This window comes from Vicia villosa, linkage group LG1, assembly GCF_029867415.1.
Source record: "Vicia villosa cultivar HV-30 ecotype Madison, WI linkage group LG1, Vvil1.0, whole genome shotgun sequence".
NCBI classification, from domain to species: Eukaryota; Viridiplantae; Streptophyta; class Magnoliopsida; order Fabales; family Fabaceae; genus Vicia; species Vicia villosa.
In genome coordinates this window covers 86,858,642-86,930,730 of record NC_081180.1, presented here as the reverse complement: position 1 = coordinate 86,930,730, position 72,089 = coordinate 86,858,642, and the positions used below count along the sequence as shown (strand labels likewise).

At 32.3% G+C, this 72,089-nt stretch overlaps 2 protein-coding genes and 1 long non-coding RNA gene across 3 annotated transcripts; all 3 read right to left on the bottom strand.

Annotated features, from left to right (window-relative positions):
• Positions 1-24,319: 24,319 nt before the first annotated feature.
• On the bottom strand, positions 24,320-25,774 carry LOC131611456 (protein FANTASTIC FOUR 3-like). Its single transcript, XM_058883477.1, has one exon. It carries the CDS (start codon positions 25,594-25,596, stop codon positions 24,574-24,576), a length of 1,023 nt encoding a protein of 340 aa, XP_058739460.1. The 5' UTR covers positions 25,597-25,774; the 3' UTR covers positions 24,320-24,573.
• An 8,126-nt stretch (positions 25,775-33,900) lies between these two features.
• Positions 33,901-35,167, bottom strand: LOC131611445 (elongation factor 1-gamma-like). Its single transcript, XM_058883470.1, has 2 exons — positions 34,584-35,167; positions 33,901-34,397 (listed from the first exon to the last, which is right to left on the bottom strand). Exons 1-2 carry the CDS (start codon positions 34,651-34,653, stop codon positions 34,162-34,164), a joined length of 306 nt encoding a protein of 101 aa, XP_058739453.1. The 5' UTR covers positions 34,654-35,167; the 3' UTR covers positions 33,901-34,161.
• A 1,919-nt stretch (positions 35,168-37,086) lies between these two features.
• LOC131611439 (uncharacterized) lies at positions 37,087-38,127 on the bottom strand. Its single transcript, XR_009286903.1, has 4 exons — positions 37,832-38,127; positions 37,624-37,733; positions 37,304-37,517; positions 37,087-37,222 (listed from the first exon to the last, which is right to left on the bottom strand). It is a non-coding gene; the product is annotated as an uncharacterized LOC131611439 (long non-coding RNA).
• Between the last annotated feature and the right edge of the window lie 33,962 nt (positions 38,128-72,089).

Genomic DNA, 72,089 nt, shown 5'->3' with positions numbered 1-72,089 from the left:
GTAATTCATTTGTAATCTCTTTTAACAAATTTTGGAAGTATAGTGAATTAGATAACTCCTCTCTCCTTCATAGTAGATCATTTTGCTCAAAATAGGTAAGCAAGTCTTTGTGTATTTGTCTTTTATCTTCATCTTTCTTGTTGTGGATTTACTCACAGTGTTTGGTAGTTTAATTTTTTTTCTCGGGGACATTTATTTTGGTTGTCATTGTTCTTTGTCCCAGACATTGTTATTCTTGGCATGATTAATATTGGTTTTAGATTTTTCCAAATAAAAGGTCTAAGTGTGGTTGAACGTTTCAGTTTTCCCACAAGCGACACATACTGTGGGATAGAAGGGTTAAGTTTACAAGTGAGCATTACGGGTACAAAATGCGATATCAATAAATTTTCCAAAGACAATGATTTTATGTTTTGAAAGTGAAGATGTTAGCAGTCTTAACCCAACTAAAGTATGATGAAGCATTGAAAGGTGTGTGCATCATGGATAAAGTTCTATGGGAAGTTTCCAGGAACAAGATTGTGGCTTTGATATGGTCAAATCTTGAATCATTGTATATGACTAAGTCTTTTGCTCATAGGTTGTGTATGAAACAACAATTCTACTCATTTAGATTGGTAGAGAACAAATATTTAGTGGAGTAGTTGACATAATTTCACAAGATATTTAATGACATGAAGAATATTTAGGTGAATATTGATGATAAAGATAAGGCTCCACTCTTGTTAAGCTCATTACCCAAATCCTTTGAGCATTTCAAGGATGTTCATATTTATGATAAGGAATATACTATTACTTTGGAAGAAGTCCAAATGACTATGAGATCCAAAAAGCTTTCAATGATGAAATATTTGAAGGTTAATTATAGTTGTGAAAGCTTGATCTTCAAGAAGAGGAAGTAAGAATAAAAAGAAGTAAAAATCCAAGGGTTTTGATAAGTCAAGGTTAAAAGGATTTATTTGTTTGAAAGTCGACACTTCAAGAAGGATTATGCCGAGAGGGGGTAAAGATGATTTTGTTTAGATTGTAATTGCCTTGGATGAGAATAGTTAAGAAAGTACTAATGCACTAGTGGTGTTGAGTTTGGAGATTGGAAAGAGTTGTATCATGGATTCATGACACTCTTTTTACATGTACCCAAGGAAATAATAATTTGAGACTTTGAACCTGGAAGATGGTGGAGTCATTCGACTCGATAACCATTAGGCTTTCAATATTTATGTTGTTCAGACTTAAAATGTTCGATAATTGTGAGTACCTTCTATGCAATTTGAGGCATTTTCCATAGCTCAAGAGAAATTTATTGTCCATAAACATGTATGATGAACTAGGTTTTAGCACTATAGTTGAAAATAGGATATTGAAATCTTCCTAAGATGGATTATTCGTGACTAAAGGGTCTAAAATATGTGGATTATATATTATAGATGGTTTTACTGTTATTAGTCGTGCATCATCAGACCGTGAATATTTTCATTAGAAAAAATGTTATGGGATTTGATATCAGGGAATGTTAGATGCATGGAGGTTTGTTTGGAGCCCTTTAATGAGTTTTCTGGATAAAAGGGATAAAGGCGCATTTGAACACTCCTAGCATAATGCTAAGAAATGAGTTACCGAATAAATTTGGTGAAAAAGCTGCTTACCTAATTGGAAAATGTCCACTCACATGGATAAATTTCCAGACATCTATTAAGGTTTAGAGTAGGAAACCGGTAGACTGCTCTGATATGAAGGTCTTTAAAGCTTTTTTGTTTGCACAAATCATAGTTAATGGAATACCATTGAGTGATTTTAGTATTAGAGTAATGTGTACTTGAGACTAATGTCTCATCCAACTTTAACTATGTGGTTCAAGAGTTCTCGAGTACCCAAAGCCTTTTCTTCGTTTAACTTAAGAGAGGATAATTGTTATAGGATCCCTATAAATATGATGTGGCTATCTCCTGTCATATGACTACTCTAATCAGATTTTTTTTCTAAGGCAGATTTATCTTAAGTTCTACGATATTTGAACTGTTTTTTTTATTACTACTCTAAGAGATTGACGTCAACAACCACATATCATCGAGGTTACGTCAAGAATCTTGGATTATTTGATCCGACGACCCTTAAAACTCGTCTTCTCTTTACGCACATTTCGTGATCCTTAAACCCTCTTGTTCATTAGGGGTGCAAATGTTTTAGAGAATCTCATGAAATCTCTCAAATGGATCTGACTATTTCGACCTAAGATTCTCAAGTAGATATCTTATTGTGTTGGATTGAAGCAGATTAGACTTTGTCTCATATCGAGACAAATATATCAAAATCACTTTTCTCTTTAGTTGCTACAAACTTTCCTGATTATTTTTTAATTTTAAATTAGTCGTCTTTTGGGTATCCAAATTGATCTTATGGAGTTCTAGAGTTCTTGAGTACCCAAAGCCTTTTCTTCCTTTAACTTAAGAGAGAACAATTGTTATAAGATCCCTATAAATACAACATGGCTATCTCCTGTCATATGACTACTCTAATCAGATTTTTTTCCAAGGCAGATTTATCTTAAGTTCTGCAATATTTGAACTGTTTTTTATACTACTCTAAGAGATTGACGTCAACAACCATATATCATCGAGGTTACGTCAAGAATCTTGAATTATTTGATTCGACGACCCTTAAAACTCGTCTTCCCTTTACACATATTTCGTGATCCTTAAACCCTCTTGTTCATTAGAGGCGCAAATGTTTTAGAGAATCTCATGAAATCACTCAGATGGATCTGACAATTTCGATCTAAAATTCTCAAGTAGAGATCTTATTGTGTTGGATTAAAGTGGATTAAACTTTGTCTCATATGATAAATATATTAAAATCACTTTTCTCTTTAGTTGCTACAAACTTTTTTTATTATTTTTTAATTTTAAATTAGTCGTCTTTTGGATATCCAAGTTGGTCTTATTTCATAATCGACTTTCTATAAACTTGGTGCAAGAAGAAAGTATGTATTTCCTTTTCACACAAATGAATGCTAATTAAAATGCTTAGATACTTAACAAACAAGAAAACCAGCTGTTTCTTTTGCAAATAGGCCAAGAATTCCATTGCGATGTGCATCCAAATTCTTTCACTTATGTCGTTTCCTTTATACACATGGCACAATAGTAGTGGTTTGTATTTGGCACTATGGATTAGATCAAATTCAATGACTTCGTGGATTGCATATAAACACTTGAATTAGTTTTAGGAAACAATTTTAATCCATGTTAACGGATTCTGAAGCCCACAAATTATCTTCCTTTTTGTGTTTAGTTATAGTCAATGGCATCAGCAATTTTAAAGCTCTACATTATATCATTAGTTTAAGACTTTCTTTAAAATTGAAAGTTAATGTGACCTCTTATGCTTTGTGGTCTATAGTTAATAGCAATATAAGAGAACTTTGTATATTAATTTTTTATTATAAACTTTACATATTAATTATAGAAATAGTTTTTTACTTGTCCTTTTTGCACAAAAATGTTGTTCGTATTTAATTATTCATTTTCATAATTTAGTGCATTGTTTTATCAACAGTATTTAATGGGCCTTTGGCCCTCTTTGCAATATAAATAAGAAACAAATATATTTAATCATCAATTTTAAAGGAGATAGATAAATAAAACGTGATAATAGGTTCCGATTGGTTAAAAAACTTATTTGTTGCTTATAAAATATAAACACTTATATATAAGCTTACATAAATTATTTCTATAGGAAAAGATAATATAAAATTGAATTATATTTTATATGTTATAAGCTATTTTAAATAACTTGTACAAAATAAGCTAAGTAAAATCTATGAAAAATGACATAAGGTGTTTTCATAGGTGATGTGTTGGGGATTTTTATGATTCACATAGATATTTGACTTGAGATTTAATTGAGAATTATGTTAAAGGTCGGGACATGTTCCAACTTTGATCACGCGACGAGGTTACCAGTAAACACTTTGACACTCAATGATGGTCATAAACAAGATGCTTTAGATTTAGAATAATACGTATATGAATATAGAGATTTCACTAAGCTTTTATACTAGAATTATAGGTTTCAAGTCCCTAGAGCCTTCACTTAGAGACACTTGTCTCAGAGGACAGATGTCCCTAGATCACAAATTTCTTGAATTCTACAATCAAGCTAGGATTGCAAGACAGTTGATATCTCTATGGGCCATCTTCCTAATTGGGTCTTCCATGATTAAGCATCGGTCCAATCCAAAATTGTAGTTGCCAAAACCTAAGTCAGCGAAGACAGGTGTTGGCTTATCTGGTTGGCTTGTTCTTCTACACACTTTTCGAAATTTACATTCTTTAAAATTTAATTTATATGCGCATAATTTACTTTGAAGTCATCCTTAAATCCTAGTCCTTATGGGGGTTGACCTAGGAACTCATGTGTCATCTTTGCTACATGGAACCGTAATTGCCAATATGGTATGATGTTTTGTATGATGTATTCTTGGATGATGAGGCACCAGGCATCAGTGAGTAGACGATCTCGTGGATCCCTTGAAATTGGGATTTCCTATCTCTTTTCCTTCTGATTCAATATGGTGTGTATAAATAAAGGTAAATTATTTGTAAGTCTTCTTTTCACTTTCTCCTGTGCTTCATCCTCTTTCATTTTCAAAACAAATTGTAATGGTTTTTTTAGTTCTTTGGGGATACCCTCATCATCAAAAAACCTTTTTTCTCCTTTGATTATATTAAAAATATTCTTCACTTGTATGTTTTTCTTACACTAATTTATTACTTGCCTATATTTTCTTTTTAATTCATATTTGTTATAGCTTGTTGTGGTAACCACTTCTCTCGTGGTATTTATTTTATTTTAGGATATTTATTTTCATGAGTTATTTTACTCCACGTTTCCTCCCATTTAGAATTGGTTGATAGAAGGGGAGTTAGAGTAGCAACCTGTGAAATGTCATTTAAGGGATAAATAATATTGGAAAATCATAGTGTTCAACCCTTTCACGTTAAGTGAAAGTGTGGGCAAGTTGGGTTCCCTCCCTCACATTCACTATTTTTATTTTTATGAACAAATGAAATGGGTACAACAATAAAATATGCTCATTCAGAACTGTCGATGGACTAGAGTACGTTTAAAAATACTTGTGGATAAATAATACTTATTTTTACACGCCTTCCATATACTTTGACCTGGAAGAGTCACAATCTTATGAAATGACCACACACATAGTTGGATCTCCTATGGATAAGATTGCCAAAGATTCATCTCCTTTTAGTAGAAATTTTTTCTGAATAAATCCATAATTGTTTCTAGTATATGACACAGTCTTTTGGGAAATGGGCGTTTGTCTTCCATTTTTGGGGTTTCAGATATATATCATAAGTTTAGAGTAGTGTCATCAAAGTTACAACCTAATTTTTGGGCGTTCATCTGAGCCTTTTAGATTGTGTGTCGCTATTTGGACACTTAAGAGTCGATATGGGCCTTCTTCTTCTTATCTTTTTTATTATATAGGAGTTTACCCCCATTACCTCAGGGGTTAAATTCATTCAAATAACCCCTACTAAATTTAAAGTTTTACCAACATATTTTAAGAAATTAGGGAAGACCTGCTGTCCAAGCTGACTAGTTCGAAGAAAGAAGGGTTCTTACACACTATAATAGAAGAAACGTTCGTCACCCCTAACATAGAGGCGGGGTAGGAAAATGCTATCGTCTTGTGGTAACTCACCTGACTCCAAGCGAGCAGAAAATACATTCTTCTATTAGGGAAGTTGTACAAAATGGGAAGATCCACTCCTATGTTATGGTGTATAGGGGAATACAAAATCGTCTTGGTTTTAGATGAAGTTCATCAAAGGACATGTGGCAGCCATATTGGTGGGAGAGCCTTGGCCCATAAGTTGTTAAGAGTGTGCTACTACTAGCCTTAATTAATGAGATAATACTTGGCTTTAATCAAGAGGCGTGACAATTTATAGAGACATACACCATCTAAACTCATTCACTTTGTAACAATATCTTGGCCATTTTATTAGCGGGGAGTTGAAATTCTGGGACCCTTTCCTATGGCTCTAGAGCTGTTAATATGGGCTACCCGGCCCTAAATGGGTCGGCCCTGGGCTTTTTAGGGCTGGGCCAAAAAGGCACTGTATAATATGGACTCGAGATTTACTACCCGAACCCGGTCCTATATGGGCTTCGGGCTACCCGACCCTAAATGGGTTTTTTTATTTAAAAAAATTAAAATAAAAAACTCCATAATATTTATTATAAATAAAATTAAAAATTATGTTATTTTAAACCTAATACATTTTTAAGTACTATATTATCTCTTATAAATATTATAATGTGTTTCTAAATACAATATATGTCTAAATTGTATAAAATAATACTTGAATATTTATTATAAGAGAAAAATTAATATAATATGATGAAAAAATGTTGATTATATTAATGTATAATATTTAAAAGAGAAAGATTGAATAAAATAGAGATAAAATTTAGTGAAGTGAGAAAAATCAATATGCTATTTTGGAGTAAGATAATATAAATATTAATATATTTTTTAAAAATTTATAATTATGCGGGCCTAATGGGCTACCCACGGGCCATATGGGCTAGCCCTAATGGGTAGCGGGCTTTTTAGGGCTGGGCTGAAAAGGCCCTGAAAAATATGGGCTCTAATTTTAAGGCCCAAGCCCTATGATTTTCCGGGCCTGATGGGTCGGCCCATATGAGCTAGCCCATTTTGACGGGTCTATATAGCTCCATGCCAATTGCCAAGTAAAGTTCCTAATCATGGGAGTAGAATACTTCACAAAATGGATAGAAGCACTTGTGTATAAGATTACAGCACAAAGAGTTTGTCGTTTATATTGGCAGAAGAATATGTGCAGATTCAGTTTATCAGAAATTATCATCTCAGACAATGGAACTCAGTTCTCCAGTACCACCGTGATCGATTTTTGCAAGGATATGAGAGTACAAACAAAGTTTATATAAGTCGTTCACCCACATGAGAACGAACAAGAAGAATCAACTAATAAAGTGATATTGAAGGAAATTAAGAAAAAGTTGGATGATTCCAAAGGGTTGTGGGCCGAGAATCTACTTGAATTTCTATGATCATATCACACTACTTCTCACTCCACCACCGTGGAAAACCCCCTTTATGCTTGTGTATGGGGGCGGACATTGTGATGGCCATCAAAATCGACATGCCATCATGGGGTCGCTACAACTTCAACGAGGAAGAAAAGGAAGCAGGGTTAAGACGAGTCGTTGACCTAATTGATGAATTAAGAGATGTAGCCCACATTCGAGATTTTGCCACTAAACAAAGAATATATAGAAGGTATAACTTCAAGGTAGTTAGAAGAGATATGCAAGAAGGTGATTTAGTGTTACGACAAATTGTACTACTCTCCCAACAGGGAAAGTTACAACCTAATTTGGGGGCATGTATCGTATATATCATAAGTTGCCTAATGGAGCCTACAAGCTCGAAGAATTGGATGGACGACTAATTCCTGGAACACGGAACTTAGTAAATATGAGACATTATTATAGTTGATTGGTGGGAGAGAAAATCTCCCGTTTATAAAAACTCTTGTAAAAGACTTTGACATTTGCAACATGTTATTATGGCTGGCTATCAAATTGCATTTCTAGACTTTCATAGGAAGATTAAATTGTCGGAATTCCATAGGAAGATCTTTTCCTCCGTACAAGGTAATTAATCTACTGGACTTCTACAGGGTAATTAAACTGATGGACTTCCACGTGAAGATTCTTGTCGCCCTATGGGGTAATTAAATTATTGGACTTCCACAGGAAGATTTTATTCGTCCTATGGGGTAATTAAAATGTTGGATTTCCATAGAAAAATCCTTACCGTCTTACGGAGTAATTAAATTACTAGACTTCCACACAAAGATCCTTGTCTTCCTATGGGATAATTAAATATATGGACTTCCACGAGAAGATCCTTGTCGCTGTACAAGTTAATTAAACGGTCAGACTTCCACAAGAAGATCCTTGTTGCCATATGTGATCGTTAAACTGCTGGACTTGCATAGGAAGATCATTTCTGCCTTACGGGGTAATTAAATTTTTGGATTCCCACACGAAAAATCCTAGCCAACTATAAGAAACAACATTTGGAGAATATTTTCAAACCTCAAGGAAGACTCAACTAAGTCTCACCTGAGGGACTAAACTAAGTCTCGTCAAGAAGACTTAGCTATGTCTCGGCTAAAGGACACAATTAAGTCTCACCTGAGAAAATCAACTAAGTCTCGTCAGAACTACTAAACTAAGTCTCGCTTAAGGGACTCGAATAAGTCTCGCTTAAGGGAATCGATTCAGTATTTCCTGAGGGACTTAACTAAGTCTTGTTAGGAAGACTCAATTAAGTCTCACCCGAGGGACTCAAGTAACTCTCATTAGGAATAATTAACTAAATCTCTTTCAAGGGACTCGATTAAGTCTCATAAAAGGTACTCAACTAAGTCTCACCTAAGGAACTCTATTAAGATTCATCAGGAAAACTCAATCGAGTCTTCTTCGAGAGTTTCAGCTAACCCTTATCTAGAAGAATCAATAGAAACTTGAAAATTGAAGGCAGAAATAATGCTTCAACTAGAACCCCGCCCTTTTATTGATTCGAGCTCCCCTCCTTTTGGATATGGTTCCCCTTTTTAGGATATGTATCCCCAACCTCCAATGGCATGTCCATAATGCGCGATCGTGCGTAAAGTGTATATTGGATCAATAATTATTATAGGAAGCCGTGTGACTTAACTACTCTTCCTAGATTTCAAGAAACCAACCACCCATTCCCATAATGGTTGCTGCATTCTAGGAAGACTCGGTTTCAAGCCCCTGGAACTATAAATACACCACTATCATGATAATCAATGACATCTAACAATGGAGAGAAAATACACAAATACAATAGTTTTTCACCTCGTGTGAGCTAGCTTTTAATACTAGTACAAATCTAAAAGCATCTGACAACCCTTATCTACCAGAGGTTGTTGCACATTTGTACTTTTAGTAAGTACAAACGTCATTTACGCTGATATTTTCATGGATCTAGGACTACACAAAAGGAGACTATCATATTACAAAGGTATATATCTTCAAGCATTCAATGATTCAGTAACTCATCCTTGGGGTACTATGAAGTTGCATTGTCTCTGCCTCCTGAGTTTATGTTTTGATTACTTATCTTTTAGATTTTGGTTTCTTTTATATCGTTATTAAGTCTCCTCACCGGTTGTGCATCTTAGGGTTTATTTTTAAACCCATTTTTTACGCATGCATAAATTAAAGTGTTTGGTTATAGTTTAACAAATATGCTTCTAGTCAATTTGTTGAGTTTTGGATCATGAACTTATTTTATAATGGTTCAAGTCATGACAATATTAGAATCTCAAAAACACTTTACATGTTTCAAAAATTGAGATTCTAGAAGTGTGATTCTAATCGCACTATTACATGACTCGAATCGGGATTATAAAAGGTCCATGGACTACTTTCATGTTGCCATGATTCAGATCACATCATCCATAGTTCGAACCACAACTGCTTGATTCGAATCACAGACTTCCTGATTTCAATTAGACAGAACTGCAATTTCCATGGTTTTTCTTTTGAAACTATCATTCGAATCACATGTTGTCTTGATTCGACTCACAAAATGGTTGACTCAAATCAAAAAAATGGGTTCTCATATATACTTAGCTCTTGATTCAAATAAATTTATCTTTTTACTCGAATCATACCAATTTCTTATGCATCAAATCAGACTCCTTTTCACTCATTTTTGTGTTAGATCTCCAAAACATATAAAAGACTTTTCACTCAAAACCTTTCAAAATTTTGGAAAACATACACTTCCACTGTTGATTTGAAATTTCATAACACACTTGTTCTCTAATATATTTTAAGTGTCTTGCAAACAATTCCTTCCATCCTCTACCTCATTATTTTTCCATTTTTCATGTGGATCTAAATATCATCTTGTGAAATGTGTGATTTTTTAAGAGAGTATTTTATTGTGTTTAATGTTTCTTTGAAGATTTCTTGAGATTTCATAGGTTTGCAATGTGTGTGTGGTTGTGGCTGGTATTTACAAGTCTAATGGAAAAGATGAAACTTCTTCTCTCAATAATTACTTTGGTAGTGTTATGCGGAAGTCTATGGACAAAGTGGGAGTTCTTCTCAATCTTTGGACAAACCAATGCTCAAGAAACTGGTAGGATCGAGAAAATAGCGCTGTAAAACACATAATTTGGAACAAAACAAAGGTTTTTTGTGTATATACTGACCAATAATCATAATTGATTTCATATGCACTTTGCTTCCTCTACACAAACCATTTTTAAATTCTAATAAGTTTTCCAAACTAAATTAATTTTCAAAATGGTCAAATTTTAGTTGGGAGGTCTACTCCCCCTCACCCTCTAGACCTTTTCATTCTTGTATTCTCTCTCAACATACTATAGATTTATTAGTCTCCTTGGGAGAAGGAATGAATGTAAGAACATTAGACGTTAACTTCCTAGTGGCCCACTTCAAAAGTATGTACAACTTCATCGTGAGAAGATCTTTCTTCGCAACAGTATAAATAGTCATTTCGATCATCCACCTAAAGATAAAATACCATAACGTCTATAATGAATTGGTTACTGAATAACAAAGAAAAATAAGTCCCTGCTCCCGTTCTGCTAAGGCTAAAGTATGATAGACATTAAAAAAATAGACGACTGGATTTATGTTTTGGAATTCCATTTTTATAATCACATCAATACAATAATACCTTCTCATAAGCCCACACCATGTGTAGTTCTAAAGAGGCAACTCATAAATTATTCACATCTCCAATCTCAAACTTGTTGAAAAGAAATTTAACTCTTATTCTAGCAAACAAACACAGATGTAAGGGCACTTAAAATCCATGGAAGCAGCTGCACAATTTCTTATCAGGTTCTATATGGGAGACCGAGCAATCTGAAGACGGATCCATGTCTCAATGGGCATTATCCATTCAGCACGCCTCATTGGACACAACATTTGTTTGTACGATATCCATTTCCACCCACAAGTACTAATCTGAGTCACTAGGAAGATCGAGGTACCGTGTATACTCCGAATCATCTCTTCCCCATTTCCCACAAGCAAAATATCATGATTGTGAGTTCTTGAACATGAACGAGACACAAGGTACCACTGAACCTCATTGCCATTAGGGCTCTAACTGTTCAAATTTCAAAAAGCCTTAATATAAGGGTGGGCCCTCAGACCATCCTGATACTGTAACACCCTATTTTCTACCCGGCATTTATAATAAAATTAGAGTTTCAAAAATTTTTCAACAAACATGAGATGTCACATTTCAACATAACACGACAACAATCAGATACATAACACTTTATTTTGGAGGATCCCATAACAACTTTTATTAATTAAGCCGCGGAACTCAAGATATTCACCATATACAACATATTGATCTTCGTTTAATAACAACAACTTAAAGAACATTGTACTTATTAATTTCAATATTTAATTATCATAAACAAGTCAACAAGGAACGAGCAAAATAAACAACTAAGTATCCCCCGAGTGCTATGTATCAGAGCGACTAAACCGGCTTGGACTAACAACAACTAAGTCTTTATTCTTGATTCACCTGCGCGTTACCAACAGAGGGAAACATTACAACATAAGGGGTGAGATTCTCAAACCATATAAACATGTTGGTGATAAATAATATATTAGACCGAATTATATAAAATCATGTCTCTCAAACATTTCAAAGCAACACATTTAACCACATAATCATCAACATGTTATAATAACAACTCACCAAAATATATACACATCAATTCAAATATAACACAAGGAAAGGCAACTCATCAAGGCATAAAACCACGCCTCACAATATTTTAGAGCAACACTTTTCAACTCAAAAATATCAACCAAATATAACAACAACTCATTAAAATAACACAATTCAACCATGTGACTCTATGCAATGCTTATACATGTGGTACCATTGGAGCAAAACTCCCAACGTAAAAATCTTGCCAATTAATAGAGGCATCAAGGCATAAGCCTTCGTCGCTTTGCCAATCCAGGCCAACGTGGGTGCCATAATTTCAGGCCAACATAATAATGACCTGCTATGAATGCATCAACAAGGGAAATCATCTTCAAAACTTAAATACACATCAACTCAAATCCACAACAATTTCAACTTCAATATCAACAACGTAGTAACAACTCAACAACTTCTTCAACGTTGTGCCAATAAATAAAGGCACTCATCACATTTCAACGTTGGCCAAAGGCCTATAACTTATATCAACATGTCAACAACAACATACATCAACAACCACGTATTACAATAATATTAATCAACAACAAACACCCTAATCATTTACCAGAACATAATTAACGGCTTACTCATCAACAAATTATAATAACAACTTTTTAACATATTATAACGGCAATTTATCAACAAATTATAATAACAAATTTTCAACATATCATAACAGCAACTCATCAACAATTTTAATAACAACTTTTCAAAATAATATAACAGCAACTCATCAACAAATTATAATAACAACTTTTCAACATATTATAATAACACTCATCAACAAATTATAATAACAACTTTTCAACATAATATAGCAGCAACTCATCAACAATTTATAATAACAACTTTTCAACATATTATAATAATACTCATCAACAAATTATAATAACAACTTTTCAACATAATATAGCTGCAACTCATCAACAATTTATAATAACAACTTTTCAAAATATTATAATAACACTCATCAAAAAGTTATAATAACAACTTTTCAACATAATATAATTAATTATCAAACATATATTCAACTATTAATTTACTCTACTGACAATTCTTATGAACTTAATTAGTTAATAGTCTGACTCAAGTAATAATAAAACCATTTCAAAATGGTCAAATACCTTTTATTATCTGCCATATATCCCAAAATATTTCTCAATTATACTACTAATTTAATAGCCTATTACTCACCAAATTTACCAATTAAATTAACATTAACAGGATCAATTTTCCATATCAATTTTACCGCATCACAACAACAACTCAAACACAGACGGCAATAATTTCAACAACCCAATCCCACATACTATTCATCATATACCCGGTTATAGAGCAAGAACCCCACTCTTACCTTGGATTGAAGATCGCTCTATTCCACCGGTCGAATCTTTGTTCTTTGCCTTTTTGCCCTTTTTCTTCGCAACAGCTTTTCCACAATCTCTTTTTCTCCTCCCAATCCTTATTTTTCTTCCTTCAAAACCTTTCCTTTGTTTAGTGACAACCAAAATCTAATATTTCTTTTTATTCAACTTAATCCAAATAATAATAATAATAATATTCTTATTGGGCCTAATATTTACATACTCCCACTTTTACTTTTTCCGACACGACCAACTAAGTCTACTTAATTACTCTCATATAATTAAATAATATTATTTATAATATTATTTTCTACAACTTCATCAATCCATCAATTTAAATAATACTTCTTAGTAATAAGCCAAAAATTCCCAACTCCGACACCTTCAATAATTAAATTCTGCAATAATTTAATTAAATAATTAATTAAATTATGAGAATCACCTGCTCCCCATTGTCCACAAGCAAAATATCATGATTGTGAGTTCGTGAACATGAACGAGACACAAGGTACCACCAAACCTCATTGCCTTTAGGGCTCTAACTGTTCAAATTTCAAAAAGCCTTAATATAAGGGTGGGCCCTCAGACCATCATGATACTCCCCAAACACTGAGGGTTTACTATGAGTATTTCATGAAAAAAACCACAACCAACATCTCTAATGTTGAACCTAAACGAGTTTGATCCCTTATCTTTCTCTACATTCACCTTAAAGTTCTCCTTATTTTGAGGACCTTCATGTGGATCTATGTGCTTACATGTACGAAGCTGATGATCCTAGTGCTAACAACCTTCTTGATGTTTTCATGACAATAATGCTGATGAATGTTGAAGTAGGTGGTGATATTTTTCCAACTTTTAGATGATGGTGATTAACTTGAAGATATATAAAGTCTCGTCAATTAGAAGATTCAAGGTTCTAGTGAAATGCTTATATGATTAGTATATATGGTAAAGGAACTTGAAAGCTTTAGAGTTGTCAAAGAGAGGAAGTGTGAAAGCTTGTCTGGTTGTGTGTGTCTGAGTGGCCAGGGTTTTGTGAAAGCAGGAGAGTAACTCCTAAGATACTAAGGCAACTCACACACGCTCGCAAGCGCGCGCACACACACACACACACACACACTTTTAAGGCCTTTGTTTACTTAACAAAATTACTTAAATGATGCTTAATTTAGTATATAATGGATTAAATGATGCTTAATTTAGTATATAATAGATTATGACGGTCTATAAATGACCGTTAATGACTCTATATCAAAACTTCCCATTTGGAGCCCCAAACAATCGATTATTTGAGGTACCTAATCGATTAGCCTAATTGATTAGGCCATTAGTTTGTCCCATGGATTGTTTCCTTTTTTAGCTAAAATTTTCCCTATATAAAGGAGGCTTCTCCCCACTTCATTTCACACCTGTATTCTGAGTTTTCCAAATACTTTACAATTTATCTATCTTTTCTCCCTCTTTAAATATTGAGATCAACTATTGAAATATATTTATTTCGTTATAGAACTCGACTTGCAAAAGTTATGTTTGGTTATTGAGATTAGCTTGTGTAATCTCTACTCGTTTTGTGAGTTCATTCCATGGAAAACTCTCTTTTTGTTGGGTGAATAAGCCGGTGAAAAATCTCTCGATTCGCTTGTATCAAGGGTTCATGGGCATAACTTGTAAAAGCTCAATATTATAGTGAAATCTCAAGAAGATCTTTTGGGGACAGGAATAAGCCAACATTCGGCCGAACTTGGATAATTCTCTAGTGTCATCTCTCCAAGTCTATCTCATTAAATTATATTATTTACCTTAAGCTTTTATTCTCTTTCCGCTACTTTTTTCTCTGATTTTGTGTAAACTAACGCAATTGTCCTTTTGAGTAATAAAACCTTTAAACTAATCACGAATTTTGAAAACCCCAATTCACTCCCCATTCTTGTGCTTGAATTCACTTGTCCAACATTCAGACCCATTAGTTTTTCCTTCATAACTTCCCACATTGTTGGAACTGAAGGTGTGAAAAACACTAGAAAGGGGGAGTTTGAATAAGGTTTTTAACAAACAAAACTTTGATAAAAAATAACTCCCATATTTAAACAACAAACTCTTTACTCTTGATAATAACTATAAAGTGCAAGAAGGAAAGAACAATGTATGTTTATACCAGTTCACTTGAGAAATTCCCAAGCTAGTCTAATCCACCTGTCAAGATGATTTCGCCTCTCTCAATTGAGGTCTTAATCCACTATAACCAAACTGATTACAATTGCATGGGCAACTGCCGATGACTAACACTGCACAAGCTACCCGCAAGTGACTAACAATACAATGAACAAGCTACCCGCAAGTGACTAACAACACTGCACAAACAACCACAAGTAACTAACAACCTTTAAGACTCTCTAGTCCTAAACTTCCCAAGACTATTGACCAACAGGTCTCTTGAGGCACAATCAAACAACTGTTTGAATCAGAGTTTGTTTACAGTATAAGTGCTTCTACACAAGCTGAATGTAAACGATATATTTCAAATTATAGACTTAAGAGTATAAAGCTATGAACAGTCTTTCAAAAATGGATATGATTGTGAATTAGTAGCTTTCTCTTGAGTCTTCAAGCCCTTTATATAGCCAATATAATAATATATCTATTGGAGGGAAGTTCTGGAACTTCTAAAAGTTTGACGGCTTGATTGTAGTGGGAGACAAGATAGTACGTAACGTCCGTCCTTTCTCAGTAGTGGAACGAAACATTCGTCTGTACCTTGTACCTCGTACTACATAACATTATCTTTTATTCTTCTTGAACTTCAGAGGGTGACAACATGAGTTGGAAGAAAGAAAATAAGCTTTTGGGTCTTCAAAGTCTTCATAACCACGTCTTCAGAGTCTTCAGCACTTGGTCTTCAGTACCCTTTGTCTTCATAAACATGAATCTTCAGAGCTTCAAGTCTTCAGAACTGCATCGAGAGTCTTTCAGCACTTGGTCTTTAGACTGATTTCTTCAGACATCGTATCAGAGTGAAAAATTGTCGATCGAGTTTAATGATAAAACTTGGACTTGTTATGGTACGAATTCTCCCATTTTTAGGAGTTATGTTGCATTCTTTAAACGTAGAAAATTGATTATATTGATAGATGAGTAGACCCAAATATCAATAGATTTGAAAGAAAGCATATTTTACATGATTCATTAGCATTTTTTATATGATTCCATAGTATTTTTTAATTACTAATATATACTTATTGATGTAATTATAATCTACTTTTAAGTTTACTGATGATGATAAATTGAAGAAATATAAAATCTCTTAAGCTGATAAGCGTCATAGGGGCTTTTAAGTCACGGATAATGGGATGGATCTCGGCATATATTTGAACTAACATTATGAAAAATCTCACACTTCTCCTAAATCGAATTAAAACTTTCATAACAACTTATTTACAAGATCATCATAAGAGACCTAGAGCAACGACATGATGCATGACCCCAAATGAAAAAGATGTCATATCATCGCCTAAAATTTTTAAAAGGTCTCATAATATAACATGTATGTGCGAGTATTGTAATGGAGTAGTGCTATTTAGTACGAAGCAATTTGAGGAAGAAATGCAAGAATAAGTATGTGTCACTATTTTAGTGGTAAATTTTAAATTAATTTTAAATTTAACTTCATTTTTAATAGGGATCATAGGGGTTGTGGTGATAATGGATGGTTGAAATCTATTCTTGCATTTCTTGTTTTTCCACTTTCTTACTAATAAGCATTTTCCATTGTAATGATGTGGGATGCTAATATATGTAAGGTGAGATGCCTAATTAACTTTAAAAGTGCCGCCGTATTGTAGAAAATCATACTTTGAAAGATCGTGGATCCAATGAAGCAATACCTACTTTTCCAAATATGTTACTACTAACGGATATTCATTGCCAATTTGCCATGTTGCTCATGTCTGATAAATATTAGTAGTGCATGTTTGCACATGAGTTGAGGGTACGGAGGTTAGGATTAGGAGCATTAGCAAAGGTAAAGGTACAACAGTACAACATGGGATGTATGTATGTAGGTCATTCAATTCAATTGGGAGGGTACGTGCGACCCACATTGTGGAACTTTTTGTGTTGCAAATCTCATATAGTATAAAGTAATTTAAACTTAAATCTTTATGCGATAGAGTGTTATAAATTTTAGAGGAGATATTTTAAGTTTAAAACCGTTACTTCAAATTTTTTATTAATCTTTTAATTTATTATTTAATTTAATTATTTTTAAAAATATTTTTTTACATAAAATATTAATTAAAACCGTTAAATTAATAAAAATTAAAAATTAAAATTTGGAGTAACCCTTTAATATATATATATATATATATATATATATATATATATATATATATATATATATATATGTTATTTTTATATTAATTTTATTTATAACAAATTTTAATTTTAAATGATTTTATTTGTAGGATATCCATACACAACTAAAAAATATTAAGGGGTCCTTAAATCACATTTTCTTTTGTTTTGAGTTATCAACCCACAATATATGTGGATGTAAATAATGATCTCTTACCCAAACGTCAACGTAACAAATACTATGTATAGTACTGAAATCAAAAGTTATTTATTTTTTAATAAATTTAAATTATCAATTAATGATAAAATATAATACAATAATATAACATTATGCAGAAATATATAATTTTTATAGGATTTAATGAAAATACACCAACAAAATTATAACAATTAATTTTTGTAGGCATTTGACTTTTTCTTTAAATCACTTATAAAATATTTTTTTGTAAGGGTTGTGATGTACTAACCGTGTAAAATATTTTACATAGACAGTGTACTACCTTTAAGCTCATTTTTATAATAGAATATTTTTATTTTCTATTTTTTTATTAGAACTTAAAAGGACTATTAGTAAATAACTCAATTCATTAATAAATATCATATAAGAAAATTATAATACTATTTTAGATTAACTACAATTGTGTCTATTAATAAATTGATTCATCTATTTTAAATTAAACAATTGAGCTTGATTAGAATCTTCTTCCAATTTATCAGAAATTTTAGATTCAATTTAGTCTTAGACACAGAGAGTTTAAATTTCTTAAAAAAGATTTACTGTTTATTTTGATTATATAAATTCGAAGATTAGTCTATGCAATTATATATAAAATATATTTAATTTATACTTAAAAAATTCAAACAATTTTGAATCTCCTTTTAGATAAATCATTATATCAAAAATTTATATAAATTTTAAAAATCTAAAATATTAATTACACTTTTAAAAGTGAACATATCGTGTAAAAATATGAGAAATTATTAAAAAAAAATGTTTGAACTTAAAATATGAAAAGAATAAGTAAAATAGAAGGAGGTAAGATTAAACCTACTATTATATATGTTTATTGATAAATTTTGGGGTTTAATGGATATACATTGACAGTGTAAAATAGTTTTATAATGTTATTCAATAAAAAAATTAACATCGGGTCATTAAACTTTTTTAAAAATAAAAGCATGACGTGACTGGATAAATAGTCGTGATTGGTTGACGGTATAAAATTAATGCATCAACTATTTTCTCTAAATTTTAAATATAATGATGAAATCAATGAATTTTCATTTTTTATAGTCTATATTAAAATTAAAATTAAATATATTATATAAATGAAATAGTAAAATTTTCACTCTGTAAATTTGTAAATAAAGTATAATAAAATATATTATTGAGAAATTTTTGGTTTAACATATTATGATAGAAATTTAAAAATTAAAAGAGTTAAATATATCTATAAAAAAATGTTATTTTTATTTAAACATCATCAGTCATTTATTGTAGATAATATGATCATAACTTTTGTAATTTTTTTAACAAAAATGTTTGTAACAATTGTTAAAGTTAAAAATTTAAAACTAAGCAAAATTAGTTGAAAAATATCATATATGGAGGAAGAAAATACATGTAGAGAAGACAATCTAAAAAAAAGATCAATGAATAATGATGACAGTACTGCAACTTGCAACAGGAAACATCTAGTTCAAAGATCAAATAGAAGGATTGGTTTAGATTGTGTTTCAGAGTTTCATATTTGGTGGTGGTCCTATGAATTTGTACGTCTAAGATATACAAATCCTTTTGTTTTGTGGTTTGTTGTAGTTTAGAATCCTCATAACAGTACTGTTTTTAGTTTACTTAGATATATCTGAAAAAGGGAAAGATCTAGTTTGGCTTGTCCAGTGTCCTTTTGTTAAGAAAAAGGTGTGGCTGCAGCTTGAACGGGTCGTTAGTGTGTATATATATATATATATATATATATATATATATATATATATATATATATATATATATATATATATATATATATATATATATATATATATATATATATATATGGTTTTGTAAATGGACACCAGACCAATTATCGTCTATTTATGGCGCTATATGCATGTGCTCGTTGGCGTCTGTGTGCATTGGCTATATGCATTCGCCAATGAGTCTGGTGCCAATGTGTATTGATAAATCTTTTAATTTTTTTAAGTGGGAAATAAAAAAATTAAATACTAGTATTATTTAATTTAAATAGAATTACACGGAGGAAATGGTGAGGATCCCTATCCATAGGTTGGTTGGTCGGATTGAAACATTGATTCATTTTGAAACAAAATAATGTTTGACGCAGTTTTTGGTAGGCATGTGTTGGTTAAGTGCTTTGGTGGTGTGATGTTTGAGTGTTTTGGTGGTGTGATGTTTGGGTGCTATGGTAGGAAGTGGTGGTAACATATGCCTCATCGGTGCTATAGTAAGATGTGGTGGCGGAATATATCTGTTAGTTGTATATGTCATACTCTTGGTTTTGTGTTTGGGTGTGTGGCATGTATTGGTCGTGGGTTTGGTAATGTTGTTGAGCTGGTTATTGGGTGTAGGAGTGTTTGGGTGTAAGGCATGTATTGGTCGTGAGTTTGGTAATGTACTAGTATCAGTGTTGCATGTTTGCTTGTTGTTCGCTATGTGGAGACATCCGCTATTAATCAACCAGTATAATCTCACAACGCCACTCTAGACATAGACGTTGTTGACACGTGATTATAGAGATGATTAACTTTGTTCACATGCTTAGATTAAGAGAATGCATACTGTTATAGGTTTTTATCGATCATGGTGTTATTTGTAATCTCTGCCTGATTTAGTATCGAGGACATATATTACAAATTCAGATAGCGCTTTGTGCTTTTGAGGTTATAGGAATGGCGGTCACTGCCTTCTTCTTTATTCCTATTTTATTTTAGTACCTTTTGTGTCGCTCTGGTATTGTAACACATGGGATGAGACACTTTGTTATGTGTGGATGACTTTTGGAGTTGATGTTATAAAATTATGATGCTTTTGAATAATTTCAAAGTATGAGACTATGTGATGATTTTGCATAAAAATATTATTTCTGTTGCAAAACCTTTTTATTCATTAACAAGTGTATTTTTGAGAATGTGATACACCGATGAGTGAATAATTTATTTAAATTAATTATATGATATATTGAGCCGGGAATAGGGTGTTACACATTGGAAATATTTGAGTGATCTTAAGTGTATGGCTCCGAATTTTGTGCGAACTTACGAGGTCTTCCCCCGAAGTTTATTGGATGTCACTAGGACCGTTCTTAGCCAAAGTTCGGCTCCCCTTCCCCCGCCTAAAGAAAACCCGATTTGAGGTAGACGTGTCATTAACCCACCACGACATCTAGAGTGGCTAGCTTCTAGAGGGTGGTGGACCGTTATTGCCCGTGGGGAATTCATTGTTATAGTCGCACGTGCGAGGCATTTTTGATAGCACCCCTTAATGTAGGGAATTAGTTGTTGGAATCGCACATGCGATTCGTTTGCGATAGCACCCATGATTTTCTTTGTGAGTGCTTCATGTTATGGAGAATTGAATCTTTTAGTCGCAGGGGTGAGACATTTACGATAGCACCCATGAATTTATTTGTGCATGCTTTGCACTGTGGGGAATTTATTATTGTAGTCGCACGGACTAGGAATTTGCGACAGCACCGGTGAATTTATTTGTGCGTGCTTCACGTTGTAGGGAATTGATTGCTACAGCCGCACACGTGAGGAGTTTGTGACAACACCCCTGACTGTGGGGATTTGATTGTCGTAGTCGCACATGCAGGATGTTTGCGACAAGACCCCTGAATTTCTTTGTGTTAGGCCTTGATCCTGTCAGTTGTACCCCGAACTCGTTGTTACTGTACACAATCACAAAGAAATGAAGATTTCTGAATTTGCAATACTTCATTGATAATTGAGAATTTCTCTTGTGTATGAGAAGACTAATTATATGGACATATCATTTAATACAAATAGGAAAGAAAACATAACCAGACGGCTAGCCGCCACTTACTATCCCTGTTTGCTTTTCATTTTCCTAGCCACTTCTTGGGGGACGAATGCCTAAGCTTTTGACATGGTCAGTTAGAGAAGCCATGTTGATATCCATCAGATTTCCCTATCTACGGTCTCGCTGAAGCACTTGATAGATTCTATTGGCTCCTTCGAGATCGGAACTAAGGGTGATTAGCTCCCCCTAAAGGTTATAATATTTGAGTTTAAGGTGGACCCGCGAGGCTACGACATCCAGGGTGGCCGCAAAGGATCTTCCTAGAATGAAATTGTAGACGCTTCTGCAGGGGACAATGAGGAGTTGAAAAATGACTGATCAGACGTCTTTCCCTTCGCCTATTGATATCATTAGCTCATCGTACCCCAATGGACATGTGGTAATTCTGTTGAATACCTGCAAGTGTAAACCTTTATACAATCACAATTTTCCCCCTTCCAGACCCATTTTTTCTAATAACTTTGAACACATGATATCGCAAGAGCTGCCATCGTAGATTACGATTTAGGAGACATCAAACTTTCCAATTAAGTTGCAATTACCAAGGGAAATATTTCGTTAGGAATCCCTATCAAGTTGTTAGAGTCTTGGAACCTAAAAATAGTTCGGTCTGGGGTTTTCATCGGTGCACTCTTGTATTTCTTGTGGACTACCAACATATTTGTGTTTTTTATTTTCATGGTTCCCTTGGAGGGTAGGTTTGTCGGGGACGCCCTTCCAGTAATGGAAACGATATATAGGTGTTTCCCATTGTTGGTTTCTTTGTCTTTGCCACTGGTTCTAGCATCGCGGTCTTCTAGGGAGATTTACCCTTAGGCGACTATTCCCTTTCTCTTTTAACCCTTTTCACGTACTCGGTCAGCCTGCCTCTCATGATAACCCCTTCAATGGCATAATTCATTTGGATGCAGTCGTCGGTGTTGTAGCCATGCCCCTTTGTGGAAGTGGAAATATTTTGAATTGTTGGTTTGAGATGACTCTTTGACGAGATAAAAGGGGTATAACCCCTCTTTTCAAGAATTTGATGTTGGTATAGTATTGGTAGATCTTCTCTTGAGATGCATTATGTGGTGTGTATTTTTTGTACCGTCCTTACATTCCAGGATCAGACTCCTCATTCTGACTTTGGGATTCCTTCACAATCGAGCTGCTAGAGTTGGTGTCAACGAAAGCGGGATTGTCGAACCACGTGTTTAATTTTCTTCTTGAATCATGTAAAACTGAGTCATGCCCAATATTTCTTGAGTGGTTCAAACTCTTTTCCTTCCTATCTTCAACCTGGAGGGATGGTCCCGCAAAATGTCATTCTTCAAGATCCAACACCTAATGTCTTCTTTGACTCCCTCTACTTCAATAACAACTTGTGTAAATTGGTCGATATAAGATCGCACTGAAGTCGTTTTCCATAGACAACATGTATTCAATGGCATAAATAAATTAGGCGATTATTCCCTTTCTCTTTTAACCCTTTTCACGTACTCGGTCAGCCTGCCTCTCATGATCAACCCTTCAATGGCATAATTCATTTGGATGCAGTCGTCGGTGTTGTAGCCATGCCCCTTTGTGGAAGTGGAAATATTTTGAATTGTTGGTCTGAGACGACTCTTTGACGAGATAAAAGGGGTATAACCCCTCTTTTCAAAAATTCGGTGTTGGTATAGTATTGGTAGATCTTCTCTTGAGATGCATTATGTGGTGTGTATTTTTTGTACCGTCCTTACATTCAAGGATCAGACTCCTCATTCTGACTTTGGGATTCCTTCCCAATCGAGCTGCTAGAGTTGGTGTCAACGAAAGCGGGATTGTCGAACCACGTGTTTAATTTTTCTTCTAGGATCATGTAAGACTGAGTCATGCCCAATATTTCTTGAGTGGTTCAAACTCTTTTCCTTCCTATCTTCATCCTGGAGGGATGGTCCCGCAAAAGGCCATTCTTCAAGATCCAGCACCTAATGTCTTCTTTGACTTCCTCTACTTCAATAACAACTTGTGTAAATTAGTCGATGTAAGATTGCACTGAAGTCGTTTTCCATAGACAACATGTATTGTTCCGTTCTAGAACCAGAAAAGGAGTAAGGATCAGAGATAATGGTGAATCTTTTCTTCCAACACGACGGAGAGAGGGCTAACATGCAAGGTTAAAACTCCAACGCTCAAGTCAGTATGTGAGAAAAAATAGCAAATTAATTTAAAACTAAGCGTCAAAATTTACGCATTTAATATATATAATGGAAATGAAATAACAAATTTGCTATTAGTTAGGAGTGAATTGCGGAGAGCTGTTCGATACAACAGAAGACGAAATCCTCTATTTTCTCTTACAGTATAGTTTGAGTATAATTCTCATGTGTTAAGATTCTGGAAGAACTATAGCTCCTTAAAAGTGATCCATCGAGAATAATATCATCGGCCAGAACAATTATTTAATTACAAATTGTTTAATTGTTTATGGTTGTTATGAATTAGTTACTACATTTAATATATGGATCAAGTTGTATAAATACCTTTGATCCTCACTTATTGTAATATTCCTTTTAATACTTTTCATTTAACATTTAATGAACATACTAAAATATTATTCAACTTAATGAACTTGTTTTGTAAAGGCTCAAATTTTCATAGATCAAATCCATGTTACTCTTCATGTGAAACTATCTATTTGGTACTTCTTAATGAAGTATACACAAACTACCCTTATCCATTCACCGTTTTGATGTTTGCATCAGCATCACTGCACGTGTATCCTCTTTGAAACAGAGTAACCATAATAACTACCAACCAAAACCATAGTTTATGAGATCAAAACAAGAGGAATTTAATTTACCAAAAAGGACAAATATACATAAATTGTTTTCTTATTTAATTGTTTACTAATACATAGTTAAATAGCTGTTAAAATATCATAATAATTTTAATTATGCAGTAGCAGCCATCCAAATGGACTCATTGTTTTCACTCTCACCACCACCTTCCTTGCATTTTCTAACTCTCTCATACTTTTTCATTCTTACATCACTTTCACTATCTTTACTCTCTCCACATGCAACAACAATTCCACTTTCTTCTAACAATTCTTCCTCTGCTTCTTCTTTTTCTTCTTCAATATCTTTTATTTCCTTTCTAATAATTTCATTTTCAGATAATTCTTCTTCATTGAGTAGCTCTTCATTTTCATCTATAACATCATCAACATCATCAACAACATCACCATCTTCTTCTTCAAATTCTTCTTCTTGTTCTTCTTCCCGGGTTTCATTAGTCGAAAAACAAAGGCGAAGACGGCCATGGCTTCTATCAGCTTCAAAGCAAGAAGTTCTCGGTGGGACCTTAGTGACTTCAATCACTAATCTTCCATCTTCGCGGTGAGGTCTAACACGAAGAGATTCCGATCCTCTTATCGTTGTCAAAGGTGGTGGAAAATTCTGAATTTTCGCTTTCTTAGAACCACCTAAAACTTCACGACAAGGTTGTTGTTGTTGTTGTTGTTGTTGTTGTTGGCTTTCCTCGGTTTTTCCCATTAAAGACAACAACATGTCGTTTTCCACAATGTCTGTCCCACTCTCATTGCCAAGATTCTCCGTACACATTTCAAGACTCTTTGGACTCAGAACCAAAGAGGAACGTTTCTGTTGAGGGTGAACATAACTGGCTGTGGTCGTGGTTTCTTTCATGGAGGTCTTTTGTGAGATATTGGAAAGAGCATCAAGGAAGTTCCAACCACCATTGTTGGGCTTGGTTTGAAAAGTTTCTGTTTTGTTGATGTTGATGTTCTCTTCACGATGATGTTGAGTTTTGATGTTTGAATCAGTGAAACAAGATTTGAAGGCTAAATCAATGGATTGTTTTGGAGAAGGTAACCTTAATCTTAATGTTCTTGACTCAACAAGTTGAGTTTCAAGATGTAACTGTAATCCAGGATGACACACTGTTGCAGCCATGATTAATGTTTCTGTCTTAATCTTAATAACTAGGATGTTTTTCTTAACTAGGATGTTTCAAAGTTCAAATTAAGGTGATAAATACTAAAAAAAGTGTTGATTTTTTTTAAGGATTGGGAAGGAAAAAGAGGCTAAGGTATGAAAAGAGGGAGAGAAATGAAAGATGGAATGAGAATGGTGTGTTGAAGAAGTGATGGGGGAGGGATGCATTTATAGTCCCAAAAAAAGTGTTGGGAACATGAGGTAGGAAAAGAGAAGAGTCCTTTTTGCACCACTTGAATTGTACAATTTTTTAATCCACCACACAACATAAAAGATGATAAAAAATGAAAAATTCAAAATAAGAAAAACGAGAAATGGTGTCATCAAGTTTTTTTTTTTTTTTTTTGAAAGATAATGTTAAAAGATAATAGTTGTGTGCATAATTATTTTGTCTTACAATATCATATGTAGATAAATGTAGTGTTGTTGGTATGTTCTTATGTAAAATTCATTTGTATCTATAAAAGGAGAGACATATGGTTTATTTTGTAAATTATAGATAAGAAGTTATAATTTTTGTATTTAATCGTATAGGTTCGCACTCCATTCTTCATTAACACATTACACCTTTAATAAAGGCACTTAACTTATCCTCCTTAAAATTAAAGGATCTTCATTCAATTTTTGGATTTTGATCCTTTAACTTTGATTTCTTTACATTTCTCTGACTTTCTTTCTATCTCTCTTGATTTACTTTGTTTCACATATTTTTTTCCTCCAAAATAAACATCAACATCTTTTTTATATTTTTCAAATTTTGTCTAAAGTTACTCTAACTTTTCTCTTTAACGTTAAAGGATCTTTATTCTTGATTTATTAAGGACAAATTGAGTAAGAGAATGGACATTTAAAGAAAAGATGATTGACGTTTTTAAAATCTGATTGGTAGAATAGATAGAGATATATATTTAGATTATGAATGATATCTCTATGATGAACAATCTCCTTCAAACGAAGTTTATTTTTCAATAACTTTCACATGAAGGAAAATTTTTTCGACGAAACTAAACTGTTCCACGAGGTTTACTAGGCATGCATAGGGCCGACTCAAGGGTAAGGCGAGTTAGGCCCTCGCCTTGGGCCTCAAAAGATTTTTTTTTGTTAAAGGTATTTTAGACCTCAAAAAAATTAAAATTCAATATATTTGTCCAAAAACGAAAAATTATGTGTAGATATTTGTTTAGCTTAGTTGATAAGGAAATGATGTTTTATTTAGAGGGTCATGTGTTCAATTCTGGTATGACCACTTTTATTAGAACTAATGACTTTTTTGAGGGATAAATTATTTCTCTAGAGTAATTTGAATACATAATTAATTACTAAATAATTTTTTTCATTTATATAATCATAATATCAATTTCATATTTAATTTTTAATTAAATATATTTTACATTTTAATAGTCGTCTTAGACCTCACATTACCTTGACCCGGCCTTGGGCATGCAATTGATCTTCATTTAATTAAACAACAATGAATTAAAATATTAAGGAAAATAACTTGTAGATTGGAAATAGCTTGAAATAAACTTTATTCTCGTGATAATATGTGTGGTTTTTATTTAGAATAAACATGATTTGGAGGAAATATTATTCTAGTTTCATAGTGAAAAGTGACACGAAGATTTTAATCGAAATGATCTCTGAAAAATTAAAAGTTTAACTAGAGTATTTCAATTCTAGTCCGTTGTATTTAGAAACTATTGAAGCTAAGAAGGAATATCAAAATGTGTCATATTTAATGTGAAAGAAATATGAGGGTCATTAATTTGCAAAAAAACTTTAGTATTTCAATTATATGGAAATTTTGATAAAGAAAAAATAAAAGAATACAATCACAACACAAGAATATAATGTGAAAACTCTAATATCAGAGAAAAAAATTTAATTATTGTCAAATGACAACTAGAAAATAACATTATGTTAAAATTCTTACAACATATAATTTATCCTAAATTACCTCAGGTTTTCAATACATTCACACTTCCTAAAACAAATATTTAGCTACATCTTAAAACAATTTAACACAAGAGCATAAAAAAAAAATAAAAAACATATACGAGTTAAAAATACTTTAATTGATGCATTTTGTAATGAAGCTTGAATCTATATTATATAATTTTGGCCTCATTTTTTTTTAACAAAACTAAGTGATGTGACATTTTTTCAATACGTATATTTTCAATCATCTATTCATGAACAATTGGAATCTTTTGGTTTTATAGTCTGCTTTAAACAACTCAAAAAAGTATCTTTAATAACATTTTAGGAATTTGCATGACTAAATATGTTTGTTTAGATTCATTATTCTTTTTCTTAGGCATTGTCCTCTTTTGTACACATAAAAAATAAAAATTTCTCGAACATTGTCCTCTTTTATACTTAAAAAGAAAAATTACAATATTGTAATAAACATCCATTATTTGATCCATTATTTAATGTATAAATTGTTTTTTCCTTTTTAGAAACCTTAACACAATTTCAATAACTTTAGCGAATCATGTAAATTATATTTGTCAGACATGATTTCTAGCAGGTTTGAATTGGATTTTGAAAAAGACAAAAATAATTTTAAAAATGTAGAATTTATTTTAGATTGAGTGTGATTCTTTAAAAGTATAATTGATTCTTCCTTTAGAATTGGTTCTAGTTGAAGATACAATTTGTAGTTTTTGAGTTTAAACGTGATTTTTATACTGAAATTTATTATTCAACTCACTTTTATATAAATGTATCTAGACAAAAATCAATTCTAATAAACCCAATTCTATCAAAATCAATCAAAATCAATTCTATTCACAACCAAAAATCAATTCTAATAAACTCAATTCTATCAAAATCAATCAAAATCAATTCTATTCACAACCAATCTAAATGCACACTTCAACAAATTTACTATCACACCAAACATCCTAAATATTAAAAAAATTCAAATCTTCATGTATAAATTTTACCATCTAAGTTATATTTATTACAAGCGTATTATCTCCAGCATCTACATATTTTTATTATTAAAATACAAATTTTTTTATTTTCATTTCAATCTACAAGTATAAATTTTTGACGAATTCTTAATATAATTCATCGTCATCACTATTAATCTTGGAGAAGAATAAATAATGGATTTTTGTTGCATACACAATGTTTTTCAAGTACTGTGATTTTTGCATGCAGGATACTCCCAATGGTTTTTGTATGTATTTCTTCTGATATAAAAAATGTTATATAAATTAAATAAATTTCAGTTATAAGATAAGAGATTATGTAAGAACACCAACCTTGCACCAAAATATTTTTTTCTTGCAACTCATCCCAGAGATTGTTTTAAAGCTTCTTTAAGTTTCACAGTTCAATTCAAATATTTTCATTGTCACTGTTTGAATTTCACAATGTAGCATCCAAGATATATAATTATGGTGTTCGCGTTGTGATTGGATGTAGAGATTTTTTATTGGCTGATGTGTTGGTAATAACGTGAGCGTTATTACTTTATAAATGGACAACAAAGATGATGAGTCATCATGAGGGAGAAGCATTCACATTGGGTCAAACACTCACCTAAAGGTTAAGGACTCACCCAAACAAGTGTGAGAGACACCACATATTCACTTAAAACCTTAAGGCAATGGGTGTATAGGTCCTTTCATTTATAAAGTGCTTAACCTTAACTTTTTCAAATAATGTGGAACTTAGAATTCACACTTGTTTCTTAACATAACTCACATTTGTTTCTCAACAATCCTTCTCAAGTGTGAGTCCATCTATTATGCTCCCCTCAGACAGAAGCTCCTTCATGCACATACTTGTATCGTTGTTGACAGGCACCCTTACCATGCCACATGCACTTCGACGGGACACGCCTCCTAACCACCAGGTCAGGAAGACTTTCTATACAAAGAGTCGATACCTTACTCGAACAATCGGCTCTGATATCATTGATTGACCATCATTAGGGAGAAGCATTTACATTAGGTAAAACACTCACCTAAAGGTCAAAGACTCGCCCAAACAAGTGAGAGAGACACCACATATTCACCCAAAACCTTGAGGCAATGGATGTATGGATTATCTCACTTATAAAGTGCTCAACCTTAACTTTCTCAAACAATGCGAGACTTAAAACTCACACTTGTTTCTCAACACAACTGACATTTATTTCTCACCAAAAGATTTATTATGGACAAACCTGGATTACTTTCCCCCTCGGTTCTTTACTAAAACTGAGATAAAAGGTTATTTCTTTTTTAAATAAATAATAAAATAAAATAGAGATTTTCTCCCCGATGTCTAAATCTACTAAGGTAATAGATTACTTCTATTGCAAAAAATTCAAAATAACATGTATTGATCATTTTTATTTTATTTTTTTACCATTCACTACTTTCTGTGCGTTGCAATATTCAAACAGATGACTATATTCAAAACAAGATTTTCAAGATCGTGTTTTGTGAAACAATAACATTGCTTGCAATATATTAACAGATGACTATACTCAATATTGTTTGCCAAGGAAAACAATGAATTATAGAATGTTTTCTTTGAATGACAATATTGAGAAGTAATTCCAAAATATGACGTTGGTCTTGCAAGATGGGAAAATAACAACAACAACAACAACAACACCATTATTTGAGATAGATGTCAAGAATAGAAACATGTTTTATTTAAGATTGGTAAAATTAATTTCTCCAATACGTGTATGGAAGAACAACAACACACAACCTAGAAAGATTTCGTAACTAATTAATAAAACTTGAAGATTTTTCTGTCTTACAATTCATCGCGAGAATAATGTTTATGGGTTTAGAACGGTTGTAGATATATTTAGGGCAAAATTTAATGAACAAATATTTTTATATTGAATTTAAGTATCAAACCCCTTGGTTAGTAGTGTAACCGAAGGAATAGATCATTTAATTTTTAAATAAATAAAAAAACGCCACGTTTAAAGAAATAAAAATTTAAACTGCAGTGCTAGAATTCGAAGTATGTCTCCTGAATTAATTTTTTTCCTAGTCATCTATTATAATCGAAAAAATATGATATTTTAAAAAAATATATTAAATGTAACATGTCCGAGAACTATATTCGATAGATTATTAATTTATGCGAAAATTTTGTTATAAAAGATAGGATTAAATGCAATTCACCCCCTGCCATTAGGGCAAGATCCGGTTTTGCCCCCCTGAAGTTTTTTTTTGTGATCCGCCCCCTATAAAACAAAGATTTTGTTTCCAGACCCCCCTGTTCCTTGTTTGGCTGACTGGACTTTAGGAATTTGTCTACGTGGCTTCTGAGAATTGCTAATATGGCATTGTTGTTTTATCTTTCTTGTTAAAACATAAAATTATGCTCCAAAAATTGATTCTAGTGGGAATTGAACCCAGGATCACCATGTTGTTCATACAAGCATCCATCCACTCGGCCATCAGCTTTTTGTTGATTTTATTTATCTCAAAATCAATTAGTATCATAATTAATTAATCATAATAAGTTAAAAAAAAATCCCCAAATCTGCATCTTTGTTTTATAGGGGGCGGATCACAAAAAAAAAACTTCAGGGGGACAAAACCGGATCTCGCCCTAATGACAGGGGTGAATTGCATTTAACCCTAAAAGATATTATTTATACTAGTGCGATTGTTGGAAATTTTAAATTTTAAAAAACATAAAATATTTATATATTACCTTTCAATAAAGTCCTCTCCTCCTATAAGTGAAATTCAAACTAAGTATCTTTTAAGATTGTGGTTGAATTTTTACTCTTTGAACAATGAATTAATATGCATTAATAATGTTTATGAAGACAACAAAAATATATAAAATGATATATCAAAAAATGAATAATGTATTAGAATTATTATTGTAAGATAATTTTTGTAAGTTTACATAGCTTTTGACTTCTCAAAACACAAAAGACAAGCAATATTATTATGTTTCTGGTTGCTTCTCTTGTAAAAAATTAAAGCTTCACACAATAATTGTTCAGAATATCTGTAGAAATTTGTTGTTGTAGGTATGTCCTTATATAGAAATCAATTATATCTAAAAAAGGAGATACAAGTGGAATTATTTGGCAGCAAAATTACCAGCTTTACTATTGATCTTTTCCAAAAGTAAACAAACAAAAGGTCATAACACAATTGGATTCTCACAAATATTTTTTGATACTTTGATGGCGATTGCTTATTTTTATATATTCAGAATATTTTGAATCATAGGGTAAATAAGTGCTTGATGAATCGTACCTATTATACAAAATGGTGAACAGAATCTTATGGGAAAAAGATTAATGTTTTGCCAAAAATTAAGCATCAAGAATTTATGATTTTTTTAAATGGGGATGTTTGGTACGTGTTTGTGGTTGTATGATTCATGCATCAATGATTGTGTTTTAGGAAAAAATCTAGAGCCAAAAAACAAGATCTCATAAGGTTTTATTTTTCTACCTAGAGTTTGAAATTTGAAGGATAAACACAATAGTGAGTCCTACGAAGCATGATATGTTCTGTCTGCACTTATGAAACAAATTCAAATACATTCATCATATCTTGCTTTGGTCCTTGCTTGGAAACAAGGTTTTTTAGTGGCATTCACATCACATCAATATTTTATTAAAAAAAATATATAGTTGCTATTTATGACCATGAATAAAATTTTGATTCACATATATATTATTGGTGGAAATTTATGTTACATATAGTGTTTTAAAAACCGAACCGAAAAGTTAGACCGGTCGAACCAGGAATCGGAGAGGTCGTCGGTCTGGTCTGATTGTTGGATCGGATATACTATTGAACCGGTGAGAATCGGGCAAAACCGATCAAAATCGGAAAAAACCAGTGAACCGACGATTTTAAAAAACCGGCGATTCAAATGCATGCTTTTTTTATGCACAAAACGACGTCATTTTCATGATTTTTTTTTAAATTAAAATAAAATATAATTAGACTTTATTCAAACCTTATTTGGAACAACTTTTTCTCCTATTTGCAATTAGACCTAGTTTAAAATTTATTTAAATTTATATTTTGTATTATTTTGTTGTAAGTGATGATTATATTTAAAATTTGAATGTAAATAATAAAGATTGTAATTATGATATTTTAAAATTTTAAAATTTTGTAGGTGTTTTAATATTTTTTAGAGACTGAGCCATTCGGTTCGACCGATTTAATAAATATATAGTATTGCAATAGAGACGGGTATATTCAAACGAGTTATCCGATTTAATTCGATTTAGTCATGTGGTTCGACAAATAATTCAGTGGTTCAACCAATGAACCAGTGACCCAGTACCCTCACCGGTTTGATGGCCGGTGTAGTATTTAGAACACTGGTTGCATAAAACATCTTATGAAATGACTCATTGTTAAAAAAAATTAACATCATAAAAATCACATTTTTTATAAAAATACCTCTAAAAGAATTTTAATGAAAAACTAATAAAAAAATTTCTCATTTCATTTTTTAAATTATGTAATTAAAAAAATTTATGGTAAAAAGATGACACGGTTAAAATATTTTTTACGATAAATCATTCAAATTAATTTTTAATCTAATAAGAAAATATATAAAGAATGAAAACTATATAGTAAATTTTTTAAAATGAATTCTAAATGTAAAACAGTTACAAATGTTCTATTTATAAAGGTGATGATGTGCTACAAAGAATGTGCTCCCTAGCCACGTGAAATAGTGACGTGATTTTCACGTGTGTAAAATAAACCAGTTGTGACGTGTAAATCACGTCGCAACATATTTATAATATTTAAAAATAAAAAAGTAACGTTAATCAAGGGGGACACTACTAGAAATATTCAAATTTCCTGCGGATTTACCTGCAGATTTTAGTTAAAATTCCGCAGGAAACACATTTCCTGCGAATTTTCCTGCGGTTTTACGTCCCCAGCTAAAACCTTCGTGGGTAATATTTTCGGCAGCAAGTTCCGCAGGTATTTCCGCAGGTAAATCCGCAGGAAACTTTCAGCAGGTAAATCCGCAGGAAACTTCCGCAGGAAAATCCGCAGCAAACTAAAATCCGCAGGTAAATCCGCAGGTAATTTATATCTCAAATTAAAAAAAAATATAAACTTTTGAAACATTATAAAAATCTAAAATATTTTTATAATGTGACTGTAATCATAATATAAAAATAAAATGGAGATTCAATTCAACTATATATTTGTGTGCATTAAAACTAAAAAGTTTAGTTAATTATCACAGCTCATCACAAATTAATCGAGGACAGTTGATATCATATAATTAGCGATTGAAATATAAAACTAGACTTAAATAAATACAAATGGAGATTCAATTCAACTATATACCTGAAAACAGGGTTCGCTTCAGTTAAGAAATCATACATTACTGCCCACACAGATCCTACCAAAACAGTACAGCATGGATTCTTAAACTACACCAACACCACACAGATCAAGGAATCATGAATAGCTACAACTGTCATAGTACACGGCAACAACAGTTAGGTAGTGTCTGCCATCAACAACACTGCTTGACGGCGAGCTAGTCATATGTATATACTTTCTCTTTTTCAAATCCGGGACTGACTTGCATCTTAAAAGGTGGCTCAGATCCAATGATAAGCATCTTTCCAAATGCATACTTGCGGGCCAAATCCATCCGCTGAAGAAATCCACCAACCTTGTTCAAAGTCACGAAGGAAACAGTGTTCTCATCTTGGTATTTGTAGTCACAGAACCAGAGAGAGTATCCTTCAGGATCATACATATCCCAAAATCCTGCAAGATAGTAAAAGGTTTGAAATTGATCTTTGCCTATACAGAAATCTATGACATTCTTTGAATTGACAGGATATTCATAAAAACAAATTTGGCAATGAAACTACTACAGTGAGCCTACAATAACAATACTTGATGATGAAGTTGAAAACAATAACACCAAAGGGAACAGAATAACAACAATACCTTTGATTGCAACCTCCCTGAAGTTGGATTTAGTGTTTGAGTAAAGTCTTTTCCATTCATCCAGTACCATCTTACTAGGAGGAAGAAGATCAAGTGGATTCTTGGGTTTGGGCTTGGGTGCCTCCTCTTCAGCCTCTGCTTCTTTGGACTTTTCAGCGACCTTCTTGGCCTCCTTCTTTGGTTCGTTCTAGGAGGAAGGTATGGCCCATATCCCAATCTAGGGTACTACAAATACATATTCAATTCGTAAAGGCATAAACTATTAGCAACATCATCATACACTAGTTTAGCGATGCCAGAATAAACGGATTTAACCAGGAAAATACAAAGACTTACTCAATTCACCAAAGCATGAACTATCACCAAAATCTCAACATAATCACGCGTCATATATGACTGTAATCAAACCATTTTTTCTTATGTTATCATAACTTAAACACCAAACAGTGGAGTTCTGTGCAGATCTATAACTCTTAACACCAATGTACCAAAAACAGCACAAGAGAAACAAGCACCGAGACTCAACCTCACATTAAACACCAATCATCATAATTTCAAACATAAAATCATTATTTAATGCATCAACTACAACATCAGCATCCAACACATTACCAATCAGAATACCTAACAATGTTCCGGTGCTGCATTTCTTTCAAAAGAGATATCTCTCTTATGGCAGTGCTAGGAACCCCCTCATCTTCCTGTTCGAGTCGAATCTTCTTCAAAGCAATTATAAGGGACTCTGTCATCGACTGAATGTAACACATGGAAATCAAAATTTTCAGATTATAAGAAATCACTTCGAATCACATACTTTTTTGAAATAAAGGAAAAATGATTTACCTGTGAGACATTAAATTGCATAAGTAATCTAAGGAGGCTTCTTGTTTACACTTTACAGTATAGTATACCAAATACCAAGTGTACAATCACAATTCCTTCACAGCCTGCATCAAGTGTACAGACTGATTCATCATCACCCTTTGCATATGAATAACAATCTTTGCATTTTGATGGCAAATTTTTTAAACCAATTGAGGTAACAAGGTCAACCAAATGTATGGTGGTAAATCCTTCAAACACCCTCTCATAACACTCAGTGGCAACCATAGCAAAATACAAAAGAATAATTACTCTAAACGTAAACGGCAATGAACAAAAAGAATATCTATGTTAATAAAATATCAAAAGATATGTATATTGAAGATCTGGAATCCTGTGATTATTTGGGCTAACATGATCACCTTCTATTTTCCTACAAGCACTTTCGTCGGCATCCTTTCTTCTCATATGTTCCATATATTTATTTGCTTCCGCTGAAGTGCGGCAACCTCTCATAAACCTCTGTGGCAGTGTCTGAAGAGGTACTGAAACTACTGTTAGGAACAGTAGATGATTCATCTTCTGCCACGGTCTTTTTGCAGTGGAGACATCCACAAGAAATTGAAAGAGAGAGGTTTGCGATATTGTATGGTCCTGCCAAGGCATTCATAAGAACTAGTGAAGTTAAACACTATTTTAGAGAATATTAACATACTTCAAAGAAGGCCAAAGCTTGGCGGATCATATGTTGCTCACTTACTCCAAGGCTGAGACTTAAGTATCAGAATACATAAATTAAATAAAAAAGATGATGTTACCTGGGAGGATGTAATCTTTCAGTAAGTGTTTCAATCTCCCTATTATAGATGATTTTAATAGAAATAAACAAATGATGTAAAAATGAAAAAATGTTTTGAGATATATAAATATATATAAATAAAAATCAATGCACAAATATCTGATGATACATAGGAGAAACCAAAAATTCTATAATATTTTACATAATAGTTGTAAAATAAGATGAGAAGAACACATTTTGTAATAACTTATGTGTGATTTTCAATTTGGATCACAAGCTGCTAACTTTGCTCTGAGATCTTTGCGCAAGATTTTTCCTGAGGGTGACTTGGGAATGGCATCAATGAAGAATACTTTATTTATTCTTTTGTAAAACACCACCTATATTTCAAAGGCACACACCTCATTTATTAGATTTTTTTCTCTATATTTTAAATTATAGTATTGTATAGATAAATATAATAGCTTATGTAAAAAAGTATTGATTAAGGACCTGTTTAGAGATAAACTGTTTAATTTCGTCTTCACTTAAGTTAGTGTAACCATTTGATCTCACCACGAATGCAACTGGTACCTCTCCAGCAGCCTCGTCATTCATTCTAAAGTTCAATTTTTGGTTGAAAAATATTGAATAAAAAAAATTAATTAATTATATCTGTTGTTTAGGTTCACAAATATATAATAAAAACTGGAAATATAGGAAAAATTTGTAAATGCAAGCAATGCTCAATTTAATGTTCATAGACCAAAATTGGTAATTGGTAAATTATATATAATTGACTACTTTGTTACCAATTGCTATAAGGTTCCAGATGCACGAAACTGTCATAAGTAAAAATATATATATCTAGGATAGTTCACATGCTGGTCCATACCTTTGCCATACCAGGAATCATCCCTAGGACTCGAGACACAGAACCCATTTGTGCAATAGTACGACTTTGCTTTAGCAAATCATTAAAGTCAAACTTTGCACTCATTATCTTCATTTGCAAGTCTTCAGCATCTTCTTGAAGCATCTATAATAAATGCAGTTCATAACTGAATATTTCATTTTTCATTTTTTATCAATGACAGTAAAAAAATATAGCAAGACTTACAACTTCCAGTGCCTTTTCCATAAATGAAAGAACATCACCCATTCCTAGGATTAGTAGATTTTGTTTAGAGGATGTGCTTCTGAGAATGGGTTTATGGAACTTCCTAGTGATCACATAATAGTCCATAATTTCACACCAATAACGATAATTACTTCTCATCGGCAATAGCACGAAATGGTAATAACGATAATTCTATGCTAATATGCAAATCAACCTGAGCATAATCATCAATAGCAACTCAGAAATGCAACAGCAACAATTCAAAAGTAAAATAAAAGCAAAAAGAGGAAAAAAATTCGGTGAGGCATTTTATCGAATACCTTGTGAGCAAGATCGAAAGCTGCATTTTCTTCTCCTCGTCGCTTCAACCGGTAAGCATTCCTCCATTCTCAGTTTTATGACATCGTATGCTTGCTAACTTTGACTCAAACTGAAATTTATATTGAAATCGAATCACAATCAGTTGTAGCATAACCCGTAATGGAGTAAAAACCGTAAAAATGCAAAAAATCACGAAACAAAACTAACTTGCTCTGAGTTGAAATTTCGAGCGCAAACAGATTCTGAACACCGACGCGAATCAAATCCGGATTCCATAACAATTCAAATCAGTTTTGAAATCCAAATCCCACCAATTCGAGACCAAGAGAATATGTGTCATAATTGTTGTTGTGTAAGAATTGAGAGGGAGAGAGCATGAGTTTGAGAGAGTTGCACAAGAGAAACCGAGAAAGCTTGAGCCAATGCGCGTGAGGAAAAGTACTTCTCCGAAGAAGCGTTTCTGAATAAGTCGTGTTTGCTTTCAACGAAGAAGCGTTTTTAGGTTTTTTTTTTGTGTAAGCTGCATATTTAGTTCATTGCACAAATATCTTAATCTTCCTTTCTATTTACCCTGTTTTTTAATTTTTTTTTAAACATTTTATATCTATTATTGAGATACACCAAATTATATTATATAATTATATATTTTCAATATTTACAAAACAAAAAAAATTATTAAGTAAAACTAATATATTTATTATTTTATTATAATAAAATAGATTTAAATGATTTTATCTTAATTTGTTTTTTATTAATAATTTTGACATTCTATAATATAAATATATATAAAAAAAATTATACTTTTAATTTTATTAAAAAAGTAAATTTAAATTGATTAAAAAACACTATAAAAGTAATGAATAAAATTCAAAAAATAAATATTAAAAATTTCAATCTAATTTTATAAATATCAATGATTATAAAATATATAAAATTATGTTTTAAATGAGACTTAAAAAAATGATACACTTATAGTGTAAATTAATTTTAGAATATTCTTACATATTTAAAAAACTTCAATTTTGAATCATAACTAAACAAACATAGCATGTATAATTATATATATATATATATATATATATATATATATATATATATATATATATATATATATATATATATATATATATATATATATATATATATATATATATATATATATATATATATATATATATATATATATATATATATATATATATATATATATATATATATATATATATATATATATATATATATATATATATATATATATATATATATATATATATATATATATATATATATATATATATATATATATATATATTAATAACTAAAATATATTTAATTTTTTTAGTTGATACCCCTGAAGGTTTTTTTTTGAAATATGAATTACTTATGTAATATTTTAAAAAAATTGGTTATTATAAAATAATCTTCGATATCCATTCTCAAAATTTTCAATACCTTTTATTAATTTTACTTTTCAATTTTGTATAACTTTTATTTCATTAAAAAATTAAGATGAAAATTTAAAAATAACACAATTCACATTAAAACATTAATTAATATAATAATATTAAATAATTAACCATTAAATATAATATTTAATTTAAAAAAAATTAGCCAAAAATTACTATTATTTTAAGAAAATAGTGAAATTTGCAGTAAAATCCGCAGGAAACTTTCCTGCGGAATTACCTGCGGACTATTTATAATAGTTTGGTTTTAGTAAAACAGAAATCCGCAGCAAAATTCGCAGGAAATTTTCCTGCGGATTTAGCTGCGAATTTTGATTTATAGTTTAGTTTTCTATTTGAAATGTATAAACCGCAGAAAAATCCGCAGGTATTCCTGCGGAATTTTCTGCCATTTCTCGATTCGAAGGAAAGTTTAGTTTATTAAAGAAAGTCCCAGCAAAATCCGCAGGTAAACCTGCGAAACTTTTTTCGCAGGAAATTCCGCAGATAATACGTGTATTTCTAGTAGTGGGAGAGTCAGAAAGTTTATAAAAAAAATGTTGTGACGTGTAAAACACGTCGCAACTTAAAAAAAAAATTGAAAAACAATTGGCGTCAGATATGCACATGGGGGAAGTTTGAATTTTTTAAAATTCAGTTGTGACGTGTAAATCACGTCGCAACTCAAAATTGCAAAAACCCAAAAACTTCAATGCCAGAGTTGACTGACAAGGAGCACGTGGGCTGTGACGGTTGGTTTGTAGCGACGTGAATTTCATTTCGCAAGGTGGCGATGTGGAAATCACGTCGCTAAAATGTTTTTTAACTTTTGCCAAAACGCTTCTTCTTCCTCTCTCTCTCGTTCTAGAAACACAATTCCTCTTCTTCTTCCTCTCTCTTCTTCCTCTCAACCCATTCTCTCAAATTTTCTTCTGCCATTCTCTCAAATTTCATCCTCTTCCTTCCCAATTGTAAAATATTTAAGGTAATATTCAAATCTTTTTTAATTTTCTGTTATTTTATTTAATATTTTCGTTTTGGTATATTTTATTTCTTTGTGTTTTAAATTTTTTTTAGGTGTAATATTTGTGATTGAAGGAGCATTTGAAGAAGATATTTGAAGATTGTTAAAAGTTTAACAGAGGAAGATAGAGGTATTTTTGGCATTTTATTTTTTTTAGGTTTTTTTTTATTTGATGAATGTTAGGTTTGTAGAAAATTAGAGTTGAAGGTTAAAAAAATTGATGAATGTTAGTTTTGTAGAAAATTAGAGTTGGAAATTAGAGTTGAAGGTTAAAAAAATTGATGATTAGAGTTGAAAGTAGATTGTTAAAATAGATTGAATATTGAATTTTGATGATTAGAGATGATGAAAAATTGATGAAATATATTAGGTATAATAAGTTTGTATATTAGGTATAATTGAATTTTGATGATTAGAGATCATAAAAATTGATGAAATATATTAGGTATAATAAGTTTGTATATTATAAATAAAATGTTATTAGAAATGAAATATATTAGGTATGTATATTTAAAATAAAATATAATAGAGTAGAATTATATTTTATATTTCTTAAAAGGAATAATAAGTTTGTTAAGAATGAAGTAGTATTTTTTAAACAACATTTTAAAAAAGGTTATTACATAGTTATTACAAAATAATATATTATTTTGTTTTAAAAATGTTTATTATAGTGTGAAGTATATTATTTTGTTTTAAAAAAATAATATAATAATATTTTGTTTATAGTTGATATAAGTAAATGTTTAATTATTTACTTATAGTTGATATAAGTAAATGTTTAATTATTGTTACTAAAAAGAGAATGATTGGATATATGTGCAGTATGAAATATTATTTGTATTATCGTAGTTGGATGTACGATAGATTGGAACCAGGAAGACGTGCACTTAAACTCAATTTTATAGAAGGAGTTAACGGGTTTATCACGTGGGCGTTTGCTCAAGAATGTTGTCGAAGCGAAGGAGGAGTTAGGTGTCCCTGTCTTAAATGTGAATGTAGACCTATAATTAGTGACCCAGAGGAAGTGGTCAGACATTTGTATAGAAGGGGTTTCATGAAAAATTATTGGGTTTGGACGTTTAATGGTGAAAATTTGTCGAGTAACATACCAGAGACTAGCAGTACGCATGCTTCAAGTAGTCATCTGCCAATGGAATATGAGCAAAGACCGCCTATTGAATATGAGGAAAACTTTAATCAGATCGGTGACATGGTTGAGGATGCTTTTGGTGTGAACGTGACCTATGATCAACCTGAAGATTTTGATGGGGAAGAGATGTCGAATGAGGAAGCGCAGAGATTTTATCAGTTGTTGAATGAGATGAATACGCCGTTGTTTGACGGTTCGTCTGACTCAAAGTTATCAATGTGTGTGAGATTATTGGCCGCCAAGTCAAATTGGAATGTTCCTAATCAGTGTTTGGAATTCTTTGTAAAAATGATGATGGACTCGACTACAATGAAAGACAACTTACCTACAACATTTTATGAAGCAAAGAAGTTGGTGTCGAAGCAGGGACAGACCCAGAAACTTTATACGGTGGGGGCAATATATATAAGGTTAATTGATATGTGTTCGTGTATAAATATTTACATCATTATTACATCATAATCATTCAATTGTATTAATTTAAAAGAATTTAAATCACATTTCAAATTAATTAACAATTATGATTAATTGAAAGTGTAACATTTCTTTACTGGGTATTTCAATTAAATTCATAATTTCATATATATAAATTTGAAGAGTTATTTTTGGAATCATCTGACTCCACATTATATTTATATAAATAAAATTTATTTTCCTACAATTTATTTTATTTTATTAAAATTACATAACTTTATTAGTTTTAATATCAATAAAAGTATTCATATATAACTAAATTATTATTATCCTCTAATAAATTTTACATTTAATTCTTCATAATGTTTATGGGTGAAATAATTATCACAATTACAATTGTTATTAATGCTATTATAGATAGTTCTAAAATAATATAATATATTTTCTTATTGCTACAAACTTTATTAAAAGTATACCAATTTTTTAGAATTTTAAAATTTAATTTGTACCATATAATAATATAATAATATTACATTATTATTATCTTATAAAGAGAAATTAAATTAATTAGAATAAAATAAAAATATGAAAAAGCCAATGATGTTATACGTTTATGTTTATCAAAGCTTTGTTCAGTAAATATATAGTTAACCATTAACTAGTCAATCTATATAGTAATTAATAATACATGTATTAGTATATGATGTAGTGGGGGCATGAGACCACACCATACATAACGTGGGCCCGTCCCTGTGTCGAAGTTGGGCTTAAGAGTAAGAAAGATCGATTGTTGCATTAATGGTTGTATGCTGTTTTATGACAATGACTTTGGTACTCAAGATGGATTGTTGGAGGAATGTAAATTTTGTATGAGTCCAAGATATAAAGTTCGCAGTAGAGCCATTAACACTAATCGAGACCGTGTAGCAGTAAAGTCCATGTTTTATCTTTCGATAATTCCAAGGTTAAAAAGAATGTTTGCTTCAATGCACAGTGCAAGTCAAATGACATGGCATCATACAAACAAAACAAGTCCAGGCACTATGCGGCATCCATCTGATGGCAAGGCATGGAAACACTTTGATCGAATATATCCTGATTTTGCCGCAGAACCTAGAAATGTCAGGCTTGGATTATGCTCAGATGGTTTTGCTCCTTATGTTCAAGCGTCGGGAAGTGCGTATTCTTGTTGGCCAGTTATTGTAACCCCTTACAACCTCCTTCCCGAGATGTGCATGACAAAACCATACATGTTTTTGACGTGCGTCATTCCAGGACCTTCGAGTCCAAAAGCAAGAATTGATGTGTATTTACAACCTTTAATTGATGATTTGAAGAGGTTGTGGGTTGGTGGAGAATGGACTTATGATATATCACGTAAAAAAAACTTTACTATGCGAGCTGCCTTGATGTGGACCATCAACGACTTTCCAGCATATGGCATGTTGTCTGGTTGGGTACACATGGCAGAATGGGTTGTCCGCATTGTATGAGATACACCAAGGCGTTTACGTTGGATAAAGGGGGGAAAAGCTCGTGGTTTGACTGTCACCGTAGATTTCTACCAAAAAATCATTCGTATAGAAAGAACAAGACAAATTTCATAAAAGACAAACAGGTAACAGATATGTCTCCGCCCCGATTGTCACCAGGTGCTGTATGGGACCAAGTTTGTGGGCCTACCAAAAATTACAGATACTGGAAAGGCATGTAGAATTGAAGGATATGGGGTCGATCACAATTGGACAAAAAGAAGTATATTTTGGGACCTTCCATATTGGAAAGATAATTTGTTGCGCAGAATTTTTTTGATAATGTATTTAACACCGTGATGGATGTTAAAGACAAGACAAAAGATAATGAGAAGGCTAGACATGACATGGAAAAATGGTGCAATCGAAAAGAGTTGGAGTTGAAGCCTCAACCAAATGGAAAATTATTGAAACCGAAGGCTTGTTTCAGTCTGACCTCCCAAGAAGCTAAAGCGGTTTGTCGATGGTTAAAAGAATTGAGAATGCTTGACGGCTATTCTTCAAATTTAGCAAGGTGTGCTGACGCTAACACTGGTAAGTTGCATGGTATGAAAACTTAATATTTTCATGGAACAATTGCTACCAATTGCGTTTGGTTCTCTACCTAAACATGTGCTTAATCCACTGACTGAAATTAGTCAATTTTTCAGAGATATTTGTGCTTCAGCTTTAAAAGTAGATGACATCATTAAGTTGGATCGAAATATTCCAGTCATTCTATGCAAGTTGGAACAAGTATTTCCGCCTGGTTTTTTTGACTCCATGGAACATCTACCTGTGCATCTTGCCTATGAAGCTTATCTTGGAGGACCTGTTCAATATAGGTGGATGTATCCGTTTGAAAGGTTCATGGGTGATTCAAAACGATCAGTGAAAAATAAGGCTACAATTGAAGGATCGATATGTGCACATTACTTGCATCGAGAAACATCACATTTTTGCAGTCACTATTTCAAGCATTTGATGTTAACTCCAAGAATCATTCGAAATCCTATCAATGTTAGTGAAAGGAGTCAATTCACTTTATCGGTCTTCGGGCTTCCAGGCCGTCCATCTGGAAAAAAGAGTGTGCATTGGTTGAACCAACAAGAAATGCAATCTGCCCATGTTCATGTCTTGATCAACTGCGTTGAAGTTAAACCATTTCTTGAGTAAAGTATACATACCCCTAACTTTTAATTTTCTTTACAATCATAAAACTCATTACTCTGAAACTTATAATGTGTTTCTTTTAGGGAATTCAACAACGCCTATTTTCATACTACCGGTGTACAATCAACATCTGGTGTCATCCATGCTCAATTTCCAGCATGGTTTAAGGAGAGATTGTCTAGCATTGTTGCACCGACTCCAGAAATACTCCATTTGAAAAACTTGTCTCAAGGCCCTATTCAAAACGCAAATGAATGGCACACATACTTCGTGAATGGATATAAATTTCACACTCATACATGGACTGAAGGGAAAAAGACCATAAACAGTGGTGTTTTTGTGAAAGGAGTTACAGATGGTGGTGAAGATGACTTCATATATATATATATATATATATATATATATATATATATATATATATATATATATATATATATATATATATATATATATATATATATATATATATATATATATATATATATATATATATATATATATATATATATATATATATATATATATATATATATATATATATATATATATATATATATGTTTAAATTTGTAGAAGAGGGATACAAGTGTGGGTATCATGTAATGAAACACATGTTAAATATTGTCTCTACCGACGTTGTTGATTCTTGGAATCATGTATATATTATGTCATGAAATATTTATAATAATATATTAATGTTTAAATTTGCTATTATATTTCAAATCATGTAATATTCAATTTTCTTTACTTTTTTATGTAAACTTTTAACGACATGGTACCTTTCCTCCGATGATTTAAAAGACATCCCCGTAAAAGTTTGGAGGTGCTAATGTATGACTTTGGCTTTGATGTTTGTAAATAAATAATTTTAGCTTAATATAATGTTTGTAATATATTTAATATAATGTTTGTAATATATGACAATGGTGTGTACATATATGTTTGTAAATAATATTTTTAGCTTTGATTTAAAAATATTTAAGTAATATATGTATAAAATGTAGATACAAATAAAACATGTTTCTAATATATAGAAAAATTAAAATTAAAATTAAAAAAATATGTCACAATTAGTTTGATCACTATATACCATTCAATCACTGAATTTTGAACCCATGATCTTTAAATATGTCACAACTGTTGTTTAAAATAACTATTGTGATAAATTTTGCTACCTAATTTATCGCAACGCTCACACACCAGTGATTAAAAACAGCATACTTACAACCACACTTTACCTCTCATAATAGTTGATCAACTGATCAATTGTGATGGTATTACTTTATTCAATAGTTGTGATATTTTCCATAGTAGTGACATTGCTAACTATAACCATACATACTTATCCTACACACATGCATAACCTTCTTCTTATCCTTATCAATTGAGTTTAGCTAAAATTTAAAATTCTAAACAAAAGTTAATGGGATATACTTAGCTAATTCAAATTGGTTGTGGGACAATTTATCTATAATTATTTTTAAAAAAAAATAAACATCGAATATGATTGAGTATTTATTTATCATTTGGTATCATATCATCTTTATATTAATTTATAAAATCATAAATTTATTAATAAACTTTGACGTATTAGAACTCACTAATTCAAAATATTTTTTTAGATATATATAAAAACAATCTTTAAAAGTAATTCATCAATTCGAAATATTATTTTCATTCTCAATATCAAATGTCAATTAAAAAGTATCAGGCGGTTCGTCTTTTGTCAATCTTCTAAATATGATATTCAAGTCAATCTTTACAACCAAAAATAAAAATTGAAATAAAATTCAGTCAACATTTAAAATTTATAATATTTTGAAGTGCTCCTAATTAATTAGAACATATCATCTATCCAAGCAAACAAAATTCGAGTCAAACTTAAATTCGCAATTCATCAATTAAATAGAATATTAGAATTGTACCTAAAAGTATTATTATTAGGGATATTCACTTCCTCAAAATTTAAAAGAAATACTAACAAGTGTATTAGGGGCATTTTTCTTGAAAATATATGTATTTAATAATTTTGAAATTAAAATTGTTAACTTTTTATAGAATATTTTCTTTTTTTGAAATGCTTAAAGAGTCCCCCTGATGCACTCGTTAGCAAGACGCAAATTTAAAATATAATATGGATACATGAAGTCCATACATTTCTGATATTTGAAAAGGAGTGAGAAATTTGTGATATTCCTTTGTCTCTATGTTGATAACATGTTGATCATTGACAACAAGTACAATTAAAGTAAAGATTTTTGATGACTTGATGACATGTTGATGACATTAAATATGAAAGATTTTGGATTAGTTGATACTATTTTGGAAATTAAAGTAAAGCAAGATAGTGGGGGTTATGAACTTAGTCAAACACACTATGTTGATAAAATGCTTAATAAGTTCATATACTTAAGTTTCAAGGAAGTGAGTACTCCATTTGATCCTAGTGTCAAGCTTCAAAAGAATGGGGGAAGAGTTGTGGCTCAATCGGTAAATGCAAGTACAATTAGTTGTCTAACGAATTTGATACAATGTACTAGATATCGACATATCATTTGTAGTTAGTCAAATGAGTAGATTTATTAGCAGTCATAAGAATTGAAATACCATCACAAAGATTTTCGGTTATATTTTGAAAATAAAAATTTTTGGCCTCCAATGTACCAGGTTTCTCTCCATATTAGAAAGATATATCGATGCGAGTTGGATATCGAATGTTGGAGATCATAAATCTACAACTGGGTGAATATTTACACTATATATGGATGAAATTTCTTGGAAGAGCAAGAAACAAACGTGTATTATCTTGGTTGAGGGACCTTCTATTGGAAGTTCCATTGGCTCACGACAATATTTCAAAGGTGTTGATACATTGTGTTGTCAAGTCACTTTAGCTAGAGTATACAACAAAATGTACAATGAAATGTGTAGACACATAGGTCTTAGACATTTCTTTGTGATAAAATTGATTAAGGATGGACTCATTATTAAACCACTTTTTAGAGATTAAGTGAAGACTACCTCGAGATGTATAAGACCGAAACTCCTTGAGTAAGAGTTACAACAACGGTAGAAACCTTATTTAACATTGAGAAAACTTTAACCTTAGATTCAATGGGTAACAACAAACCGTTGATTTGGATGTGTGTGCAACATTATATAATAATGTTGACTATTGCATTTGAAGGGTTGTGTTTTTTCAAACTCTTTATGAAGTTCAATGTTAAGAATATGTATCTCAAGTAAAGTAGATACAATGTGAACTTCACCTATGTGAATTTCGAGACGGTGTCGTCTTAAAGTGAGAGTTGAAGTTTTTCTCACGATAAATTCACGAGACATGAAAAGCACATAGTCATAAATAGTGTTAGGTGTGAGTTGTAGGCAAAGAACCATTAAAGAGTGTGTGTAAGGTAACATCGATCTAATCACAAAGAGTAACAGGTTCAAAGCTTTGCTACCTAAAATTTCAATTTGATTTTGTGTTGTCTTTACTAAGGTTAAGTTCAAATTGAAATATACCTAACTGTATTAGCATTCTTTGTTTCCTTTTGTGAAATTGATCTTGTCATTATTTGAACAAGTGTAAGATTGTTGTCACTAATGAAGAAATTAATGCATAACCCTTGGTGTGTTCCAATAATAAATTCACTTTAATGTTCCTAATATAGATTTGCATTTATTAAGTCACCAAGAAGTTAAATAAGAGAAAGTTCTTAATGGATAAGTGTGGTGGATCCAAATCTTATGCTACTTATCACCTTCACACTCTGCCTCGCCGTTGTCACCACCGACAACACCGACTCTGGGATCGAGACCAAAGGCGTGGGCATATAGGCGCTAGTGTTGGATTGTAGGCGAAACTTGAGCACTTAGGAACCATGCATCAAAGCAATCGGCTACTCGCGACATCGTACAGAGGCGCTTTGCCGAGCGACCTTCAGCTGACTAGTGGCGGCAAGCCACCATACGTGGCAATGATCGTTACCCCAGATTGTTATTTTTTAAATTCGAAACCAGCAACACTTAGTGTGAAGTCTTGCAATATTTGGTGAAAGGGTATGTTTTGTTGAGAGTCGTAACCTTGTGAAACAACACCACTTAGTCTATAAATAGACTATTTCGGATTCAGAAAAGCATATACAATTGAACTCTCATCTTCATTGTTTAAATTTTATATTTCTCTATTCTCACTTTTGAGTTTTCATCTGTCTTGTACAAATTCGAAACACTTTGATTTATCCTGAGTATTTCTGCGTGTAGATTCCAAGACAATTAGAGAATACTTAAAATCCTATTAAGAAAAACTTATATACGCGATTCTAACCTTAATCCATTTAATTTAGAGACAATTTTTAATACAATAGATATATTGTGAAATATGTTTCTAAATGCTACAATTATATTGAATTAAAATAATTTGTAATTTGTTGTGATTTTTTGAAGAGTTTATAATTGTTGGTGTGATTTTTCGGATCAAATTAAGACCTACCACACAAGTAAGTTCTTAAAGTCATATTTGATCCCAAAAAAAAGTTTTTAAAGTCATATGATATTTTTTATTTATTTATATAATGAGAAACTTACTCTACTTAATACATTATTATAAGTTTTGATTGAGTAGATCAACTATACAAATTTCCTGCTTTTTTCTTGCTATATTAATCCAAGACTTAAACCTAGAAGAAGGAGCTAGCTAAGTACGACAAGATGATTATAGAAAGGAAGAATGATACTTGAATCAGAATTCATAAGTTGTAAATGCATTTTCTTTAGTCTTATTTATTGTAATGGAGAATCTTTGACAAAGAATGCGTCATATGTCTCTTTGCTCATAAGGGAAACCTAATGGTGAAGCCTATGCTTTCAAATGGATACTCCGTCTTTAGTATAGTAGCATTTTATTGGGAGTGACAACAGAATCCAGTTCATCGCTTAAATTAACAACAAAACAAATAACAGACAATTTTTTTCTCTACCTACCTTTTTGAGCATGTGTGTGAGTGTTAGTGTTAGTGTGATACCTTATAATTTTAATTTCTTAAACTTTAAACTTTTGCCTTTTCACCTTAATTATCAAAATAATAAAATTACGCGTATCCCATGCAAATGTCAAGCAACTGGTCATCAAATTGAATATATTGCAAGATTAATGATTTTTTTTTATACATAAAACAGTATCTTCTCTACGCTACAGAGACATAATTCTCAGGTCAAAGATTAACTTTTATCATAATGTAATATTTTCAGGCTATATTTTTATCCAAATTGTTAATTTTAAAATATGTTTTCCTTGTAGTTTTTTAGGTCTTCCTCTATCTTTAATTGTTTGACTTTCCTTCAATCTAATTTATTCTCTTTATTACAAAATTTATATATTTTTTCTCATATATTCAAACCATTTATGATTTAGCTTTTTTTTCTCATCATCTTTTCTACTACATGTACTACCCCCAACACTCTATAATATTGTCATTTATAACTAGTAACAAACCCGTGCATTCGCACGGGTTCTGGTACGGGATGCGCATTTGTTTCAGATTTATATTTTTTTTAATAGAAAAATGTATGGTACCCGTAAAAAATAATAATTAAATGTATAGAAAAAAATCTGGTACCTGTGAAAAAATAATAATTGAATGTATAGAAAAATGTCTGGTACCCGTGAAAAAATAAGAATTGAATATATAGAAAAATGTCTGGTACCCGTAAAAACATTTAGATTAATAAGACCATTTAATAAAAAAACTTAAAAATTTAACTAAAATGACATATATTTTTATAAACACGTTTAAATATGTATGAAACGTGCATTTTTTTTATATATGCATCAATTGTACAAATATTAATAATTAATTTATATGTATACTCATAGTATAATTATAATACAAGTTGGTATCCAAATCTAGAGTATTGCTTTTTATCCCAGAGAAAATTAGATTAATTTATCTAGTCATTTAATAAAAATTGGGGATAAATTTGAAGATAATTTTTTTTTCTCTTTTATTGGTATAACATAAAATCTATTTAAGTTAATAATATTTAATATTTTTCCTTGAAGATAAAGTGTTTCTCTCTTAAACAATTTCTAATATATAAAAATATTTTTTTTAATAATAGTATAAAACAAATATTATCATTATTGATTATTATCATCAATTATTAACAAAACAAATATGATCATCAACTCAAAACAGCAGAATAAAAAATAATGGAAAGATTTGATTTTAATTAGTTAAAATATTTAAAATTGATCGCATAGAATCAATTAATTAAAATACAATTGTTATTTTCAAAAAATATAATGCAATTTCTCGATGCAAAGTACAACAAAATTAAAATTGGTACTTATTTGATTAATCTATTTTTAAGGGATAATTTATTCCATATTAAAAGTGATACTTATTTAAAATGAGAATATAGTAGCGACGGTGACATGAAGTTTGGTAAATGTGATCAAAATGATATATAATATATTAATGCAAGAAGAAAGCATAGCAACATCATGAGATGTGTGTTGTGTTGTCCCGTCACAGCAGAAATAAAACCTAGCTATAATCACGTGATCATTACTATTAAAAAATGCATTGATGTCCACACATCACATTGAAATTTTATTTTTTTTTATCTATCTTTGATCGATTCAACTTCTTTGTATTATTTCTTTTATTCTCACACCAGTTAATTTATTTACACTAAGTAATAAAAATATTATATTTAAAAAATCATGTTGTCTTTTCTTTTTGGTAAACATGAATATACTTATAATTACCATAAATATCAAATATTGATATTAAATTAAAATAAATCACACAATAATTATAAAATAATTAAAGTTAAAAATCAATGTTGCATTAAAAATTAACAAACCCATGCATACGCACGAGTTATATTTTTTGGGTGGGATATGATTTTGGACGCGCACTTGTTTGCAAACTGTCCTAAAAATATGAAGTTGAAAAAAAAAATAAAAAAAATAAAGAATAAAAGTAAATTTAAATTGAAATAGTTATACATCTAAAAAAATGAAATGTAAACAATAATATCAAGAATAAATTGATTTAAGATAAAAACTATTGTAACTTTTATTAAATAAATCAATCGTTTTAGTTTTTTTATCAAATAAGATAATTATTATATAAGAGATTATACAATTTTAAAATATATACTGAATCTTTTTAATAAACTATCTTAATCTTTTTCACATATTTGAAATATATGATCCATAAATTTCTATGAAAAATATAATAATTTGTGTGTTTCTCAAATTTTGGTACTGATACCCGTTTTCTTGACATAAACGATTATTTTAATGAATAATTGCCCGTAGATTATCAAAACTGTTTCACCAAAATTGTTTACAAAATATAATATTAAAAAAATGAAAAAAAAATTAATTACAATAGAATAGAATTTTTTTGAGTAAATTACATTTCATTTATAAAATATACATATAGAGAAAAAAGAAAAGATGTGATATAACAATTATTGAGAAAACTAAATTTTTATGTTAATTTAAGTAATCATAAAAAGATAAAAAGTTGCTAAAAATTAAAATGTATAAAAAAACATTTAAAGTTCATAAAAAAATATTTAAGAGAATTAAATATATAAAAAAATAAATTAAGTACAAAAGAAATATTATATTAAAATTAATAAAAAAATATAATATGTTTAATTAATGATTAAATGATGTCTATCCAAGAATTGTCTGCTTTAAGTTAAACCAAAATCATGTCACAACAGAGAAAAAAAGACAGCTGTATATAATATGTAGTCCATCATTAAAAGATTCTAATCTTCATTATTATCAAAATTTTATTTATGTTTTTTACTTTTCTTCTAATAATATTTTTATCTATACTTATATTGTTTCTTTTTTCACGGTTAACTTATTTTTTTTAGTTTGAAAATTATTTATCAAAATTTTTGAAGTGACATTCCTTTAAATAAAATAACAGAAAAAAATTCAAAATAAACAGAAATGAGAAAAACTGTTTTCACAAATATAACGTTTATATAAATATTGATGCTTTAAAAAATAACTATGCACCCCCATATTTATATACATAACTAAGCACCCCACAAAGAAAATACGTTTTAATACACATCATATTACAAGAAGAAATATTTTAATACAGACATCAACACCAAATACTATGCACTCCCACAAATCCAAATATTATATATATATATATATATATATATATATATATATATATATATATATATATATATATATATATAAATAATTACTATTAATTAATATAATTATTAAATCTTTGGTAGAACATTAATCATGTGTCAAACCACAATAATATTCTCCTTAAATGCATATCAAATTTACATCATTTAAATTAAATACAAATCAAAATTTTCAATGATTTTGAAAATTAGTTTCAGCTTCCAAGCTTTTGTTCTCAACAAAATCTTCTTTTTCTCCCTTCCAACAAAAACACAAACACTAAATAAGCATCTTCCATAAGAAATAATGTAATAAAAAACAATGCAAAAGAAAATAATAAAATAATTTCAAATTTTTTCCGATTAATTCTCCTTTAGATAGATAAAAACAACATCCATAATCAAAACTTAATCAAACTTAAAAAATTAAAAATTAATTTTGCCAACTTTCGAATTTGGTTTCTTTTTTCAAGTCCTTGATAAAATAACATCCATGGATATTTGCAAAATATTTCAATATTTTTAGTTGTAAGGGTAGTTGCTCATAAACAAAACAACAATACTAAAAGACAGATACATTTATTTAATAGACATTTTGGAGGAAATAGAATGAAAATATTTAGAATGTATTTTATGAAGTTTATTTTCATCATAAAATCACAGATTTATTTGATAAATAGTATGAAATCAAAGTAAAAATAATTATTAAGCAAAAAAATAAGAAAGAATTCCCAAGAAACATGAGAATAGTAAAAAGAAAATCAAACCAAACACACAAAAAAGAGATATGGATTAGGGTTGAAAAGATATGGAGATTCATTAGTCTATGAATCTGTCAACATTTTGAAATTGAAGAGATATGGTTTGAATTAGGGTTGAAGAAACAGATCTGAGAATTAAAAATTTGGGGAGAAAAGTGAAGGAAGAGAAAGAGAGGACGTGAGAAAAAAAGAGGAAGATAAAAGTCATAAATTTAGGAGAGGCAATAAGAGAGGTTAATGAACCAAACTTCTCATAGAAGCTATACTTATATTTTATTTAATAAAATAAAAATAATATAAATTGGAAAAAGTAGTAGCATAGAAGCAAGGAAAGAACAAATGGTTTGTATGGAAGCAAGGAAAACCAAAAATGCAAGTAAAGTAGGTAGGTAAATAGCCAGCTAGGTAGTCATTTGATGGGAAAGGATGGAAAAAAGATTTGCTGTTTTCGATAAAAAAAAGGAAAACAAAAAGTAGTTTTGCAGAAAGGTATGGAAGCATAGAAAAAGTAGGAATAGAAGCATAGAAAAAGTAGGAATGCAAAAGTTCAATTTTGGAAGCCCATTAAAGAGGCTAGCCACGTGGCAAGTTAAATTACAAAGAAGGGCAAAATTGGTTTTTCAAGAACAATCAATTTTCTTATATGATAGATTTTATCACATCTAGTTTTACTACACATCCAACACAACATCCTTATTTGTGCAAACTTACTTTATTCTCGTGCTGGTTTTTAACCGTCAAATATTTTATGTCGTATAATATTGCAAGTCTTACTGCAGTCCAATAAAATTTTCCATTCAGCTTGAGTCATGCCTTTATGTTACATATATAAAATCTCTGTAGCTCTCCTCCATTACAGTCACCCAACTTGAATTCGATGGTTGATTTACACCCCCTTCTATTTCTCCATCGTTTTGTATAACGGACCCATGATATTTAAACCGCGTGATTTATGGAATGATATGGTATACAACTTTGACCTTTAAGTTAGAAATATTTCTCCTTTTATTAAACTTAATTACATTCTATATACTCTATCTTACTTCCACTTATGTGAAAGTCATGCATTTCTAAAGCTCGTATGCAACCTCTCATTTAAATCTTCATTCGACTATTAAAATAGGATTATATCATCTACAAAAAGTATGTATCTCGGTGCTTTCTTTTGGAATATATTTCATGAATAAATCCAAAAATTAAAGTAAAAATGTAGGGTTTAGAATTGAACCTTGATGCAAATTTATTGTAACAGAGAAATCATTTGTATCTCCTTTGTGTATGTACACTAGTTGATATTCTTCATATATATCTTGAATAACTCGAATACATGCAATCAAAATCTCTCTAGAATCTTTATCATACAATTTCTCCAAGTCAATAGAAATTAATTGTACAAATTTTGTTAGTCATTCGATACTATTTCATCACACTTCACTTCTATAGTCGATCAATCTGACATATAACCAAATTAATTAGGAAAATTCTTTGGCCACCTCCCAACCTTCTAGGTCACCTCTGGTGAAAAACCCAAACTACCCCTAACTTCGGAAATGCATTTCCGAAATGCAAGAAAAAGGTGTTTTCGGAGATGCATCTCCGAAAGCGCCTTTTTTTTTTTGAAAAAATTGTCTTATTTCGGAAGTTCATTTCCGAAAACAGCATTTCAGAAGTTTATTTCTGAAATACTGCGCGTTTTGCAGATTAAGCAAAACAGTCCCCCCTCCCCCGTTCATTTACCCTAAACTTCTTCCAAACTCATCCTCTTTCAAAATTTCTGGAACAAGAAAGTGTGAAGTCAAAGAGATTGCCAAAGTCTTCTTCCAATCTCAACCTAAATAATCTCAAACACTAATTGGTAAGTTTATCATTTTTTTTCAATTTTTAGATCCATTATTCATTACTCTATTAGGGTGTTTAGAAATTGAAAAAATCACATTAAGATAGGTTGGTACTGATATTAGGTTGTTTAGTAGGCATAAAAGTAGTTTTGATTTAGGATTTTGGGGTCTGCCATGGAAGTTGCAGAAAACTTCTGCGCAGGGGTGTTTCGGAAGTTCATTTCCGAAAACACCTCCATTCCCAGTTTCGAAAATGAACTTCCGAATTGTATCAGAAGTGCAATTTTTTTTAGTTCTTTATGTTGTCTCGCATATTAATCGATTTCAATTGTTTTCAGGAACATGTCAGACAACCTAGCACGCATCAGACAGGGTAGAGAGACCCAGATTGCGTCGGCTAGACGCGAGCGGGAGGCGGCGCAGCTGGCGTCGACATAGGGACGGGGGCAGGGCCGGGGACGACGTGTGCGAGTTCCCGTGGAGATGGACGAGGGTACCTCTACATCTGGATCGAGGAGTCGTCTGGCTCGGGTATCTTCTTCCCGCCAGCGAGAGGAGGAGGAGGATGAGGTGGCAGTGCCATACCACGAGGCGGAGGAGGTACCGGATGTTGACCCTCCACTCGGGGAGGAGGATGAGCAGGAGGAGGGCTTCCCGGGAGGGCCCAGTGACACTTCAGTGCTGCTTACCTACCGCGATCACGTCGCTCGGCGTATCTGGGAGGGAGAGGTATTTTTTATAATTTGCCCGACTACATTATTTAACCGTTTATAATTTAGACGTTTATTCAATATTTTCTTAACCGGTCTATTTAACATACTTTTTTATTTTGTTTTTTTGTAACAGGAGAGAGAGCCGTTGAAAATGGTGAACCATGCCCGAAAGATTTTCAGTCTGTTTAAACCGACTGCCGAGTGGTTTAACGACGCGGTGAGAGCTTCAGGGCTTAGTGGGCTTTGCATGACGGGGTATTCCACCATCAGCCACGGCATGCAGGGGGCCTTTGTGGAGCGGTGGCACAAGGAGACGTCTTCTTTCCACTTACCGGTTGGGGAGATGACGATCACCTTGCATGATGTGCAGTGTCTTCTCCACCTGCCAATCAGGGGGGCGCTGTTGACCCACTCCCGGATCTAGAGGATCGAAGCCACAGAGTGGATGGCGCTATATTTGGGTATGGAGCCCGAAGTTGCTGACTATGAGTGCAATACGACATCTGGGCCTCATATCCGGTTCACCACACTGAGCCGCTATTTCGAGCACCACCTGGTGGCGGCGGCCGAAGCCGAGGATGCGGGTGACGACCTATTTACACATTATCACCGTGGTTGCGCTCTCCGGTGCTGGTACATGCATGTGGTAGGCGCTGCGATCTTTGTGGACAAGAGTGCGAGGTACGTCGACGTGACCTACCTCCGCTACTTCATGGACTTGACCACCGTTCACTAGTGGAACTAGGGGGCAGCTACTCTGGCATACCTATACCAGAAGCTGAATGAGGCCTCCAACTGGAGGACGAGGCAGTTGACCGAATCCTGCACACTACTCACGGTACGTTTCATTTTAATTGTTCCGTATTTATTTATGTTTCGTATTTGTGTTTCGTATTTACTTATGTTTCGTATTTATTTATGTTTCGTATTTACTTACGGTACGTTACATTATCGTTTTTGTGTTTCAGAACTGGATCATCTCTTACTTCTCCCGGATCCACGGCTTTCACATTGATCCTCAGTACGTTGACGCCATGTCCAGGGCCGCCAGATACGTTCTCCAGAGGGGGGACAATGCGGTGGGACCATACCGTGGGTACCTGGACCGCACGATGCACGATGACGTCACCTGGAGGCCATTCAGCGACTACACTCAGGTTGTCCCCTTTGACGGCATATCTTTATATTCTGGCTGGTTGGCATGCGGGACCAGCATCATGGTCCGGTATCTCCCTGAGCGGTGCATGCGGCAGTTCGGATTTGTGCAAATGATACCCAGGTCACCTTTTGAGGCTGCTCCCGACACAGTGACTAGAGTGCAGCTCACTGCCATATTTGAGGATTGGGAGCATCATGTGGTACCGGAGGAGTATCGTCACATTCGGGTCACCCAGGACTGGCACAGTGTGGAGGGGTACGTCACATGGTTCTACCGGGTGTCACATCCTCTGCTGACACCCGACGCTCCCGGCGCTCCTAGGCCAGCACACGAGGAGATCCTGGAGAACCAGCAGGCCGAGGATGACCACGCCATTGATCTCCTGCCGATCTGCCAGCGGATAGAGATGCTTGGGCGGGACGCGTTGGATCGAGGTGTCGTTCATCAGGGCGCACCAGAGGCAGTCGCCGTGATGGAGATGATCGTCACTGATGCGGGCCGTGCGGCGGCATACAGGCGGCAGAGGAGGTCCCAGGGAGAGAGGGTTAGGCATACCCAGTAGTGGTCGGGTTTTTTTTTTTGTTTTCGGATTGTATCTTTTGTACACTATTATTATTTGGATTTGGATCGGATCGGTTTGTATATATTACTATTTTTATCATATTAGTATATTAGTATTTTCTGTTTATATATCACTTATTTTATTTGCCGTCTTCCTTTAATTAAAAATACGAGGCTGTTTCCAAAAACATAAAAAAAAAACACAGTTTCTGCATAATTCGGAAGTTCATTTCTGAAACCCCCCAAAATCTGAAAAAAAAGTTTTTCGGAAGTGCATCTCCGAAAACACCCCCCATTTGGTGTTTTCGGAGATGAACTTCCGAAGTCTGAGAAAATTTAAAAAAAAAAATACTTCGGAAGTTCATTTCCGAAGCAAGGGTAAACTGGGGTTTTTGCTGGGGGTGACCCCATAGGGAGGTGGATAAAGAAATTTTCATTAATTATTAATTATTAGTGACTTGAATTTTATTTTTTCGTTTAATCACACTTTTCTCCAAAAAGAAATACAATAAACGAAAAAAACTTCTTAAAAGTCTAATAATATATTTTCAAGATTAAATTAAAATTTAAGAAAAAACTTGAAAGAAAAAAAAAATTGTTATTTTATCCAAATATAAATTGATTAATAAATAATATTTATGTACATCGAGGCTCGAGCCCAAGAAAAAGTATCTAAATCAAAATAGTTGAAGTTTTTTAAATTAATAATTAGAGCTTTACAATCGAAAGTGACTATGCATAAGACAATAGATAACTAATCAGCTTTAGGATTCATGCTAATTTGTCTCCGCTGGCACACATACATGCATCATTATTTTAAAAACATGTTACTTGTATTAATTTTGACGTATTTTATCATCATGCATATTAGTATTCTATGGAATTCACTAATTAGGATTGGATTTCCAACATTAGAGCTTTTCAAGTGGAAAACAAATTGGTGGTGATAAAGTTAGAGAAACATAGTTTATATAAATATGACCAACCAAATTGTAACTCATTGTTGATTGATTAGAATTGATAATTAATACTTTCCTTGAAACTTACACATGCAGTTGTTTCACTTAATTTGTTGTATGTATATATAATATTCATGAACTAAACAGGCAACGTCATCTACATGTGGACTACTTTACTATGTTAAATACTATTCTGTGCCTTCTAAAATGAGTTATCTTGTTAATTATTTCATCTATATTAAGAAAATTATTATATATTGAAAAATAGATAGGAACACTTCTACTAAAGTGTGCATAAGTGTTTTCAGTTTGAGAAAAATAGATAGGAACACTTCTACTAAAGTTTTTTTTTAATAAGCAATTTGGATATAAGAAAATGCACTAGGGGTGCAACCCTTACATCGAAAACGTACTTGAAAGATTAATTACAAAGTAATGGCATTTTATACCACTCATAAAAAAGTATCCTACTTGGAAGGTCCTTGTTGCTTGTCCATCTCCATGAGAAAAACATGATGTTTGATATCACCTCATCGAAGCTAAAAATACCTTCATCAAAAATCATGTTGTTTCTCATATTCCAAATACACCAAACCAAATCAAAGCTATCCATATATTGTTTAGATTAGCTTTAATATTTTTGTTTTTCACTTTCTCTTGGATGCTCCCAAAGTTTTTGAACTCCTCGAGAGAAAAATTCAAAGCATTCCCCAACCATATATAAATTCTACTCCACACCTCCTTTGTGACATGGCAATGGAAGAAGAGGTGGTCCAAAGTTTCCGGGTGATTAGTGCAAAAAAGACAAACTAAGGAAGAAAGAGTAGTCACACCTCTTTTGACGAGTTGATCTTTTAAAGGAAGCCTATTGAGGAGGAAACTCCACGCAAAAATCTTGATCTTTGCCGGCAAATTTGTCTTCCAAATGACGTCCAAACTCTTGATGATATGATTTGGCCAAGCTATCTCCTTTGCGTTAGAAACCAAGTGCGACACACTAGATACCGTGAAGGCTCCGTTTGTGTTTAAATTCCAATGGAAACCGTCCATTGACGTCGAATCCGGCACCATCCCGTGAAGCATCCTTTTCAACTCCCTAAGCTCTTCGGTTATTACCGTGTTCGGATTGGATGCGATTTTGGAAGAGGCACTCCGAGCCGTAGGATTCAACACATCCTCCCCAAAAATGTCTTCTAGATTCCAAATGATTTCTCCTTGATTGGTGAGAAAGAGGTCGCTCACCACACTAAGTTTGTTGGTTGTTTTGTCAAACAAATGCGGAAAAACAACGCGGAGCGGTTGATCAACCAACCAACAACTTAGCCAAAAAAGAATATTGTTTCCTCTCTTGAACTCACATTTCACCCATTCATTAAAGCCTTCTCCAAAATCATCTTCTTTGAAGTCATTAAGGACTATGTCTCGCCACCAACGTGAGTCCTCCCTATTTAAAAGGTCCTTGCAAGAAGCTAACACTTTTAATTTGGGATTGTGATATCTCAAGAGTAAGAATCGACTCCAAATAGCCTTATCTTCCTTTAAAATTCTCCATTTCCATTTAAGAAGAAGGGATTTATTCATATCTCCAATATCCCTAATACCTAACCCACCTTTCTCTCTTGGTTTGCAAACATTCTCCCACTTCATCCAATATATGCATCTTGATTTAGTGTTCCCGCACCACAAAAAATTGCTAAGAAGGCTTCTTATAACATGGATGGTTTTACTCGGAGCTTTGTAGAAGGAAAGAGTGAAAATAGGAATAGCATTAAGAACGGAGCCTATTAGAGTCACCCTCCCTCCCATGGATATGTTCCTTCCCTTCCAATTGGAAAGTCTTGATTTTATTTTGCCAATCACCTCTTGCCAAACCTTCTTCTTGTTCGCCCCTTCTCCCACCCAAATACCGAGGAATTTAAACGGAAAACAACCTTTTTTGCAAGCAAGGAACTTTGTCGCCGAATTTATGAACCAATCTCCTACGTGAGTTCCATAAAAATTGCTTTTATGGAAATTGACCTTCAATCCGGAAACCAATTCAAAGCCTCTCAACAAAACTTTTATACTCCAAAGGTTATCGTAAGAAGGTTCTCCTAGGATGATGGTATCGTCCGCGAATTGGAGGATGTCCACATAGTCGTTGGCTCTGTACTTGAAAGGTTTAAAATCGCCCACCGCCACGGATTTCTTAGTTAGAGCGGTTAAACCTTCCATAGCAAGAACAAACAAGAAGGGAGAAATCGGGTCTCCTTGTCTAAGACCTCTTTGAACCTTGAATTCCCTAGTTGCACTACCATTTACCATCACCGACATGAAATTGGTAAAAATGCTAGCTTCCATCCATTTCATCCATCTTTTACCAAAACCCATCTTCACCAAAATCCACCTTAAATAATTCCAAGATATTGAGTCATACGCCTTTTCGAAGTCCACTTTAAGTAATAAACACCCCTTCTTCTTCCTCTTCGCCCAATCAAGAATTTCATTCACCATTACAACTCCATCCATCATACTTCTTCCCGGAACAAAGGCGGTTTGGTTGGTAGAGACCAATAAATCCACTACTCCTCTCATCCTATTCGCTAGCAACTTTGCAATGATCTTATAAATACTCCCCACTAAACAAATGGGTCTATATTCAAACAAATCTTGCGGATTCTTCTTTTTGGGAATAAGAGCGAGAAAAGATGAGGTGATGGATTTAACGAGAGTACCTTTGTGATAGAAGTCGTTGCATCACTTCATAATGTCCTCTTTGATGATGGACCAATGCCTTTTGTAAAACTCCAAAGAAAAACCATCCGGCCCCGGGATCTTGTTACCATCACACGACCAAATAGCTTCCCTCACTTCATCTTCATCAAAAGGTTTCTCTAAGTCCGTAGATTCTTCCAAAGTTAAGGAGTTAAAATTAATCCCTCTTAGCTCCGGCCTTGAAGTACAATCTTCTTTGAAGAATTTTTCAAAATGCTTGAAAGTGTACTCTTTAATCTCATCCACACTCTCCAATCTTCCCTCCAAAGAATCTATGGAACAAATAGCATTCTTTCTTCTTCTTTCTTTCAACGAATTGTGAAAAAAACGGGTGTTATCATCGCCTTCGGAAAGCCAAAGTTGTCGCGACTTAAGTCTAAGAAAGCCTTCTCTCTTATTTAAATTGTCCCAAAAGTCCTCCGCCACTTTAATTCTTTTCTTCACCATATCTTCCGGAGCGTTACCTGCAAAATGAGCAAACACGTTATCTAAAGAATGCATCTCTCTCCCATCCTCGTTGATTTTGAGATCTATCCACCCATAAACATTCTTGTTCCACCAAAGTAACCGGTTTTTAAGAGTTTTCAACTTTTCGACCAAGCAATAATCTCCTCTTCCTCTAATCTCAATCTTCTTCCATTCCTCCTTCACAAAGGTTTCAAAATCGTCATGTTTGAACCATAGATTATTGAACTTAAATGGTTTGGGACCCCAATTCTTTCTATTATCTTTCAACCAAATAGGTGCATGATCGGACACATCCCTCTCTCCTATGTATTGGCCCTCCACCTTACAATCTTCCACCAAATCATCCGATAGAAGGAATCTATCTATCCGACTCATAGATTTACCATTACTTTTAATCCAAGTGAATTTTCCTCCTATGGTTGGAAGATCCACCAACTCCATTTCTTCTATGAAATCTTTGAATAACCCGATCTCCCTCCTATAGCTATGACTTGATGTCCCGATTCTCTCTTCCAAAGAGGTGATAGAATTGAAATCACCTCCCAAGCACCACGATCCTTCCACATTGTTATTCTTGAAGTCGCATAATCTATCCCAAGATCTCTTCCTCTTGTTTATGTCGCATGAAGCATAAACATTCACAAAGTAGATGATTTTGTCCTCCTTTTCCATGCAAAGGCCTAAATAGCCCTCTCCGCGGAAACTAAAATTAAACTTGAAAAGATCCTTTTTCCACATGGTAAGGATGCCTCCCAACGCCCCTTTGGCATCCAACCAAGACCACTCCACTTGATTATCACCCCACAATTCTTTCACAACATTACGCTCTATGCCGCTTAGTTTTGTCTCTTGAATAAAACAAATGTCAACGTCTCCTTGTTGAATGTGATATCCTACTCTTTTCCTCTTAGCCCTGCTGCCTCCTCCTCTTAAGTTTAGAGAAAAAATAATCATGAGTTAAGTTGATTGTTGGTCCCCGATGTCTCCTCTTCCCCTTTAGAATCCCTCACTTCCATCTCTTTTAGTTTTACTATAGGATCAAAACTGTCTGAAATGTTTTTTATGCCAAGCTTGACCATTGAATTCCACAATCCCTCCGCCGCCTTGTTTAGCACTCCATTAGAGATTCTTTTATTACAATTAGATATATCAGCACTAGAAATGGATTCGCATGTTAAAGGTAGACCTCCAGACAAGAAGTTTTGCTTAAGAAAAAGATTGTTGTTAACGGGAAGGGAAGCTTCTCCATTCTGAGTTGTTTCCTTTCCTTCCTGAAGACGAATTCCTACTGGGTAGAAGAATTTGTTAACTTGATCCCCTAGGTCCAACACCTCTCTAATTTTCTTTCTAGACTTTTTGCAATTTTTAATCCTCTTGCAATGATCATCAAAGCATAGGACTTTTTTCCCTTTTGTATTAGCTTCCTTCAACTTGATGTGCCTAACAGCTTTCTTTAATGGGACCGTGTGCGTGTTTGAGATTTTTGGAAAATTCAAAAAGTCGTTGGCCCTCCCTTGCATGCCATTCTGTTCATCAACCTCTTTGTTTACTATAATACCTCCGCCTTGGGCCATATCAACAGAAATGGTGTCTTTCTTTGGGCCCACTAAAGACTTGACCACGTCCTGGCCCGCTTTAGACAAAAAAATGTCATCCTCTTTCCTATGCAAAAAAACCACTTCTTCAGAGTTGTTCGTGTGACTTAAATTTGTGGGGTCCGCTGAAGACTCTTTCTCCTCCCCAGGCACGTGACCATCCTCCTCTGCCTCTTCCTTTTCTTTTGATTGTTTATTAAAAATAATTAAACCACCTGGGCCCACTCTTTCTATTTCTTTGTTAAAAGGACAACTCTCCCCTTGAACGTTTCTCTCCTCCGCCGATTTGCTTTTGGTTTGCATAGAAATAGGGTCTGTGGAGCTATGGTTCTCAGAGGTGCAAGCTATAATCTCCCTCCAAAGCTTATGATCCTGATTGCTTTCTGCGGTTTCTCTGCTACGTTTTGACCCATTATCATGCTTTTGCAGGTATTCCGCTCCAACGCCACCATCGCAATTAATGGTGTGGTACAGATTCCCAGGTCTTACGGAGCCCTGATTCTGACCGTTTCTTGGCGTCTCCGATCCTCCGCAGTGTGAGCTTTGGATCGAGGCCGAAACCGTCTCGTCCGACGAAGCGCTGCCGTTCGAAGATCTATCCTCCTCCTCCCCAGGATCCCATGTCGGTTCTTCGATTGCAAGAATATTGTGCCAAATTCCATCGACACAAACCCTTATTCGGCTTCTAATTATGTCCAGGTGATTTGTGTATATCTTAATTTTAATTACATCCCATCTGCTGCATCTTTGCTTCAATATATCCGGATTCATCAGTTTCCCAAAATCTGCTAGAATGGTGTTCAAGAACCTTTCGTTTCTGGTGTATCAGGGCACTCCAAAGATGGATAACTGAGCTACTCTTGCGCATTCGACATCGGTTTCTTTCCACTCCCTTACCTCAGCAAACCAGAACTTTAACCAGTCACCCCCTTCTTGTAACAAAGTCTCGAGGTCTCCCTCTACGCACTCCTCTAGAAGACAAAGATTTGGCCCCAGTGCTGTTGCAGAGATTGTGAAGATGCCTTCTTCCACCAGGCTACTTGCCACAACGTATGCATCACCTGGCTTCCTGGTAACCCCAACCCTAGCTTTGGAAAATCTTGTCTTTTCCTCAACACTGGAGGGCAAAAAAATCGACTGATGTGCCTCATTAACCATCTCTGATTGCTTCACCTTGCCGCCCCTGATTGCATCCGCGTAAGTTTTCGAAGTTCCTCCTTCACCCTCTGTCTAGGTAGCCACATGTCTGTGTGCCTCAGCGATTGCGATGGGAAGGGAACATTTTGTGTTAACTTCTACTAAAGTGTGCATAAGTGTTTTCAGTTTGAGATTAATTGATATACACGGCAGTGTAGATGATTTTATTTTTTTGATAAGCAAATATATATTGATATAGAGTACAGGGGTATTCAACCCTTACAAGATACAATTAACAAAGTTACATGCAAATACCAAAGCCAACACTAATTCGGAAACCTATACCAATCATAGTAGGAAATACAATTTGATTGGTTAGCATTCAAATTCTGCCAAAGCCAAGATAACAACTGACACCTGTTGATTATGTCTTCTAATTTATATTGCATCCCATTGAACAAGATGTCGTTACGCATCTTCCAAATACGCCACATTACAGTCAGCCATAATGAAATTCTATTCTTCTTCTTCAGCCTACCTTTAAGTTGTTGATCAAACCAACAAAATTGGCCATGAAATGAATCAGAATTACCTTCCCCCTGAAGCCCAATCCACTTTCCAATTTCATCCCATATCACCTTGCTTTCCCTGCACTACAAAATCATATGTACACAAATTTCCTCCTCACTTGAGCAAAACGAACATTCGCTATTGCCAATTTGAATAACACCTCTCTTCACCAATTGATCCTTTGAAGGCAGTTTGTTCATGATGATCCTCCACCCAAAAACTTGTATTTTTGAAGGTGTCCCTGCTTTCCAAATTGACTTCAACATCTGGAAATCAACTGCCTGCAACACGTTAGCTTGTTGAAAACACTTATCATAACAAGACTTGACTGTGAAAGACCCATCTTGTTCCGGCCACCATTTGATGGAATCCTGCACATTAGAACATAATTGTACTTCTTTCAGAATTTCCTCCAGCACCTTCAACTGACCGATGCCATTACCATTCAAGCAGAACAAAACTTCCCTACTAATGCCCAAATCCCACTTCCATGCTAATGGATCAGATCTACACATTTCACATACTTTACCATACTTGTTAGAGCTCTTCTCATAAACCTCAAGGAAGTCTTCCTTCAGATTTTTATCACCAATCCACCTGTTGTGCCAGAACCATGTGTTTTCACCAGATCCCACCTTGAATTCAATTTTATTACTGAACATATCCACAACAGATTTATCCACTTGCTTGATTCTACCAGCAGCCAGTGCATCTCTCCACCAAATTGAAGTTTTCCTAAAATTGTTCATATTAACCTCCTGTAGATTTTGAATTGTTAGATCACCATATCTTGCTTGAAGTATGTCCTTCCATAATGTTGAGCCTTCCTTGATCATTCTCCATCTCCATTTGCACAACAATGCTGAATTGAATCTCCCAATGTATTTGATGCCTAATCCTAGTGTAGATTATTTTACACATATCCAATAAAATCACATCATAGTATTACTTTTATAAATTTATTTCTAAAATATTGCATGAGTAGTATTCTCTTTCAGTTTTATTGTAAATATATATATATATATACATATATATATATATATATATATATATATATATATATATATATATATATATATATATATATATATATATATATGTGTGTGTATATATATATATATATATATATATATATATATATATATATATACACACACACATATATATATATATATATATATATATATATATATATAATTAAAAATAGTTATTTTAGTAGCAAATTCTTGTTTTTTAATAAGAAAAAAGAAATATAATAAAGAGTATAAGTAGGGGTTAGAATAAAATAAGTTAGGCTAGGCTTTATAAGGTCTGAGTCTTCCCTATGATAAACTTACAAGGCCTATGACCTACTATAGGCTCTTTTTTCAGTTGGGTCTGACCTTTTTAAAAGTCTGGTCTGGCCTGAAAGCCTATTTAAAAGCCTATTTATCATTAAGATTTTCAATTAATTCATATTAGGCAAAATATCTTTTTTGGTCCCTTATGTTAACTTCGGAGTTCATTTTGGTCCCTTAACTTCAAAAAGTGTCATATTGGTCCCTTAACTCTTCAAAATGTGTCATTTTAGTCCTTTTTGTCATATTGGCGACTGATTTAGCGACCAATTTTTGAGTTTTTCCGTCGCTAATGTGACAAAAAGGACTAAAATGACACCTTTTGAAGAGTTAAGGGACCAATATGACACTTTTTGAAGTTAAGGGACCAAAATAAACCCCGAGGTTAACATAAGGGACCAAAAAGGGTATTTTGCCTTCATATTACTTAAGAAGCCTTATAAGTCGGCCTATATATAAATATTTAGGTCAGTATATTTAATTTTTTTTAATATATATGCATATATAGATCAACCTAGTTAGCATTTTTTTTAATATATATGCATCTATAGGCCAACCTATTTAGACTATTTTTAATATATATGAAAATATAGATCGACCAATAAGGCTTCCTAGGTTTTTTTAATAGCCTAAGTCTGACCTATGTAATTAAATAGACTTTTAAAAAAGTCTGAGCCTGGCTTTTTTATCATATAGGCATGCCCTGTCTTGGCCTTAAATAAGCTAGGCTATAGGCTTCTATAGATCAGTCTGGCCTATTCTCATTCCTAAGTACATGGAGGTAATTTACTCCAAGTAAAGTATGTCATTGAAATCTTATCATTCGGATCCAAAAATATTTAGTGGTTGGAAAAATATTTATTCTCTTCATTAAAATATTAAAATAAAAAAATGTGATGACTTAAATTCAAATTCAAAATTCAACATAAAATATCATTATGTCAAACCACTAACACTAAGAATAATGTTTTTAAAATTTCCAAAAAAAAAAATCTATAATAAGTAGAGTTTAAAAGTATGATTCTTTTTAGGGTTAATACCTATTTTCACCCCTGCCATATGGGGTGTATTTGAAAAAAACCCCTGCAAAAAAAAAGTTGCAATTATTACCTTAACAAATTTTAAAAGTTTCAATTTGGACCTTTAGCCAGCCACATCATCAAAAAATCTGATGTGGCAACTTTTTTTTAATTTATTATTATTATTTTAATTATGTGGCTGACTTATGTGACATTATTATTATTTTTTATTTAATTTAATTCCACGTGGCATTTTTATTATTATTATATTGTTTAGTTCTTATTATTATTTTTTATTTAATTTAATTCCACGTGGCATTTTTATTATTATTATATTGTTTAGTTCTTCAAATGTTAAATATCAAAGTTTAAAAAATGGTCTCTTGGGGTGTTGAACCCATGCACCATATAATCCATGTGAAACACATTACTACTGGGCTATTCTTCACATTGTGTTATAGATTTGACTTATCTACATTATAATAGATAGTGTTAATGTTACATTATTACTTTTTGTTTAATTACTATTTTCATTATTAATTAATATTAATATCATTAGTTAATAATTAATAGTTAATAGTTAATGTTATTAATTAATATTACTAAATTATAAAATAATAATTAATATTTATTTTACTATTAAAGTTAATTAAATTATAAACTAAATTAATTTAATATAAAATAATATTAATTAATAACATTAATAGTAAATTAAATATAAATATTAATATAAATTGTTTAAATTAAATTAATTAACTTAAATATAATGTTAATAGTAAAATAATATTAAATAAATTAAATAAAAATAAATTAAATTAAATTAAACATAAACGTTAAATTAAATTAAACTAATATTAAATTAAATTAAATTAAATTAAATTTATTAAGTTAAATTAAATTAAACTAATATTAAATTAAATTAAACATAAACGTTAAATTAAATTAAACTAATATTAAATTAAATTAAATTAAATTAAATTTATTAAGTTAAATTAAACTAATATTAAATTAAATTAAACATAAACGTTAAATTAAATTAAACTAATATTAAATTAAATTAAATTAAATTAAATTTATTAAGTTAAATATAACGTTAAAAGTAAAATAATATTAATTAAATTAAATTACATATAAACCTTGATATAAACATTAAATTTAATTAAACTAATATTAATTAGAATATATAAACTAAATTAAATTAATATAAACAAATATTAATTAATAATGTTAACAGTAAAATATAAATTAAAATAGTATTAATTATAAAATATAAATTAAATTAAACTAAATTAAATTAATATAAACTAATATTAGTTAAAATTAATTAATTTAGTTTATATTTTATAATTTAATTAAGTTAAACAATAAAATAAATATTAATTATTATTTTATAATTTAACTAATATTATTTAATAACGTTAACATTAACTAATAAATATTAACTAATAACTAATAATTATTAACTAATGATATTAATATTAAGTAATAATAATGTAAACATTAACATTAATCTTAATAACGTAGCAGCAGTTAATATATACTTTCTAAGGGAAGTGAATTACAAAAAACGAACCACAACATAGTGGTAAGGTGAGTCACATGGATTCTATGGTGTTTGTTCAACACCCCATGGGACCAATTTTTAAACTTTGATATTTAACATTTGAAGAACTAAACAATATAATAATAATAAAAATGCCACGTGGAATTAAATTAAATAAAAAATAATAATAATGCCACATAGGTCAGCCACGTAATTAAAATAATAATAAAAAATTAAAAAAAAGTTGCCACATCAGATTTTTTGATGATGTGGCTGGCTAAAGGTCCAAGTTGAAACTTTTAAAATTTGTTAAGGTAATAATTGCAACTTTTTTTTTCGCAGGGGGGTTTTTCAAATACACCCCATATGGCAGGGGTAAAAATAGGTATTAACCCTTCTTTTTATAAAAACTATTTTTTTTTAAATAAAGATGGCTGAAGTCCGAAAGGAAAAGATTACACAGGAATTAACCTAGGAGCAGAGATTCCTAAACGGTCATCCTCTAACAAATTAACAATGAAACTTGAGACACTATTATAAACCAAACTGTTGTTTAACTTGCACCCTTCATTAGCTAGAGCATCAGCACATTTATTTGCCTCTCTAAAAGTGTGAACTATTTGAACATTCTCGTATAGGTCAATCAATCTTTTGATTTGACGCAAAAAAGCGTGACAATCAAAGCTCTTAGACGAACCCTTCTTAATCACATCCACCACTGCCACAGAATCCACATTAAGTTCCACCTTCCTCATCCATATTGGTAAGCTTGAGGCCTTCAAAAACACCCCACATTTTTTCTATAACTGTGGTAAAAGTGCCTATATTCTTAGCAAAACCACCTAACCAATTCCTATTGGCATTTATTACGATTCCACAACAACCATCCAAAGAATTATCCTTGCAAGCTCCATCCGTGTTGAGTTTAAAGTACCTGTTTTGAGGTGGTTTCCAACAAACCATTATTAAACCTTTCTCCACATTAGTTGCTATGGCCACCTGGTTTTGACTTTGGAATACTCCTCAACCAGATGCGAAATATGAGCAACCGCATTTAGAGGCCTGATGAAACTATCTTCATGAATTTCTTTATTCCTCCAATTTCGTAGACAATGACACGCCACTGCCCAAAAAGCACTCCATTGGTTAGTCACCTTCTCACTAGCTCCAATATTAAGGTTCACCCAATATAGTAAGCCCACCTGCAAAAAACGGTTAGTCACACCCGAAGGAATTCTATTTGTCCGAATTTGCATGGCAAAAGGTCACTCTCTAAACACATGCATGGTAGACTCCATATCTTCCCCACAAGTTTGGCAGAAGTCAATACCAATACCCATTCTGCTCTTGCGTTGATTTGTGAGGATCCAATCATGAGCAAGAAGCCAAATAAAGTGTCTAATGCATTTCAAGATATTGAGGTTTCAAAATTTCTTCCATATAATATCATTTTCTCTTGCTGTTGGAGCACACATAGAACTATACATGATTTTAACAGAGAAATTTGCATCACAAGTTCCTACTGTAATGAACTCGTCATCCCCATAATGGACACTAGGTGTAATTTGAGCTTGGATTATGGCTTGGATGGCACTTGGCATCCAATCGTGGATAATTTTCCAATTCCACTCCCCATTTGTATCCATAAGATCACACAATTGGATACCTAATAGATTTGCAAGAATCTAACTAATCGTCTCCTCGATAACGAAACCAGCTGCCAGCCAATCGTCTTTCCACAGATATATTGTTCGTTTGTTACCTATGCTCAAGTTTCCCATTGAAAACACTTGAGAATCCAACTTCTTGATGCCTTTCCATAAACTCGATTCAGTACCTTTCAGGTTAGGTTGGTCGTGATCTATATTTTGTCGGTATTTACTTTTCAAAACCTTACACCATAATTCATCAAGACTTTGGTGCAACTTCTATCCCAATTACATTAAATAAGCCTTGTTCATTTTATCTAGTTTCCTAAGGCCTAGCCCACCTTCTGCCTTTGGAGAAGTTATTGTCTCCCAATTCACCGCATGGTATTTCCTACTAGTAGTTGTATCTCCCCAAATAAAACTCCTTTGAAAACTATGTATTTATTCAATACAAGCTTTAGGTTTGGCATTAGACATCATAGTATAAATGGGCATGGTCCCCATCACGCTTTTGTCCAAAGTTACATGACCGGAAAATGATAAGTTGTTTTCCTTCCAGTTAGCAAGTTTTGGTGAAATATTATCAATAATATATTGATAATCCTGTTTCTAGAGATACTTCCCTCTTATAGGAACACCTATATATTTCCCAAGATTGTTCTCAATTTTGAAATTTGAGAGATGGATGAGTTTATTCTTCGTATCGTTTGTAACATTATTCAAGAACACGGTAGATGTTTTCTCATTATTTACTTCCTGCCCTGATATATCACAAAACTCTTGGAGTATGCTTATAACACAGTTCATTTGTTTCTCTGTCGCTTCTCCAAACAAAAGCAAATCGTCTGCACCTTGATATTGTTCCTCCCTAGCCTATTTGTTCTCCTTTTACCTTCATTCACAACCTGCATGATAAGGTGAGTCAGCTTCTCCATGCACATAACGAAAATATATGGTGAGATGGGGTCACCTTGCCAAATTCTAGATTGAGGACGAAAAGGAGTGTTTCTTGCACCATTCCAAATCACACTCGACTCTACGCTAATAATCCCATGCATGATGAAGTTTATAAGATTTTGAGGAATATTTATCTCAAGAAGAATGCACTAGATAAAATCCCAACTCAATTTGTCATAAGCTTTTGACAGATCCACCTTTATCACAAAACCCCCCTTTCTTACCTTTCATTTGGTTCTTACTATATGGAGAACTTCACTGGCAATTATGATATTATCCTGGATCATTCTCCCTGGAACAAAACCGAATTGATTTGGAGAAATCAGATTAGGCATGTGCTCTTTCAATATGTTAACCACCACTATACTCACTACCTTGTAAATGGTATTGCACAGAGAGATTGGACAAAATTTTGAAACATATTGGGGATGACTCACTACTTTTGGAATTAAAAAAATATCAGTTTGGTTAACATGTGTGATTATGCTAGGCTGTTGGAATTAAACTAATAATTATACATTCACAATATTGTTTTGCATCTAC

What these genes read in the sequence shown, in the direction of transcription:
- LOC131611456 (XM_058883477.1), bottom strand. Translation starts at nt 25,596, where the DNA reads ATGGCTGCAACAGTGTGTCATCCTGGATTACAGTTACATCTTGAAACT.
- LOC131611445 (XM_058883470.1), bottom strand. Translation starts at nt 34,653, where the DNA reads ATGGTACTGGATGAATGGAAAAGACTTTACTCAAACACTAAATCCAAC. An exon ending in CAGGGAGGTTGCAATCAAAG is followed by an intron (nt 34,398 to 34,583) that starts GTATTGTTGTTA and finishes ACTATCTTGCAG; the next exon opens with GATTTTGGGATATGTATGAT.